The 68,095-nt window shown below is 44.9% G+C and overlaps 1 protein-coding gene across 1 annotated transcript; it reads right to left on the bottom strand.

Moving 5' to 3' along the window:
- Positions 1-9,813: 9,813 nt before the first annotated feature.
- vwc2l (von Willebrand factor C domain containing 2 like) lies at positions 9,814-35,269 on the bottom strand (the record flags this gene model as incomplete). Its single annotated transcript, XM_083639067.1, has 4 exons — positions 34,868-35,269; positions 27,135-27,233; positions 17,710-17,839; positions 9,814-9,965 (listed from the first exon to the last, which is right to left on the bottom strand). Exons 1-4 carry the CDS (start codon positions 35,261-35,263, stop codon positions 9,814-9,816), a joined length of 777 nt encoding a protein of 258 aa, XP_083495193.1. The 5' UTR covers positions 35,264-35,269.
- Between the last annotated feature and the right edge of the window lie 32,826 nt (positions 35,270-68,095).

Raw genomic sequence — 68,095 nt, 5'->3', positions numbered from 1 at the left:
TGGTCACTAGCACCAGCGTTAAGCTGCAGGTTTCTGGCCCTGTGCCTCTAGAGGTCTTCTACACTGGCCATCTCCCAAGATGCCATTTTCAATGGGATTAGTCAGGGATGCACCTAATTGCTATTGATTGCTGCATGCTGCATAAAATTGCTTCCCCCTTCCCGTCCATGGGGGGGAGGCAATTAGCAGTGCAGACAGGGTAGAAGCCCAGACGGACTGGTAATGAAATGGAATGGAGGAATGAACCTGTGAGTAATGCCCTGTAACTCACTGAGCAGTACAGGACCCAGAGGCACTAGTCTTCTCTCACTGTCTCTCTTTGCCTCACGCAGCACTAGTAAGCCAGGCAAAATAGCTTTATCTTCTTTGGTGAGCTCTGCTTGTTGGAAGCTTACATGGGAATTATTTGACAGGGTCAGCTTCGATGTCTCGGAGTGTGAGTATTTTGTTTTTTTGCTTCTATGGTTTGTGTGATGTAGGGAGCAGGTCTGGACTCGGGGAGATTTGTTTGGCAGCATCCTCTGAGCTACACTGGAGTGAACGCGCTGTCTGGCCGTGCATTTAGATGCTGGGAAGTGCTGTGCTTGTCAGCAGTAAGGAAATGCACATGTGTGCAGTATTTGTTATCGGTGTGTTTTCATGCAGTCTTGAGTGACCTGGAGGGCAGGAGATGTCATAGCACTCCTGTGTGAATAAAAAGATTGGCATAAAAGAAAGAAAGACACACTCACTTTTGCTGAATAACACTTCTTTTTAAGTCTATTTAACAAAATAGTTTTTGTCTCCATAAATAATACACATTTTCGCATAGGTTTTTTCCCTCCATCTTAGATTTCAGAATACACATTATACGTTGGAAGATATTTACATAATATGAACGACATAAGGAGCACCCAGGGCTGTTTCACTTTCAAACTTGGAATTGAACCCCCCTGTATGGCCTAGCATACAGTTGGTTTCTCAAATAAACCATCAATCAATTTTAAATATAGATTCAAATTGTACTAGACATAGAAATAATACTATCCCACAATTTCCTAGAGAACAGACCCTTGGTGCCCAAAAAGTAATACAATTGATTGTATAATAACAGTGTTTCACTCTTCTTATTCCAGATAGTACTCTGTTGGTTTTCAGGCACACTTTATGTAACAGTTTTGTTATTAAAAAAAAAAGAACAATCTTTCATAGCTTCCAGCTACAGTAAGTCGGTGTCTCGTGGAAAGAGAAAATGGAACACCTTTTACAAAATGCCCATGTACAAGCCTGTGTGGTTGGAATGGGTGGGAGGACAGATGGATGGGGTCATTTGCACAGACATTCGGGGGACAGACAGAAAAGACTCAATTTCAATGAACAAAGACTGACTGACCTATCCTTATCTGTCGTGTGCCCAGGTTTGCCCAGCCACTATCACCTAGCCGGAGGCTCTATGTTGGCTGCGTTTGCACAGGAAAGGAAAACCCGATTTGTAACGCTTTACACCACAAAATCTGATCTTGTCGTGACTTTATTATTACGGGGAAAATTTTGATTCTCCACGGTTCCTTTGTGTTAAGACAATCACGAAAAGATCAGCACTTTTGTATCCGTTTGCAGATATACATCCTTGTGGGAAATATTCTTGGGGGAATTTTGGGGGGTTATTCATATCCAGTGGGCCAGCTCGCAGCTCTGTTTGTGAAGCCAATGCAGAAGTAAGTTAAACCTGCGTTCTTTTGAGTGGCCTGTAGGGGTGACTCCACTGGATGCAAAAAGAAGTTCGGTTACATGGAAGTGAATGGGAAAATTGCACAACTTCTCACTTGATTTATGACATCAGTAAACACTTTTTGAATGAGTTTATGGTCTCAATTGCCAGTTTGAAGTCTTCTTCAATACAGCATGATGTTCATTTTGTAAATTATAGGCCCATTTAGAGTAAAATAGACGATAAAAAAGTTTTTGGGTGATCGTGATCGTGCAGCTCGCCGATCAGCAGGCCGTGCTGCAGCTCTTGTCCAAATTCATGTCACCTACCAAATAACCAAGATGGCGACTATGAAAATGCCAACCTCGAGGCTTCAAAACACGAGTCCAAAAACCAATGGGGTGATGTCACGGTAGCTACGTCCATATATTCACGGTCTATGGTTTAAATGCAGATATACTGTACATGCATCCTTGTGGGAAACAAAACTTTTGGGGGTAATTCATATCCCTCTCTGAAAGATCCATCAGTACCCAGGCAGGAACTAATCAGAGTTATCAAACTTCCTAATCAGAGTTATCAAACCTATTTCCGTGACAAGTCTTTCATGAACCAACCTACTTAGAATGCAGAGCAACTCGTGCACCCATACAAGTCCTGTCGCACGACTCGTCGCCCGCTTGCTGGAGAAAACAAAACGAAATCTAGCCGCATTACCTGCATTCAGTGCTTCCCTCCTGCACCCTGAACTCCACCCTGACCTTCTCTTGCACCCTCCACCGGTCCATACCTCTACTCTGCAGAGGTTAGGCTAGGTTGGTTCTGCGGAGGTTAGGTTAGGTTGGGTCTGCGGATGTTTTCGCCGCCTGTTGACGATTTACCTTCTGCACTCTCACCTTCAGTCGGTTGATGAGAACACAGCTCGCGCGAGTGGATGGTAGATTGGTCAAATGATTATGGAGATTAGCTGGCGGTGAGTGTGGCACCTCTGTTTTAGTTTGACAAAGTTGGTGTGTGTGGCTCAGAGGTAGGGATGTTCATTTAAAATTTTCCAAAATCGATAATCGGTGAGAATTAACGATCAATTATCGATTATCGATTTTATTAATACTTAGAAAATTTTCAATATTTTCATTTTTTTTTTTTAACAAAATGAATGCCTATGGCAGAAAATACGAAAGACAACGTGTTCTCCTCAATGAACTCTTTATTTCAATGTGTCTCCTCTCCAACACTGCTGTCCCCGGCGCATGCCGGTGTGAATTTCTCATGTTTAAAACAGTTTTGTTGGCACAAAGGCCCGTGCCCAGCCAGAAAACTAGAGACTATATGAAGCTCCACCTCACGTTAGTCGGCTGTGCAATGGAGTGGGGCGAGGAGGAACGATTTCCACCCAAACCTAGTCCAAAAAAAATTTTTTTTTTTTTTTTTAATAATTAAAAAATCGATCCAAATGCCACAGGATCGATTCCAATCCTTAACGATCGATTATCGATTTTCGATAATTGATGAACATCCCTACTCAGAGGTAGAGGAGGGAACCATTTCAGAAGGTTAAATAGTTCACCGAAGTTGATAGTTCACCCGAAAATTTAATTTCGGTCATTATCGACCTGTCCTCATGCCGGTATAAAGTTGGATGAGTTTTTTGTCTTCATACAGTTGTTCTCCAGGCTCGCTGCTGGTGTGGCTTTCTTCCAAACAACTGCAGCAAATGGAGTTCACTACTTTAGGCTTAAAAAAGGGTTAAAATAGTTTTTGTATCAATTATTTCATGTAAATCGACTCGAGTCTTCCTCCATTGTATTCCCCTTAGAATTTCAGGACACACACACACACACACACACACACACACACACACACACAAACAAAGCAACCATGGCAACAGAACACTTGGACTATGTTGCACAAGCTGTATGGCGAACATTTTCGAAGCCTAAAGGGCCAGCCTCCATTTACTGTAATTGTCTGGAAGAAAGCAAGAAACTCCTGGAAATGGCATGGTGGTGCAGTGGTAAATGATAAATGGACTGCATAGCGCTTTTATCCAGAGCCCTTTACAATGTACCTACATTCACCCATTCACACACCGAAGGCGGCACGCTGCCATGCAGGGTACTGGCACAGCCATCCCTTCGATCACTTCGACATGCGGACTGGAGGAGCCGGGGATCGAACCACCGACCTGATTAGTGGATGACCCGCTCTACCTCCTGAGCCACAGCCGGTGCTAGCACTGTCGCCTCACAGCAAAAAGGTCCTGGGTTTGATTCCCACCTGGGACGCTGTGGGGACTGAGGGTGTGTCCCCCTTCCCATGTCCCCAGTCCTCAGTGCCTACTGCCCATCTCGTCAAAAGGGCCTTTCTGTGTGGAGTTTACATCTTCTCCCTGTGCTCCCCTGGGGTTTCCTCCAGATAAGAACCCCCCGCTAAAACATGCAAAAAAGAAACTCCTGGAACTCCTCGTCCAATACTGTCATGAGGAGGAGTAGATGATGCCAATTTTTGGGGGGTAAACTATCCCTTTAAGTGTGAAAGTTAGGGTCAGTTCCTACACAAATGGCCGTGTCTGCGTATGGGAAGCCGGTGGGGTATGAGTCCTGGTAGCTGCACTAGCGCCTCCTCAGGTCAGGTCGGGGCATCTGTTTGGGGGGCGTGAATCTGGGCGCGATCCTCCCACGTGCTACGTCCTGCCCAGTTTGCTAGCTCGCGCTTTGGAAGAGGAAGCCACGGAAGTGATACTGAAAGCTGTAGTTCCTTGAATGGCCACTTGAGGCTGGAACCAAAAGGGAGTCGTTCGTGTTCACCCCATGTTAAAATGCTCCACTTTGTAACAGGATGAAGCATGCTTACAGCCTTGTCCAAAACACAGTTTTGTCCTATAGTTAATTTCACCTTTCATAGCAACTGTACGGGTGGTGAATTTTTATATAACTCACCTGTTTAGAGTAAAATAGACGATAGAAAATACTATGTTTTTGCGCAGCGTGCCGATCATGGACGAATAGCAGGCGGAGCTGTGGCTCTGGGAAAGCCCTCATCTCGTGCGAGCTGCGCCATGACCCCATAGAGACACTGCAAGAAATAGGCCACGCCCATCACGGGGGAAAATCTCCGTTCATTTCCACACACCAGCGTCATTTTCCTTGAATTAAACATAGCCAAAAGCTGTTGTGTGGTGGGCTGCGCAGACAACAAATGTAAAAAATCGGCAGTTAAAGTTTTGTTGTACTCCTGAGCAAAACAAGGAAGCCATTGAGAATTGGCGAGAAGAAAAATGTGGATCTAGCTGTCAAGGAAGTAAGTTGGAGTGTTCATCTTCCGTATATACGATCTATTTGTACAACACGCAACCATGCACGTGACATAGGAGAACGCCAGGATTGGAGGGGGGGGTTTGTGTTTTCCCCCGTCTTGGGCGTGGTTTCTGAATGATGACGCGTTACGCAGTGTCTCTATGGCCACAGGCTACAAACTAGGCTTCCAAACGGGGGGCCAAAAACCAACGATAGACTTCGTCCATATTATTTAATGTCGATGGTCCTGCCGGTGAAACTCCTCGCTGTCAAGTGAAAAGAAGTGGCTGACGACTGTACATGTATCGGAGGAAACATTTGCTAGTCTACAACTCTGGCCAGATCGGCAGTGGGGGTGGAGCAACGATGGGATAGCACGGGAAATTGGCCAAGTACAATTGGGGAGAAAAAGAAATGATTAGAAAAAGGAAGTTAGGGTCAGCAATGCAACTCTTCAACTAGAACATCCTATCTGCCGTTTTTGTTCACCTCCATTGAAAGAACAGAGGTATGTGTGAATTTGATTTCATTCCATTTTCCTCCTCATCCTGCTGATTCTGTGGCTGGCTGGAAAAGGAAAGGCTGGCTGCTGCCCGGCCTTTAACGTTGAAGGGTTGATACATAACTAGCTTTGGGTTATGCATTGCGGTAGACCTACAGTACACCGACGACTAGCACTAGGAGAGGTCCAGTAGGCCTACAGAACACCGAGGACTAGCACTAGGAGAGGTCCAGTAGGCCTACAGTACACCGACGACTAGCACTAGGAGAGGTCCAGTAGGCCTACAGAACACCGAGCACTAGCACTAGGAGAGGTCCAGTAGGCCTACAGAACACCAATGACTAGCGCTACGAGAGATCCGTCCAGTAGGCCTACAGTACACAGAGGACTAGCACTAGGAGAGGTCCAGTAGGCCTACAGTACACACAGGACTAGCACTAGGAGAGGTCCAGTAGGCCTACAGAACACAGAGGACTAGCACTAGGAGAGGTCCAGTAGGCCTACAGTACACAGAGGACTAGCACTAGGAGAGGTCCAGTAGGCCTACAGTACACCGACGACTAGCACTAGGAGAGGTCCAGTAGGCCTACAGAACACCGAGCACTAGCACTAGGAGAGGTCCAGTAGGCCTACAGAACACCAATGACTAGCGCTACGAGAGATCCGTCCAGTAGGCCTACAGTACACAGAGGACTAGCACTTGGAGAGGTCCAGTAGGCCTACAGTACACAGAGGACTAGCACTAGGAGAGGTCCAGTAGGCCTACAGTACACACAGGACTAGCACTAGGAGAGGTCCAGTAGGCCTACAGAACACAGAGGACTAGCACTAGGAGAGGTCCAGTAGGCCTACAGTACACAGAGGACTAGCACTAGGAGAGGTCCAGTAGGCCTACAGTACACAGAGGACTAGCACTAGGAGAGGTCCAGTAGGCCGACAGTACACAGAGGACTAGCACTAGGAGAGGTCCATTAGGCCTACAGTACACAGAGGACTAGCACTAGGAGAGGTCCAGTAGGCCTACAGTACACAGAGGACTAGCACTTGGAGAGGTCCAGTAGGCCTACAGTACACAGAGGACTAGCACTAGGAGAGGTCCAGTATGGCCTACAGTACACAGAGGACTAGCACTAGGAGAGGTCCAGTAGGCCTACAGTACACAGAGGACTAGCACTAGGAGAGGTCCAGTAGGCCTACAGTACACACAGGACTAGCACTAGGAGAGGTCCAGTAGGCCTACAGTACACAGATGACTAGCACTAGGAGAGGTCCAGTAGGCCTACAGTACACAGAGGACTAGCACTAGGAGAGGTCCAGTAGGCCTACAGTACACAGATGACTAGCACTAGGAGAGGTCCAGTAGGCCTACAGTACACACAGGACTAGCACTAGGAGAGGTCCAGTAGACCTACAGTACACAGAGGACTAGCACTAGGAGAGGTCCAGTAGGCCTACAGTACACAGAGGACTAGCACTAGGAGAGGTCCAGTAGGCCTACAGTACACACAGGACTAGCACTAGGAGAGGTCCAGTAGGCCTACAGTACACAGATGACTAGCACTAGGAGAGGTCCAGTAGGCCTACAGTACACAGAGGACTAGCACTAGGAGAGGTCCAGTAGGCCTACAGTACACACAGGACTAGCACTAGGAGAGGTCCAGTAGGCCTACAGTACACAGAGGACTAGCACTAGGAGAGGTCCAGTAGGCCTACAGTACACAGAGGACTAGCACTAGGAGAGGTCCAGTAGGCCTACAGTACACACAGGACTAGCACTAGGAGAGGTCCAGTAGGCCTACAGTACACAGAGGACTAGCACTAGGAGAGGTCCAGTAGGCCTACAGTACACAGAGGACTAGCACTAGGAGAGGTCCAGTAGGCCTACAGTACACAGAGGACTAGCACTAGGAGAGGTCCAGTATGGCCTACAGTACACAGAGGACTAGCACTAGGAGAGGTCCAGTAGGCCTACAGTACACAGAGGACTAGCACTAGGAGAGGTCCAGTAGGCCTACAGTACACAGAGGACTAGCACTAGGAGAGGTCCAGTATGGCCTACAGTACACAGAGGACTAGCACTAGGAGAGGTCCAGTAGGCCTACAGTACACAGAGGACTAGCACTAGGAGAGGTCCAGTAGGCCTACAGTACACAGAGGACTAGCACTAGGAGAGGTCCAGTATGGCCTACAGTACACACAGGACTAGCACTAGGAGAGGTCCAGTATGGCCTACAGTACACAGAGGACTAGCACTAGGAGAGGTCCAGTAGGCCTACAGTACACAGATGACTAGCACTAGGAGAGGTGTTGGTGTAAAAGGATCTCATCGGGAACAGTAGCAATAAGGCATCATTAGTGGCTGCAATGCTTTTGTCAACTGGCAGCCTCCCTTTTGTCCGTCTCTGCCGCTGCCCAGCAATGTCACTCCAACATATTTAGATACACCTACAGGCTCAACCATGATTTGACATTTCAAGTAATTAAGATTAATGAAGCAGTCCCGTTAATCCTAAAAGTTTGGAGTGGCGAGGCTGTGACTGATAAAACAGAGATGTCACTTTTGTTTTATTAGTCTGCAGACCAACGCACCTCCAGCCAGATAGATGAGGTCTGTCTCTCCACATTGAACGACACTAAATCATTAATGATGGAAATAACCCGTGCTACGACGATGTTGCGCCCGGGATTGAACTCCGCCCACATTCTTTCGATCTTGTGATTCTCCGTCTACCGTTACCGCCGTGGCTTCGCCGATGATGAGATTCTCTCAAAAATGATTTTGAGTAGCTTTTAAGGTAATATATTCTTCCACCACCTCTTTAGTCCGGGGTCTTCATCCAATGTTCATTTCTGTCTCATTACAGAGTGCTGGGAGCCACTATTAAGTAGCCCATCCATCACGGCCCAGAAATGGGGTCTAAAAGGTTAACGGGAGCGGATTTTCTGGAAATGGAAGAAAAAAATAGCAGTGATGAATGGCATGAGCTTTACTGGAATTCACCTTAGAATTAATGACTAGTATTTATCATCTCTAAACGTGGTGGAGTTTTGTGCCCAAGTTGGGTGGGATTTCTTTTAGTCTTCTCGCCTTAACAAATGAAGAGCAACCGGGTTTTAGAATATATCAAGATAATGGAATCAGCTTTTCCCAAAGTTACAGCCTTGGCAATAACCACACACTACAGTGGATGAGCTGTTCGAACATATTGGGGATCAATGACATAATCTATAGCAGAAGGGGAGGATAGCAACTTTGCAGGGTTCAGCGTGCATCAACACTTTTAAGATGAAAATGAATCGAAGCAAACCGTGTACATGAGTTTGCGGATAAAAGTGTGTGTGTGTGTGTCGCTTTGAAGCACTTACTGTAGATATACAGTATGCAGAATTCCCCCCTTTGTCTGCCGGTTCTCGTCAAATTCGCCCCGCCAAGCACCCAGCTGGGTGATTTATCACAGAATACAAAGCAAAGATTTCCCCTCGCTAATTGCTTTGATAACAAGTTCAAGCTGTTAGTCGGTAGAAATATGTTGGTGGATATGGACCGCCCGGGAAAAACAATAGGGGCAAGAATGAAGCCAAAAGGGAATGCCCAAAGTGTTGACACAGTGTAGCAATATTTGAAGGGTTGCATTACTGCACAAATGACGTGTGATAGTTGCTGGCCTGGCTACCTCTTTTTGCAGTTCAGCTAATTCCACTTACCCTGTCCGTGTTCATAAACAGTGACATTGTTGGGGGTGAGTCACGACAGGACAAACATTTAGGTATGTGTGATGTGCATCTTGTAAACAAGCTCTCGGAGTGAAGCTGTGAAGCACAGCATCGCGGTGCTCTCATCAGTGTTGACCCTCACCAGAAAAGAAAAAGCGCCATCAGTGTGTGTGCTTACTGTTTGTTTTCCTCCTGTTGGAATTTTTACAACACCTGCGTGATCGTGGCAGATGAGTACAACAAGCCAATGACATACATACATACATACATACAAACATGTATACAGAAATCAATGGTTAGGAAAGAGTTCATGAAATATATAAACTTTTTTCCATGTGTGAGAGCAGCAAGTCAAGCAAGGTCAATCATCAAAATGATATAGAACAGTTAAAACTCTGAAGGTGGAAACAGTCTCGAGACAAGTTCCGGCATCTTCTCAGCAGCTAGATTTGTGTTTGTCTGAAGCTTGCCAGAGCATCTTTCAGGCTACTATGCTGTCTCAGGTTGCCTAGGATTTGTGCTCCTGTCCTGTCCTTTTGTCAATCATACAAAATGGTGGCGCAGTAGGCAGGGCCTTGCCTGAGCTTAACTGCCGTCTCCAGGCGGGGTCTCTATGACAACGACTGGCCGTTGAGGCACTCCCGCCGCAAGCACTGCGCCGGCTTCCACCAGTCCCCGTTGTGGCAGCGGCAGATGGTGCAGTCGTCCACCTTCACTTCAATTCCAGCGGGGATGATCGTCGTTCCGGCAAAGCAATTTGGACCTGCCGCATGGGAAGAGGGGGAAGGAGGGATGGAGGTAGATGGGGGAGAGAGTGAAAAGAAAGAAAGAGGAGAAATGAATGCGGCTGTCCCAGGTCGCCTCTCTCCTTTTTTCGGAGTGGCGCCGGAGTGATACGGTGAGCCGCGGGGAGTTGGGCGAGTCAGAGCAGACGTACGGATCTTTTCACGGGCATGCACCGATGGGCTTGTTTTTGCAACACTAAAGCGCTTTTGTTAGCCTCCCCTTCTCCCTCGACATGGAGCGCTTTGCATCCTAATGCGCCGCGAGCAGAGGAGGCTGCCAGGCGCTGGCTTGGCACTACAGAGTACAGAGAGGTTGGGGTACAGAGAGGTTGGAGTACAGAGAGGGAGGAAAAAGCTGCTTTGAGAGGCAGTAGGGAGGATGGTGTTATCACTTCAGTCCGTATGTTCCTCTGCACACATGCTCTGACTTCCAAAACAATAAGGGAATGATAAATGATCAACTCACATTTATTGTTGAGTTCTGTGGATATCCCCTGGGCCTTTTTCTTCTGCCAATAAGATTACGGCCCCTTTACATCTCTGATTTGTTTGATTGTGCACCTTTGGAACACTGATCAGGCAATTGTTAGAACAGATAGAAAGAGAGATTACCTCGGGTACATCTGTACTCCAGGAAGCCCAATTGCTGTTACATTGGCAAAAATGCATGAATACTTTAATGGTAAACAGCGCAAGTCGTAAAGATTAGAATTCCAAGATTAGAATTCCTCTCCTCCCCCATATGCTGCCTCAGGGTGATTTGAGGTGGCGCATTTTCTATTTTCTACCTTTTGAGACAGGAGAGCAAGGTGGTGCCAAGAATTTGCCCCACTTTTAATCATTTAAACAAAGCAATCAGCCACTCAATTGGTGTGAAGGTGACTTTGGATTGCTCTGAGTTCAGCTCTATAAAACCTGTCGGAGTCGAGTCTCCTCCGTGAGTAATGATGAAAAGCTCACTTGTCTCATAACTCTGGAAGAGACAATAGCTTTATTGGCTAATATTCATACACATCATAATATCCCAGTGACTTTGATGTCAAAAGACATCCAGGCGACCTTAGTGCTAGCACTGAACGTAATAAGATCTTTTCTCGTTATTATGAGGTCTTTTCTTGTTATATCAAGAACTTTTCTCTTCACATGATAAAGATCTCATTATATTACATAATCTTTTCTTGTTATAATGAGAAAAGAATGTCTGAATGTGGAGATAACACTGCATGCCTCTGTGGAGCACTGCCAGTCCCAGACCCTCGTTCAGAGATACTGCCTGATCGCCGTCATTCTTGGAATTTACTGCACAGTTCACAAACTAATTAGGGGTTCAAGGGGGCTGGGACCCCTATTGTATTTGCTGTTTGTTTCTTTATTATTATTATTATTATTATTATTTTCCTTCCGTACAACTGTGTATATCTCAGAAACCCTAAGGCCCACAGAAACCAAATTTTGCACCTAGGCTAGAAAACTCACCCACTAGCCTACTCAGAAACAAAAAAATATACCAAACTACGAAATTCCGGCGATACAACCAACACCCCATTTCCTGGTTTTCTCACCACCCATAGCACTGGGCCAATCCCTGAAATTTGGCCCAATGACAGATATTCAAGCCCCTTTCGGGGGCAATAGGCTTGAACCCCTGGTATTGCCGCTTGCGGCTATATTGATAATTACATTTGCATCACTCAAAGACGCCAATATCTCCCATTGCGTTGAACCAAGAAGTAAGTAAAAGCGGATGAAATGAAGTATCTACACCATTGTGGTCTTGGCCTCTCCATGTGATGAGTCAACTGTTATTTTTCTCATTCTGAAATCCTTTCTCGATATTACAAGATCCTACTGGTCATATAGGGAGAAAAGATCTTGAATTATTTGTGTGTGTTTTTTTGTCAAGAAGAGCACAACATGCTTCCATACGAAACAATACGACTTGAAAAAGCAAAAATGACTGTCAGAGCCCATTATGCAAGCATCTGATAGTCCTACTGTAGCATTAAGATGACCTGTCTGAAGGCTTATGCATTCTTTAATTATCGGCAGCTCAGCCTTTCAATCATCTTCCTCTGGGATGTTGACTCAAGTCGGAGATTTGCATGAAGAGCAGTGCATTCGAAAATACCACTCAGCCACAATCTCCGTGGCCCCACAGGGGCCATTAATGAGAACTCTGAAGGTCTCACCAGCTATCGCTTTCACCCCGCTAAGGAAAAGAGAGCTTGAGCTTTGGTTCAAGTTCCTGTGAATACGTACAGTTTATGAGTAGAAATGAGGTGCAGGCTAGCAGGTATTAAATATGTTATAGCCATAAAGGGAACCTTCAGCCTCCTTCCTGTCCCCCATCCCCTCGCCTCGGCATGAGATGAGTCCCGCGGCCTATTTGAACATGAAAAAAGCCCTTAGATCTGAGGTTAGAGGAGACAATGAGAGCGCTTGCCAAGTCTAAACTCTCATTGATCTGCCACCGGACAGCTGGCACAGGTTACAGGACGAACCCAGCAGAGGTTGATGAGGGAAGAGGGTGACTGGCGTGGCTGCCAAGTGCGATTGTTTATAGCCAGATAGACTGGAGCCACAAGGACACAGTTTCCGCTACCTGTCACCGCTTACAGGACGCAGCCGGTGGCCGCCCGGGCCTGCGATCGACTCACGACCAGTGACATGTAGGAAAGTGCGAGCGGGTTTGTCCCGTGTCAGAAACGCCACATGACATCTTTTCCCTGCATACAGATAAAGAGTGAATGCTTAATCTAATTAGTCATAAACAAAGGTAAGGAATGCATCCATTAAAAATTTACATATCATACTAGCCCCTCAAATCCACGAATCGCCGCCGCTTGTCCATAAAATGTCATCAAAGTGGCAAACTGAATACTGTAGGTTACCTGGTTTTAGCTGACCTCACCATGACAGTCTTCAGGCAGATAAGAGTTGACAGGTCAATGATTCAGCCTTATGGTTCACATTTTTAGACTAGCGCTCATTATCACAAAGTACGTATGCCTCATGAGAATGATATAATTGTGTCGGCCCTGATGAGTTGATATCAATCATGATAGAGAGAACAGCCGAACTTGGGTGAGTAAACACAGGTCGGCCCTTTGCATCGTGATGCTTGGAGTTTGTAACATCTCGTTCACGTGATCAGGATGCTGATGCATCATGTATTAACAAGAGATGGGCTCTAATAAGGGCGGGGCATGCCTGGGTGGCTTGGTTGATGCACTGTGAGCCGTCCAATTTATAACCTCAGCAGGGAAGGATTTATGGCATCACTGATGTCACAATGTCTATGCATAAGTAGACTCAGCCCTCAGTCTTAATCCGTTTCACTCCTGTAAGACTGAGAATATTACTATTTAAATCTTTGCATAACGTTAGGTGGCGCTGTTGGAAGCCTTGCATCGGAGAACCAATCATGAGTGTTGTGGGCGGGCCTGCTTTCTGGGGGCAGTGACGCTCATGCAGAACCGATGTCTCGCAAAACATCGCCGCGTTTGCGGAGAAACATATTAATCACTTAGAAACAAACATAACCTGTTAATAGGACGTGTTTCATCCGGCCCCGGCGGCTAGAGGTCTTTTCCCCAGCGATAAGCCAGACTCCCAAGGCTAACGTTACAGAGCCTGCTGATGACTCACAGTAGCAAGCGGACCACTTCCGGGTAGGAAACATTATTGTAAAATAAACAACAGCTATAAATTTTGTTTGGAGCATATCAGCTTCATGCTCTGTGTTAGGACTATGATAAATGGCATTGCCGCTACCAAATAAAATTCGAATAATAAATGTAGGCGTGTCTGCTGCCGGCCGTTCTCGCCGGGCTCGGACAGACAGTTTCTGACAGTGAAATTCCCAGACGTTTGGTGGCGCAGCTCACCAAACGTCTGGGAGCCGAGACTAATGCATAAGTGATGTCAGTTCACTGGACATTGTCATTGTGACATCATCAGTGATTTATGACATCACTGTTGGCAATCTATACTAGAATTGTGGCCCCAGCCCCAAGCTTCGATTGGTGGCCAGACATGACATCATCTGGCGGCCTGGCAAACATATTGCCAGGCAACTGGCTGCCGGCCACTAACATCATTTGTCCTCATGGTTGTGATCCAGTCAGCCTTCCGACTGATGTCACTTGAGCAATTGTGATGTGATCAGTGATGTCATCAATGAGTGATGCATTGTGACATCATCAGTGATGTCATAAATCCTTCCCTGCAAAGGCGATAAGTAGGACCCGTAGAGTTTACTGTTAATGGCACACAGGACATCGGTGCGAAGGCCTCCTCTGACATTAGGCCCCCCACCGTCCGCAGGCGACTGTCTAAGGGTCCCAGAAGGACCTCCGCAATACGCATATGCAAGCGAAGTGGGAGACTGCGGGTACTTGCTACAACTTAGCTGGGATCGACGCAAGCTACTTGAGCTACTCGAGCAACTCGAGCATTTCGAACATGGAGAAGAGCTTATGAGGCAATTTAGAAACGCCCGAAGGGAGCTTTGTGCTAGCTCTTGGCAATTCTATGTGGAGTCATGCCGCGAGCATCCCCGCGTGCGGGATGTTTTACAATCTTTGCTCACTACGGTAGTTACCAGTCTACGGCTCAACCGATACTGGATTTTTTGGGGACTGATAATGGGGAGTAAAAAAATTGTGATATCGATATATCGGCCGATATTTGAGATATCTTACTAATACAATCGGGTGGCGTTCCGGCTGTGGGCAGAAGTCATCGTCGAGTGGTGGCCAGTGGTAACTGATGTCATACCCACTGATGATGTCATGCCCCACAATTGTCGAGTGGTGGTGATGATCTAACAGACATTGTCACATCATCAGGGGTGTCATAGACTGTCATCAGTGATGTCACTCGAGCAATTGTGATGTCATCAGTGCATTTTGACAAACACTGATGATGTCATAGACAATGTGACATCATCAGTGATGTCATTACTCTTTCCCTTCAGAGTCGGACAACTTGAGATCTTGACATCACCAAACAAATTGTATGCATGTGTGATACATCAGTGACTGATGTCATCAGTGATAAAGTCACACACACACTGCTCGAGTTGCCCGAGGGACTCTTGACATTGTGACATCGGCACACAATTGCTCAACTGAGCATGCTCAGCCTGAGTGATCACTGATGTCACAGACAACTGATGTCAACTGAGCATGCTCAGCCCAATGACACACACACCGCCCAAGTTGGTCAATCAATGTCATTTTAATGAAGTTAAAACAATCTTTATTGAGCGTGCTTAAACTATAAATGTCTAGTGTGTGTGCATATGCTAGAAATTTGCAGGCTCAATTTTAGTTTATTTTGGGCGCTTTGCCAATTTATTGATTGTAGACTTGTAGATTATAGACACTTAAATGGAGCAACCACACTACGCCAACAGGCTCTGGTCAGTCTGCCTTGAGGAACCCCACACCGCAGGGACAATGTTTTTGCGGTTTCTTTAGCAAGTGGGTTTTTACGGAGGGGTTGCTATGCCTTTCTTTCTTTCCTTCGTGTGGACATAGAACTATATGACATCATCGGCACAACCTGACCACTTTCTTTCGGCAACCTGGACTCTTTCTTTCTTTTGTGGGGACAGACAGACAGATTCATACATACAGACAGGCCCTCTGAAAATATGCTAAATGTCCGTATCACCAGAACTACCCACACTTTCTTTCACACTTTTCCTCATCTCATTTTTAACCTTTGCTTCCTGTCATTTAAACACACATAGGCATGCGCGCGCACACACAGACACGCACCAGCTAGCCCGCAGCAGGTGGAAGGAGAGCGCTAATCCAGGCTGACATGATACGCTGACACCCATGGCATTTCAGGGGAGGCCTGCCATCTCCAGGCACCCCAAGGGCGCCTGGTCTGGCTCTGGCAGGCAGATGAATCTGTGTGGTGGGTGGATTGCTGGGGGGTGTAGGAGGGGGAGGGGGGGGGGGGGGGGGTGTTGGGGCAGTGGAGGAACACTCTTTAGCTTTCATGTTTGGCCGAGGGACAGGCGGCCATGGGAGGAAGCCATCCACTTACAGTATGTACGCCAGTTGGAAGTGCAATCTTCAACCTTTTTTTCTCTTTCACTTCACCGACTCTGAGGAGCCGGGTCTCCAGTCCAGGCTTTTCTTGAAATGAGCGCGATGTGAAAATTCTAATTTGCCCTCGGTGCAGGAAAAGGTTTTTACGGAGTGGCCTCTAGGGGCCCAGATGTCTAGTGGCCACGCCGTAAAAACATTTGTTAAAAATATGACAACTTTGCTCACAGTAGAAAACATCTGAAGTGAGTTTAAAATGTTACCCGGGTAATCTGGAGCTGAGAGCAAGTGTATCCGCCCATCCTACCTCCTGATCTTCATACCCTTAACTTTCAATGTGGAACTCCTGCCTGTTTCTTTTTTTTCCTGATTTTTTTTCCTGATCCACCCCCCCCCCCCCCCCATTTTCTCCCCAATTGTATTTGACCAATTGTCCCCCCTTCTGCCCTGGTCGCTGCTCCATTACCTCTGCCGATCTGGGGAGAGCCCTTCCTGCCTGTTTCTAGTCATGTCTGCTTCTCATAATCTTTTCATGGTGGTATCTATCCCACTTTTTCTGCAGATGAGGAAAAGTGTGAAAGAAAGTGGGGGTAGCTGATCTGGTGATACAGACATTTAGCATCTTGCTCAAATTAAAGCTCTGCAAGTTGGAGAATGTAGGTCAGCCAGTGCTATGAGGCAAAACATCTTTCAGGATATTAGTTTTGCCCATTCTTTGCTATTATCTGTATTCAAAAGCAATAATCAAAAGCATTTATCCAATACACATAATGAGAAGGTTCAATGCAAAACTTTAAAGAATAGTTTGGATTATTTTACGTGGGGTTGGTCGATAGTGTATTTACCTGCAGTAGATTGAGCGCCCTGCCAGTTTGGAGAAGCATTACATCTTCTCAACTGTCGAACCCTCCGTATTCCTACGAATGCCCGGCACTGTTTTACGCTGCAGATCACTGGGTCAGAATCGTGCTGTTGTGGCGTAATACAGTGCGTGGGATGCGTAGGGATACGGGGCTTCTATGGTTGAGAAGATGTAGTGCCAAAGGAAAGGGCTGTTTGACAGCAAGGTAAAGCACTAAAAATGTGAGTTGAGTTTGAAGCTCTCTGATCATGCATTCTAGTTGACCCTCCACGCACTTGGTATTACCCTTAGGCACTCTGCTGTTGATCATTCCAGGCGAGGTGATCATGTTCCGGAGGAGCAGTTACTGTACTCCAGTCATAAAGTGCCATCTGTCCCTCAGGATCGGGGCTGGCACAGGGAAAACTCCCACCTCCCCTTGTAAATAGCCAATGAACCATCGGAATCCTTCATTCTAATTTAGGGATTGGTTGTGTGGGACAAGGGCGTCAGGGCATTGGGAGATAAAGGGTTCTCTGGGGGCCCATTAGTCCCTCCCACCATGCCCTTAATCAATGGGCTAATGTTTACTCTGCTTAGTGTGTCATTTATAATTAAAGCTAGTACCGCTCATTAGTGGCCAACAGGCCCAAGGTAATGATTTTAATTCATAAAACATCAATTACATCCTCATCCTCCGAAGGCGCGGTCATCAAATGGCCACGCTGCAGATAAACTTTCCGCCATCGGTTTAATTAAATTTTAATGACTGAATGAGGAGTGTGCGGCGAAGTCCGGAGGAGGGCGAGCGCTTACCGTTTTTACAGATGGGACAGCACTGCTCCGGCTCATACACAGGGTTGACGCACTCCGGGACGGCGCAGTCGGACACCACGCAATGCACCTCGTTATTTGGTTCGCAGCGGCACCATTCACAAGGTGACGGCTATATGGGCAGAGGGAGAGACACAGAGATGAGAGGTTAAATTGCCTCGTGTTTCACCTCTATCAGTGTGAGTGCATACGGTATGTTGGTTACAGTTGTGCAAACTGTTATTCTGTCTGATTTGGCTCTATACAAGGTCTGTTGAGTGGAAAATTAACTTAATGCAATTACATGGCGTGGAGAAATACAATCTGTTTAGAAAGCACAAAAGGTCAGCTGCACACTCACCACACTGGATTTTCTTTCAGCTCATACGCAAGTACTCTTTTAGACCGATCATCGGCACATGGCTCTATCAGCAACTAGATCTATACTGTACATGTTTTGTGATATGTGATAAAAGACACAAACATTTTTGTGTTACAAATTAAAAGCCCTTTTGATAAAATTATAGCTGCTATAGTTCAAAAGTTCAACATCAGAGGCCAGAAGAAACCGAATGTCTGCAAACCAACAAAATAGTACTGATGAATCATAATAAATTAATTATTTAACTCAGTTATAATAATAATACTTGATTGCATTTCAATATAGTTCCACTCTACTCAAAGCGCTTCACATAGGGGAGGGGGGCGGGGGGAACTCAACTCATCCACCAACTCAACTCATGCACGGCAGCCAGTTTACACCAGAACGCTCACCACACATCAGCTATCACAGTGGAGAGTTGAGGACTGAATGTGCCAATTAAGTAAGGAGGGATGATTAGGTGGCCATGATTGAAGGCCTATGTGGGAATTTAGCCAGGGCACCGGGGTTACACCCTTACTCTTGCGATAAGTGCCGATGGGATCTTTAATGACCACAGAGAGTCAGGACCTCGATTTAACGTCTCATCCCAAAGACAATGCTCACTCACAGGACAGAGTCCCTGTCTCTGCCCTCGGGCATTGGGAATCGGGATATTGTTCATGAGACCAGAGGTAAGAGCTCCTCCTACTGGTCCTCCAACACCATGCACTTCCAGCACCAGATGCATGGTCTCCCATCCAAGGACTAGCCAGACCTGCTTAGCTTTGACAGGAAAGCCAGTGATGTAACTCAGGAGCCACTGGTGCTTTATGGAGCTGAGTTATGAATGTGAAGAGTTTGTATCTTGGAAGTCCCCCCCCCCCCCGTCCAGAAGGTTTATCAGTAAATAATTCAAACTGCTGTTCATTTATACTTAACTCATTGAGTGCCAGCCACTTTTGGAGAACGGACGCTCCCAGTGCCAGAGTTTCAGAGCGTTTTCAGTGATTTCTCGAGGCCTACAGAATATTGTGTGATATTACTATGTAAACACCGAACACGTACAAAGAACGATGAGACTCTCTTCTATCATCTGCAAAAAAAAGTTTATTGATACCATTTTCCGTTCTTTAGTTATGAGCCGGAGAAGATAGGTTGTTTTGAGCAAAAAGAGACGTTTCAAATTAGAAGCTGAGATATTCCGCCTTTTGTGAAATTAAGCATTTCAAGCACATTCACTGAGTCTGAAGCTAATATTTTCTGATGTAGTGACGTGGTGTAGTTGTGTGGTGCCCTGCGTGCCCCACCCCCCTCTCCCCCCTCTCCCCCCCTCAGCTGCAAACTCCTCCCCACACTAACACACAGCCTCACGCACCCAGTCTATTTTCGGAGCGCTCCGTTTTTGTGCGCCGGCTCCCAGCGCTACACGGAAAAGCCAAACTGGACTGCTATGGTTTGGCCCTTCGGCGTCGGGTGCTGCCTTTCTGGCGGCTAATCGTGTGGAGAAACTATGCAGACAGAGGCAGAGGGGCTCAGTTGTGGGCGCGGATTGACTGCTGTTCGCAGCCAACGTCAGCTGCAGCCAGAGCAATCTATATGGCTCTGGCTGCAGCATGAGCGGTTTCTCTTTCATCACAGGGCTTTTTCCTGCTGTTTTCCGGACCTTTCTCTAATCTGGAGAGCACTGTCGCCACCTAATGGGTCTGTAAAATAGGTTATACACCTTCAATAGCTCCCATATTTTTATAGGAGATGTAATAGGCTTTGATCCACGTCCCACCGTCAAAAAACGCAATTGACGACAATCGTCGTCATTGGCACTCTACGTCACTAATCGAATTGACGACGATTGTCGTCATTGGCACTCAATGAGTTAATTATTGTAAGCAAAAATCTTAAAATAACATAATATGCTAAATAATAATGTGCTTTACTTGATATAATTTGGGAATGAATCAACAATTCCAACTGCATTGGTTCCAGCAAATTCCCTCCTATCCCATCTACTTTTCTTCTTATTTCCACATATTGTCAAAATCCATTTAGGTGTAGGATAAGTAACAAGAACTATGTTGCTTCAATGATCACACCAGGATGAAGTGGCAGTTCTGAATGCACAAACATTTGATTTTGCTTATTGGCTATTTGATCTTAAACTCAGATATGGAAGCGGTCAGGCTTGCATTGTAATTGGGATTCCATGTAGAATGGATGCAATGCAATAAATACAGGCAGAGGAAACGCACAGCAGCCGTTTCCAGGCCATCTGTGGACATACACCGACATGATGTTCTAAAAGTTGATCTGTAGGAGATCACGTTGCAATGACAAGTGTAACTGCAGCAGACTACTGGAGGAAATGAATATGTGCCAGTTTTCATACAGTTACCTCCCATTATTCCACTTTTCCTCCAGTTCAAGCCATGCATTTTGCTCATTGAGTCAGTGGAACATGTTAGTCTCAAAATGCAATTTCATCCAAGTTCTCCAGTCAAATTTAAAGGGCCACTTTGCCCATTTTCAACCAGCTTTGTATGATTACAAAATTGGTGAATGAACAGGGAGCTCTCGATCGGTCCAGGCAAGAAGATGGAGGGAAGTTAAACATTGTTTTTTTTTTTTTTTCCTGATTTCCCCCCCATTTTCTCCCCAATTGTACTTGGCCAATTTCCCCCGCTGCCCTGGTCGCTGCTCCACCCTCTGCCAATCTGGGGACAGCCGTAGACTAGCGCCATGCTTCCTCCAACACATGCGCAGTTGCCAGCCGCTTCTTTTCACCTGACAGCGGGGAGCTTCAACAGCAGGACGTAGCACGTGGGAGGATCACGCTATTCCTACCAGTTCCCTTCCGCCCCGAACAGGCGCCCCGAGCGACCAGAGGAGGCGCTAGTGCAGCGACCAGGACACATACCCTCAATCCGGCTTCCCATCCGCAGACACAGCCAATCGTGCCTGTATGGATGTCCGACCAAGCCGGAGGCAACACGGGGGAGCGAACCTACGACCCTCGTGTTGGTAGGCAGGGAATCTACCGCTACACTACCCGGACACCCTGGAAGTTAAACATTGTTAATTTGCTACTACTGATTGACCCTGGTTGAAAATATGCAAAGTGCTCCTTTAAAATAAATCACCTTTCCCTTATTTTTAGGGGAGTTAAACTGACAATGCTAAAGGGGGTGAAGCAATTTGGGTAGACGCTATTCGATCAGTGACTCTATCTCTGCTTGCTGCACCATCACAGATCTGATCAGAAATGTCTCACTCACACACAAACACACACAATGGAGCTGTAGACCGTGAAGGTAAGATAAGTCAGCATCCTGAGAGAGCAAAACACCACAATCCTCTTACATCTGCAAACTGCTACAAAACGCTTCCCGTTTTGCCGAGCTAAACATCCTGCAGTCGCCTGGCCCTCTGTCGGCCCGGGCGGCCGTACAATAGCGTACCAATTAAACAGCGAGATGTTGACTCATGCATATGGAAGCCGGTCTACGGTTTGTCAGCTCGACAGGCCGAGGCTGTGGGGGCCGCGGAGGTGGGAGCTGGGGTCAATCGACGGAGCACCGGGGGCTAAGATACAAGACCTTGAGGCGTTTAGGACTGTAACGTGTAATTGCTGCAATTTTGGATGATTTCAACCTCCTCCCATAGGAGGAGTCCGTCTGTCATCTGAGGCAAGGTTTGGGAACATATATACCCCATAAAAAAGAACAGTGGGTAATTACAGTATGCAAGGCTTACTGAATATGAGCTATCGGGGTTTAGCGAAAATGAAATAGCCTACTCTGACCATGGGCAAAGGGTAAGAAGAACAATTCCAGCTTCTTTTATATTGACAAGCCTGTAATTAGTGAAGAAGGAGTCCCGCACACTATTAACTTGCAATCAAATTTGTTTTAATGTGACGTTTCGGTCACCGACCTTTTTCAAACAAACATTCAGCAGAAGTGAAAAACCCAGCTTAAATAGGGGCTGGCTGTTTAGTTGCAGCCAATCCGAGCTCCCCACGGAGACTGGTATTCAGATCTGACAATTATCAAGACAATTAACTAAAGGGTACAGCACAGAGTGATATACAAATATATAGAGTATCAACATTTTACAAATACACTTCAATAGGTTAATAAGTTAATAAGGTGAAGCTCCACAGGCAAATAGACAAATAGGCAATGATAATAAATAGACAAAAAGGCATAATAATACAGAGGTTTAACCACTGTATTATTTTGCCTTTTTGTCTATTATCGTTAACGTCATTAACGTCACATTAAAACAAATTTGATTGCAAGTTAACAGACTCCTCCTTCACTAATTACGGACTTTGTCTTTGCCCGACGCACCTGAGAGATGTGCAGAGTTTTTCTTCGAATATTGACAAAGCCAGCAGCCAAAAACCAATCAAGATGATGTCTGTTAATAATAAATACCGTATGTCAGTAACACTTTCTAGATGCCATGTCTTTATAACATTGTTGGGATAAAGTATTAAGGTTTTCAGGGTTATAATAACACTCCTGGGGCAGCAGTACCTCAGGAGGTAGAGCTGTCGCATGGGAATCGGAAGGTTCCTGGTTCGGGGCTCGCTCCTCCCGGCAGCGTGTCCTTGAGCAACACACCGAATCCCTAATTGCTCCCGACGAGCTTGTCGGTACCTTGTGTGTCTGCCGCTGCCGTTAGTGTATGAATGCGAGTGTCAATGGGTGAATGTAAAGTATTAATTGTAAAGAGCTTTGAGTCGTCGACACTATAAGTACAGTCCATTTACTATGTTTTAACAGTATTAGCATTATTATTATTATATTATTACACTTGACATGGCTCTCTCACAACATTTTGTGCAAAATCATCTTTGCTTACACTTTTTCATAAGACATTATTGTGATAATTGTAATTATTTGTTATCATATAATATCAGAGCAGTTCTCCAAGCTGTAATGCACTATGCAACCCGACTCAGTTTCTTCTGTCATACACTAGTAGTCACTTTAACATTATGTCAGCAACTTGCAATACATAATAAACCTTGTTATAAGATACCAGGCATATTTATACATATTCATGGGATATAGTGGTAGTGTCTTATAAATGCATTACAACATGCTTATAGTGCATTATAGACATGGCCTTCATGTATTCATTCATTCAAGTGTTCCCAATATGTCTCAGGGAATTATAACAACACTTGACCTAAACCTAACCCTATCAATCACCTTTTCACAACAATGAGCTACATATGCCTATGTTTAAATGAAGGTCTGATCTTGCAGATAATGTTTTATAAAAATGTCGCTAGTCTGATATCTTCACACAGTTCCAAAGAACAGACAAACAAAACCAGCCAAGAACAGGACTGGCCACATAACCATCATATCATATCATATATCATACACACACTCACACATGCTTTTTTTGGAGGCGCCATGAATTTTGTTTTGCGCGTTTTCCCATCCTGGCTCGTCGTCCTCCATGGTTCAGGCCAGAAGCTGCAGTAAAGTGCCCAGGGACCAACTTCGTCCAAACCATCGCTGGTCAGACGACGATGTTCTTGCATGTTTTTAGTGGGGGTTCATGTTGATGTTATGGAGGAAACCTCAGGGGAGCACGGGGAGAACATGCAAGTTCCACACAGAAAGGCCCTTTTCACGAGATAACCCACCTGGGCACTAGGCACCGAAGGCATGGCATGCCAGGCCCAAAAAAATCATCACCAACCCCACCCATGTCCACCCCGATTACCAGCTTCTTCCCTCTGGCAGCGATTCAGAGTCCCCCAGTGCAGGCTCAACTACTTTAAGAACTCCTTTGTCCCCCTGTCCATCAAAGTCCTAAATGGCAAGTTAACCAGAGGCCAACCCCAGTAAAGCTGTGAGCTGCTTTTAATTTTAATTGTATACATGTGACTTCATGAAGCCTCCATGTTGATGAGGTTGTTTTATTTTACTTTATTTAGAATACAACGGTGTTGCACAGTAGGCAGTATGCAATTTGGTAGTTGATACTGTAGTAGTCTGTGCATGTACTGTATGTATGGTCTGTGTGCTTATGTATGACAGCCTGTGTACAGTATGTATCTTATGTATGCACTGTTATTAGTATTATTCACAGCAGATACTGTATTGTCCAACACAAATAAGAAATAACCCCCCGGGACAAAAATGTCTATCCTATCCTAACAGTGTCCCAGGCAGGAGTCGAACCCAAGACCTTCTTGCAGTGAGGTCACAGCGCTGCCACTGTGCCACCATGCACCCCCCCATGAGCTGTTATTATCAAACCATAATTCTAGCAATGAGTGCTATGCATCAAATATTCTGTTTATGTCAATCCTATGGCTGGTTAAAAAAAGATATTGTGCATTTGATAAGATTATGCTTATTGAACAACATTGGAAAGAATGATCAAAGCAACAGGCAAACAATCCTCCTTTACATAGGAGCCTGCCTTTAGCAATAAGTAGATGCTTACAAGCCAATTTGAAGTATCTTAATTGTGGGCGAAAGCGCAGCACAAACATGTCCTGACTGCAGGAGACCAGGGCGGTGCAATTAGTTAAATGGACAGTATGAATCCAGCTAACACCGATTTTTAGTCATATTTGACCAGCTGCCAAATCTATGGCACAACGAAAGACTATAAAACATACACAAAAAGCTGAAAACACTGAAACAAGCTTTCACTGAAATCTATATTTGGCAAACACAGTCGCTTTCCCCCATGAGGCATCTATCTTTAGAGGGGGGGGGGGAGATATTATACAGTAGTCCTTGAAGGACACATTAGTGATGCATGACTAAATCTCCTAAAGCTATCATTTGCTTTCCTTAGTGAGTGGATTCTGTGTACCATTGCTACTATTATTCTGTATAGTAGTTCCTAGTTAATTGGGAGAATAAATTGGAATAACAATTAACATACATTATGCTTTGGTTTAGGCCACTGCACTCAATATCTGTGAAAATGAACTAGGGGTGCTCCGATCAGGATTTTTGCGGCCGATCACCGATCGCTAAAATCAGTATCTGCCGATACCGATTTCACCGATCACGAATCACAGCGTCGATTGAAGCCTTCTTTGGATCATGTAGCTTTATTTATTTATTTATTTATTTATCATAAAAATAAACATTCTGATTAATAGCGGATGGGTTGTGAGCGAGTGAAATGATGTATGTAAAATTAATATGAATTACATTCTCTAGTCTATGAATATATTTTAAGCATCATTTTTCATCAGGCACCTTATTAGCCCACTATTTTTGAATCAAGCAATGGACCTCAAATGACCACGGCAATGGTAAACAATAGCCATGCGCTAAACGTCAATGTGATGCCTCGCATTCTTGATCCATATATAAGGTGAATGATGTCACCAGAACCTCAAACAGGAGTCTCCGCTGATGGAAGAGAATACGTGTTTGTATTTTCCTATACGATGAGGCCAATCCAGTCTTGATCTAAAGTTAAAGCTAAAGCTAGCGTTAGCCTAGTAGGCTACATGAGGACAATTGCTGGACATGTAATGTGACCGCATGGAAGTTTACCTGGAGTCCTGGACTGCAGCGATCGCACAGAGGACGGCAGCAGAAACAGTAAGTTTGTCTCCCCAATGCGAGACTCGCTGCTTGATTTAAAAGTCAATATAGCGATGTGAAAAGTCGGGTGAGTGCTGACGGAGAGAGGGAGGGAGAGAGGAGTGAAGTCATTTTAGGTGCATAGTACCGATACCAACACCGTGGTATTCCTCTTTAACCAGAAAAGCAGTGCCAGTGTGACACATACAGTGCAGAGGGTTCCTAATGATCCATTAATTAATTTTTCTTGGGGGGGGGGATGGGGGGGCAATGACAGTGCTTTTCAGTACATCCTTTAGTGTGCGGTCTACCGTGAGGAGGATCAGTCATGCCTCACCCCTGGACTCCCAAAAGGAAAACGGAGCACCGGGCATCACATTTAGAAGTGCTGCCAGATGTTCTGGTGAGGCAAAGTCTCTCATTGTCCCCCATCTCGACGACTGGGTACGAGAGCGAATAGGGGCTGTCGTGCCTTCTGGTTTCACTCGGAGACAAATGGAGATGCGCAGAATAGTCAAATGACCTTGAAGGTGGTAGGTGGGGGTGGTAATGTAAAGTACTTGGAGGCCAGACAACAGGGTCACAGGGATCTAATGCATGCGATTAACAGGAGTGATGGGGGGAATGAGGTTGACAGTCAAACTGCATGCAGGTTTCGCCCACGTCGAATCCACATCTTCCCAGCGCTCCGGGAATACAGAGAGAGAGAGGAGGCATCCTGCAGGCTCTAGATATTTGGGAAAGGACTTAATCATTTCTTCAAATTAGAAGCATTCTTGCCTCTGGCAGATTGGATAGGAAAATCAGTCAGTCTGTTGCGTCTCGTAGGTGTCAGTGCTGAAAAGCAGAGGTACTAATTACTGCAGTGCAGTGTGTGATGTGGAGGCAGCTCTGTGTATAGCGTACATATATTATTTTGTTTAATCTCTGCTGTTCTACAATTATATTAAGTTGTGCAAAGGGGGGTTGGTTGGTTTATTGAGTGCGCAATTATAAGTTACTTTATGAAATTTGCAGTATTTTCCTATCATCTACAACTAAATGTAGACTCAGGGTGGTAAGAAGTAATTTGGTTTTCTTTGGAAAAGAGAGCTTCTCCACATTTAAGACCTACTCAGTGGTTGCACTGAATAGATTAGTATCTGTCCCATAGCGATTAAAGGAACGATGAGTAGAAATAATGTATTACGATTGTAGGTGTTGGTCTTTGTCAAATCGGTTAAGACTGTTTGCTTTGAAATGAGACATGATTCAAGATAGCCTGATGTTGGAAATTGGAAATCTAAGGTCACCTTCACTGAAAATGATGGGGAACGCCAAGCAACAGCCACCTCATCTCTCCTGTCTCCTAAGCCGACCCGCATCCCCCCACCCCTCTCCAACTCTGCATCCCTTCCACCGGGGGATTGCAGGAAGCACGGACGGGATTGTTCACATTTGAGTTCACATCCCAGCCCTAGCCTGTCCGACCTGGGATCTGAACTCACCCTATATCTCCTGGTTCTTGATTGGAGCTGTGCTGAGGCCAGAGGCGCGCCGGCAGCCATGCTGGGCAGACTGGTCTCTTCCTCAGCTGATGGGGAACTCTGTAGGTGAAACACCTACTGGGGGTGAGTGGCACAACTCTCACAGGGCAGCAAAACAACAGAGCAGCAAACACACCTGCTTGGTAGTCACTCTAGTCTTGCAACATCCAACATCCGCTATTAGCCAATAATACTTTAATCTCAAAAGAACCATATCATTTCTGAAGTGGGCTAGCTGGCACTGGTGGTACACTATAATCATTCTATCACAACAGAGACAGAAAGGCTCAATTGTGGGAGCAGATTGGCCAGACACTGAATAGCTTTTATCACCATACGTGTGTTGTTAGCTTGTTAACTGTCAGCTATGCTACTGAGCTAATGTTATTTTCAATATGCTAATTTGCATATTGTGCACTGGGGTGCAGCGCGCCCCAGTGCACTTCCAGCGTTTAACTGCCAGGAAAAGACACTATATGGACACATGCCTTTAAAGTGGATTATTAGACTGCTGATGCCTGAGTTACATGAGGATTAGATTCAACAAATGAGAGGCTGACATTGCACTACAGACAGCTGCTGTGTGGAGTGAATGGCCATTAGTATTACCACCAGCATGACTGCACACATTACTTAAGTGGCCCTTAATCACTCGCCTTAATATTGCATGGTAGGATTTACTGTACGACAGCACTGCATATAGTGCCGCAGGAATGAGTCCTAAAACCCGGAAGTTAGCATCGCCCGGTTCCTTCGTCTGGAAGTCAATGGGGTTTTTGAATGGGGTTTTTGGTTAGATGCCTGAAATAAGGTGTGTGGTTAGCAAAAGTTTATGGTACTGAGATCTTTGTGTTCAGCAAGATCATCTTCACAAATGGGCACATTTCTCTAGCATTTTCTGGCCATCACGATTTTTGGCGATCACATTTATGCTTCCAAAATCATAAAAGTGGGGTTAGTTTGTGAACACAAAGATCTCAGTATCATAAACTTCTGTTAACCACAGACCTTATTTCAGGCATCTAACCAAAAATCCCATTGACTTTGAGACGAGGGACACCAACGCAATGCTAACATCATCCCTGTGGCACTCTATTGAAAAAGGTGTTGGGTGATGCTAGACTGCATCTAAACATCCCTCCTTTCAGACATCAGACTGTTCCATAAGCTCTAAAGACACCACATCCTTTCTTGTTGGCTTTGAGAGATGCTGTATCTCTGCATGTCTCCTCCCTATCCTGCTGCTGAATGTCAATGCAGACCTGTGCACAATGTGCCAGGATCACAGCCAAGGAAATGCCAGTGAGGCCCACACCAAAGGTTAACCTGTCGGCATCTCTTAATTGGGGTCCATATCCCAAGACACAGACGGCTTTAGATTTGCCTTGAACACTACAGGGTTCCGAGGCTTTCATTTCTTCACTGAAGAGATACAGCCTCACACAGGATGCAGACAGTCAGTGTTTCTCAATGTGGGGTCCGGGGATCACCAGGGGTCCTTGAGGGGGTTCCCAGCAAACTGGTGTTAAACTTCAGCATTATTTCAGTTACAAGATATTAACACAACAAGATAATGCAGTGTTTTCTATGTGATTTAGTGAGCCTGTGGTGGTGGGTGGACCTCGGACCCTCTATTGGGGTCCGCGCGCATGCTCCCCCGGCTATGGTGGGCCACCATATTATTTATGAAACACTGTAATGTAGACTAATGACTGTTCCGATCATAGTTTCACTGTTATCTACAGATAGTCATGGAATATAGAGAGCCAAGTGAACGTCACTTCCTGCCTTTGTGCCCTAGCGTCTGAAAAAATATGAATGGTGGTGAACGGAGAGAGACGTTACTTTTTTTTTATCCTGTTTGAATTGTGCCACGGGGTACACATCATCTTTGTCAATGTAAAAGCTAACTTTGCAAGTCAAGAAAGTCGCAGTTTGTGGTAAAACTGTGGCACTATAAGTGATAAATCAGAAAGACCACGCACAACCAGTCGCATAAGTGACGTATCTCCCGCCAGTCCATGTTGTTGATGGTGTGACGTCTGCTAAATTATTTTAGCTGGGTGCGTGAGACTCACAATTATTCCACTAGAGGAAGCAATGCAAATATAATTCCACAAAGATTTAAGAGTTCTATGGGGCAAAAATCATTTTTGTATACAGCAGGAGTGCTATGGAACCAGTTACCATCCTCTTGCAAAGAACTGGCCACAGAAAGAGGATTTAAGGCCACCTTGAAAAAGTGGTTAGTGACTGCCTCTATCTGATAGACATTTATTAGGTAGGCTAGGCGGCGATGGATATTTGCTTTCAGATGTTTTTTTATTTATTGTTTTTTTCTACTGTAATAATTTGACCAACTCAAGATGTTGTGGTAGATAAATTTAATTTGATTGAGGATGCACTGACAGGTGTTAATTGTGTGATTTGTCTTGTGATTTGTTTGTATGTTTTGTTCCTGGGCTATAAAGTAGCTCACCGTCCTGGATGTTGCCTAATGTACCCCTCCCCACTCCTTCTTCCCTCTCTATCCTACCCCTCTCCCTATCCCCAGACTCCTCCCCTCTCTACCCTACCCCTCTCCCTATCCCCAGACTCCTCCCCTCTCTACCCTACCCCTCTCCCTATCCCCAGACTCCTCCCCTCTCTACCCTACCCCTCTCCCTATCCCCAGAGGTCCACAATGAAAATAAGCCTTTTGGCTTTATTGTGTTTTTAACCTCGATGATTTTTAATTGTATGTATTCTTGCTGGGCAGAGATGTATACTGTACATATATTTTTTTAAATTGTCAAATAAATCCAATCCAATCCACGTATATTGTGCGACACGAGGATGTAGTCGATTGACAAAACTAAACCTTTCCGTTTCAGGACAAACTGTGACTGTCTTGACCTGCATAGTTCTCTTTTAAATGGACAAAATGGACGTGTACCCCGTGGCACAATTCAAATGGGATCAAAAAGTAATGTCTCTCTGTTCACCACCATTCATATTTTTTCAGATGCTGGTACACAGAGAAAGGCAGGAAGTGACGTTCACTTTGGCTCTCTATAGGACAAAATCATGATCTAAAAAAAACATTTGGATCTGAGAGACAAAATCTCATCAAATGGGGGCCCGTGGCCCTAATGTGGACTAAATTAAGGGTCTGATATGAAAAATGTTAAGAATCACTGGTCTGAGTAACCTGCATTGGCCTCACAACTCATCTCATGCCCCTAACAGTTATTTAGATGACTTAATAGGCAGCCATCCTCAGCCATGATTTTCTCCCTCCTTATTTCTGTCATGTAATTTTCACTGGGAAAATCAATGAGAACAAATGAATGTCCCCCACCCCCCAGTACTGATGAAATGTCTCTGTGTGTCTGTCTCTCTCTCTCTGGGTCCTCCAGTCAAGGTTAGCATGTCTATGAGGGTGAGATGCACACTATTGATGGACCTGATCTCACATCAAACCGCAAGGGTTACGCACCCGCAGGGGAAGCGTGGGCTCGCATCCCAATGTGGGGGCGGAGCTTGATGCTGTCTGACAAGCAAAGACACCAATCACGGCAGATTACAGCTGCATGGATTCCATTAGGACTGATTTCACACTATGGCACGCTTCACGTTAAAGCCTGTTCTAATGTGTAATGCCTATAAGCTTCCACCGGAGGTCTAAAAAGTGAACAAGAGCAAGCCACACTTAGATACAGGTGTGTCACAAAAACCAATGCCTCGGCCATCCGCTCATCCATCTGAACGTACCGGAGGCGGATGCATGCCAGTGAAAATGAACAACACTGAAAAGACTCCAACCACCCCCCCCCCCCACACACACACACACACACTTTATAGTGGATCAAAGCACAGCCACAGATAAACAAGAATAGTTCACAATGATGCTTCTTCTTCTTCTTCTTTTTCTGTGGTAGGCTCATATTCACAGGTGCAACATCTTCCTCCTCACAAGATTTCATTGTTTTGCGTTGAAGTGCCTAGTCAAACTAAAGCAAACTTACTGAGGTCGATTTATAATAATATAACATCATTGTATATGTTTTGTATAATCCAAAGTGGTTTTTGACCGAAAACTTGTAGGACTCAATAAGGACCCTAACCTCATAGCCCTGTGAGCAACTTGGTCGATGGGTCGCTCTATTCCGACTGACTGTGTGGTGTGAGAGGATTTGATTGCATGTAATGATCTGCAGCTACCAGGTTTTGACCAGATATCATGTATTTTTGCTGCTTTGGTATTGCCTGTTATGACATGATATTGTTATGGGTTATCATAGCTAGAAAGCACTCAAACCTCAGTATTAATTAATTGAATACTTCAGAGTTTACCATCAACCCCATCAATGGATGCAACCATTGATTGATGCAACCATGATCATCGTTTAGTGATGTTTATTCCTGTAGTCTTTCAAATAAAAGTTAGAGAACTAGGAGGTTTTGAATGGTTGTAATCAGCTTTTCCTCCATTTTGCCAAACAAGGAGGCACAAAAAACTGGCCAATGACCATGAAAAGTACAATTGTGGACAACTTTTCTTAGCTGACACCGTCCACACGTCTTACACACGCCGAGTTTTCCTGTCTCACAGCTCTGTGAAATGCAGAACTTCTGTTGATCGTGTTGCTCACAATGTGAATCAAGACCCATTTCAATTTGACTTGTTATGCTAGAAATAGATCTGAATCTGGAATATGGAACTTATCTTAATAAACATGACTCAATGTAACATTGTTATTTTAAGACTACAGAGGCCAGGGCATGCAGCAATACTGTGGAACTGATATAATTATCCCTTGTGCGCAGTTCAAATGAAATTGTTACATTAACAGGCACAGTCTTCTGATTTCTGCCAGAGCAAAAAATGCAGAGATGCAACTACAGGGGCAAACTCGCTCTTTGGTTTCTGTATGACATTTTAATTGAGTTTGACTGACATAGGGGTGAGTCATTGACTGAATTTTCATTTTGGGGTGAACTATTCCTTTAAAGTGTGATCAGACCAATCAGACGAGTGTGGAAAGTTTCCTCAAAGCCCTGAGATGGGCTTGGACATGTATGTTATGCTTCTTGAATGGATGTAGCATTAGATATAACCAATCAATTATAGGCAATTACTCAACAGCACATCAAAAATGCATCAGGTTAATTTGATTTCTGGGCTAATGTGGATTTCCACTATTTGACCTCTGTCGTTCCCACGGCCGCAGCACACTATCCTAATCTGCCATTGACATTAATCTTAAATTAAAGATGGCCTTTCAAAGCTTAATGTAAACCATCATTTAGTTGTAGAGTACCTCTCACCTCCATGAAATGGTTATTACAGAACAGGCTAAACCTAGAACGATTTAAGATACGGCTGGCAAAATCTATTCAAGGTTGTCCAACTTCACTTTTAGCACAGGAATAAACTTAATTCAAATCAGTAGCTCCAAAATAATCGGATGTAATGGATTTTTCAGGTGGAGTCTTATAGCATTTGACTGACACACAATTATAATGGGGTTATTACTCCTAGCGGGCAGCCTATGTATTTTCGCAAACATGAACAAATGCCATGATTAACCACAGAGCTACATCGTCTTGGTTTTGGGCGAGATTGTGTCAGACCTCATTTCAATCATCCACAGCCCCGATCCACTCGTGATGAATTTCAATGAGGTTTCCTCATGGGCAGCAAGCAACAGTTTAAAACACAGCCTGTACATGTCATGCTCACAGTGTCATTTCTAGTCTGGCAATACTGTCATTCTCGATAACACCTGTCAAGTCACCGGTCTGATGATAGACACGGTCCTGCCTTTCCACAAGACACAATGGAAATAGAGTTCTGCCAGCAAAGGCTCCGTGTTGACTAACCTCGCATCACCAGGCGCTCTCTCAAAGGACAAGAGCTTGGTTTCCATTAGTGGCAGTGCTTGGTCTATCTCTCTAAGCCCCGCCCCCAGATCCGCTGGTGTTTCCGCTTTGTGTGCTGCACTATTTTCGTTCCCCCATTGCAAGATGGTTTTATATGGTGTTAGTTTTGTTTATTTTTGTAGCTACATAGCGAGATAACATGCATCACATTTATTTATGTTACTACGGTGCCCTATTTTCAGAGCAGAATTGTTTTTTTGGACATCTGCCAGATCTGCAACAGCCGTTTCCGCTTTTTTGCTGGATGACCAGGTGCCAACATTTTTGGCCCCAGACTACAGATACATGCTTAGAAATCACTTGTATTGAAACAATGGTCCTGCAGCAGAATGATAGCAGTCTTCTGGTATCATTCCACAGAGCCAGCATTGAAATAGCAGCACATTTGCCATCATAGCGTTTGCCATGTTGCAGTGTGAGATAAACAGGGCAGGGAGGAGGAAAGGACATCAGTCCATGAGGCAGCCATCTTTGTGCCCCTGGTCCATAAACAAACAAGTTCACATGATACTATATATGCCATGAAACGATAGTGATACTAACCCCCAAAGCCTTTAGTTCATGTTTATTTTATATTGTATTATTTTCGCTGATTTTCTCCCCGTTTGTAATTGGCCAATTCCCCCTGCTGTCCCGGTCATTGCTCCACCCTCTCCGCCGATCTGGGGAGAGTTGAAGACTAGCACATGTTTCCACCGATACATGTGCAGTCCCCAGCCGCTTCTTTTCATCTGACAGCGAGTTTCACTGGCAGGACATAGCGTATGGGAGTATCACGTCACCCCCCAAACAGAGGAGGTGCTAGTGCAGCAACCAGGACTCACACCCCACTGGCTTCCCACCCGCAGACACGGCCAATAGAGCTGGCCAACCTGACTGTCACGCATTGTTCTCTCACATTGTTCTATTCTCACAATCATGGCGTGCCTCCCGCTGAACTCAGCATAGGGTATTCAACAAACATGCCGTCAACTTAGAGGAATTAAACCCGGGTCTATGCGGTGGTAGGCGAGTGCTTTAAACCTCTACACTACCCAGACACTCTTTATATTGTATTTTGCATATTTTCCCCCAATATAATCAAGATGGTTGATGATAACACAACTGCAAGACCAAAAGCAATGCCATTGACACAATCCTCCCTTTCATATGAACATGCAAGCCTAGTTAGAAATGTTTAGTCTATATGGTCGCAGTATCTTCATATTTACAGCAGCTGAATAACCAGCCCATAACCCAAACAGTCTGGTCAGCCATAACATAACGTAAGATGGTTGATTCACTGGCAAAATGATGCTGATGTTTTTACAGCACTTTTCATTGACAGTGACTGATTGAGTCAACAGGCAACATTGAACCAGCTCATGGGCATCAGTTGGCCAGTTGCCATATGCCATACAGTATGTGAATCCATATATATTTAGTTTACCTTTTGTTCTCATCATAACAAGTGAAAGTGCCAGAAATGTCATTGGAGGCTATAACTTATAAGCAGGAAATCATTTGGGACAAATGCTCCCTCTAGGCTAATAGTTTGGGGACAGACATCTAATAATTTGTTATATTCACCAGATAATATCAGTCATTGCTCCACTTGATCCTAAAGATGACTGGATATTGGAAGGCTTGGTGGCAACATTTGCCAGAGACAGTGATTTAGTGAAATTACCCCATTCTACTACCAGCTGCATCTAAGATGACAAGCTTACATAATATGATTGTGATCCAGGTTGGGCCATATCTTGCGAGTCAGTTTCATGACTTCTTACCTTGAATTCCTCCAGGATCTTGTAGGTTTTCCCCCGGTACTCGCAAAAGTTTTTGACCTCCTTGCACTCGGGGCAGCATCCGTTGTGCTCCACTTTGGTGCACTTGGGGTGGATCTTGGGGCACTCTGGCTGGTCGCACACGGGCCCGTCCTCGGTGCACATGCATGGACAGTTGGAGTGTCCCGGGAAGAACCGCTCCCCAAGCTTGTAGACGAAGCCGCTGTCGTCCACACAGCCTTTCCCCCGGTAGTCATCGAACACAAGGTTGTCCCCGGCGGTCCGCTCCGCCTCGTCCGGGACGTAATCCTCTGGGTTGCCGCTGACCGAGGCCGCGGACACGGCGTTCAGCAGGGTCAGGAGGACGAGGCAGGCTGCGGCCGAGGAGAGAGGGCCCATCCTTCGGCGCGGCTTCATCGCGATGATCCGCATTTAACAGGAGCGTCTGGATGACATGCCTAGGCCCCCGGTCTCCGCTCCACATCCGCCCTGCGCTTCATCAGCATCAGCATCACCATTGGGGACAAAGCTGTGTTGACAAAAAGTGGGTAACACTTTACAATACTGGACACAAAATGGTGGTAGTTACTAAGGAACGAGTAAGTTGGCTATTACTAAGTAATAACTAGTGAGTAGCCTAATTAATGAGTCATTTACTAGTTTTTTGCGACTCAGTGACTGATTCATAATTAATCAGGAACTACTTGTGAAAAAAGTGGTCAGTACATGTCTATTCACAGATATGTATGAACTAATCATTACCCCATGATTTGTTAATATAGTAGCCTATCTCCCAGTCTGTTCTCTCAACCCATCAGGTCATGGGCCAACTTAGAAATGATTAACTTTCCACATCCACTGGCCAAAAGGGGGAGTGGCAATGGGTGTGTCCCATCACAAAAAGGTGCTTAACTGCCACACGTATTCACATAACACCACAAAACTTTGTAGAAAGGTTGGTGGAGGTATGCACTGAGTGCCCTCTAGTCTACATATAGGCTATCCTCGATTCAGAGTTATTGAGGAACTACTCATTATTCATTGTCGGGTCCCTCCTGATTCTTCCTCAGTAACCCTACCACAATTTTGTGTAGGTATTGTAAAGTGTATGATGTGATGGATGATTCCACTGCTGCTGTTTTGCATGCACCCACATAAAGCTGTAAACAGCACTTTCCACCTCCATTCCTTTTTGGTTAACATTTTCTAGTGTTGAGGCTATGTTTCTATAAAAAATGGATTCAATTTTTTTTCTGTGCTCTATCCCATTATTATCTGCTGCTGCAATTGGGGATCTTTCAACTGTCATCTTATCTTATCTTGATGGCAACATGGTTTTTCTCAGACAGTAGCCTATATGACCTTCGATGAAAAAAGTGTGTGTGTGCTTGTGTGTGTGTGAGAGAGAGAGAGAGAGAGAGAGAGAGAGAGAGAGTGTGTGTGTGTGTGTGTGTGTGTGTGTGTGAGAGAGAAGGGGTGGGTGTTCAAATAATCTTGATTCAAAATCATAGCAGTATGAACGCCCAGCATATGGAGCAGCCTAGAAAAGGTTAACACATCCATTATGTGGAGTGGGACGGGTTGTTCTCTTTCTTCTCTCCATGCACTCAATAAAACCCCAGCTATTAGATAAATAGGCCATCTTTACACGATTTAAAACTCGACTATGAGCGAGCAGAAACAACAGGTAGCCGTAGCCCATTTCAGAATGAGAATCACTTTTATTGCCACAATATAAAGATTACGAGGAATTTGTCGAATGCCCTGAATTATTCTGCAAATTACGGTTCCGATGTTCGATTAACATTCTTTAACCAAATCAGCCCATAGCATGCAGATTTCCCCAATCATTGTTAAATGCGCAATGGGATTTAATCCAAATCCGCCGCCCCTTGCGGAGCAGAAGCAGATCCACACACTTTAGGTATAAGCTTAGCTAGGCTGTATCAGAGCAATCAATGCAAATCTGTTCTTAAGGCTTGGAATCCATTGGTTTCGTAAGCATGCGTTGCGTGTTTTGATAAATGGGCTAAATGTCAGTGAGTGACATATAAGCAGAGTAGCCTAGTTATGGGGCATTTGCCTCAATGCCTCTTAACCAACTCACCGCGTTGGAATTGCGTGATTTCCACTAATCTGAACAAGCCAGAGTCCGACAGGGGGCTATATAGTGCCTATCGGTAACTTCAGTTTATCCACAGGGTCAATTCGCCAGGCTCCGAGAGATACCGTAATCCTCCCTCTTGCTGGCGGGCTTAAAAGCAATTAAACACCAGCCTTTTGGAGATACGGACGCCCCGTTTCCAGTGCAAGCGAAGTGATATCCGCGTAAAAGTAGGTCTGCTTCATGGTTATCCGTATAGGACTCACCTTTGTGAGACAATAACAGTTCACGTCCAAAAAACATGCGACGCTTTTAGAAAAACCCTCTATATGGTTCCCAGAGCATCCAGACTTATTTTAATATTTCCAAATGATGCGGGTGTGTAGCCTATTTAAAAAAGGGAGAAGAAAACAGCATTCGGTCTTGTTGCGCATATACATCCAGCTGATATGACAAGTAGCCACAGGAAAAAAGATGAGAAACAAAATCCAGAAAGGCAGCCTACAAGTTTAACAGTCGGGAATTAAAGCCTACAGATCATATGGACCTCGGCTGTCGGCGGGTGCTTTCACCGTCCTTCGGTGGAGGAGGGAGCGCTCCGACTTTCAGCACGTTGGAGAGCGACTGTCTGTCTCCGCAGCACGGCTCCCCTCCTACTGTATCCGCGGCTCCGCCCGTCCGTCCTCTGCTGCCGTAGCCTATATCTCACGAAGAACCAGGGGAAACAATGCGTTAATACATCCTTATAGCACGACCAGGAAAACTTCAATGTTTTTCCCCTCTCGACGTTGGAACCGGTCCTCTACAACCTATAAAGGAGCAGTTTATAGAGGAGGTAGTTAGGCTACTATTAAAGTGTGAGGCTGTGTGTGTGCCTGTGCTGCTGTGCATGTCTGTGTGTGTGTGTGTGTGTGTGTGTGTGTGTGTGTGTGTATGTGCGCGCGCGCGCGCGTGTGCGTGCTTTCTGTGCACAGTGGCAACTGACTAAGCGCGTTTGCATGGCTATCTGTGTTGCATGTGCACGCGTACCTGCGCGTGCGCGGGCTGATCTGTACACATGACCTAGACTAAAGTATGTTCTCGTGAGTCACTCATAATTTGCGGCACCGTTTGAAACTCATTTGTATTCCAAGGGGCAGCGCAAAGGGAATCTGACTTTCCAGCACCGACAACAACAACAACAAAAAATACAATATGACATTGCAGAGCAGCAAAAATATCAGCTTTGTCTTACAGAGGATAACCCGTAGGGGCCACTGCCTGCCTACGTTCAGACTTTAGAGTCAGATGATTGAGTGCAACCCCAAAGAGATCATATAGGCTATAATTAGTCATTCCCAAGTGGAAACACATCGTATAAAAGGGAGTCTGTGGCCTGTCTTGTACAAATATAGCCATGTGCTAATGACCGTTATCTGAAATGTAATGACTGAAAGGTCATTACATTTTAAGGTAACCAGTATGAGCTCTTCCCGGTGCTCTCCAGAGTAAAAAAAGAAAAAAGAACAAGCAAATCAAATAATTACAATGACAAAAAGACTTGCCACATTGTGCTGTTTCATCTGCTCTGCTGAACCATTTGTGGAATGTAGATTTCAATCGAAAGAGTCCAAAATACCTTTAATTTGTGTGATGCAGGTCATCCTGGATATTTATTGCCCTATTTTCTGCCTGAGGGAAAACCAATGGCTTCCAAAAGATCTATATGGCTATCCAAACAACTAGGGAGTCATGCATACACAGATCAATAGTTGGGGCAGCCAAGGAATAGACACTATCACATGAAGCTATAAGAATGTGTAAGATTTGTGATACTGTAGGGGTGTGTGTGTGTGTGTGTGTGTGTGTGTGTGTGTGTGTGTGTGTGTGTGTGTGTGTGTCTGTGTCTGATCACATGTATGTGTGCATGTATGCATACTAAATATATACATTCTCAAGCATGGGCATATGGGCCCAACCTCCTTTGAATATGACCCTGCTTACTAACACAGCAAGCATGCTCTCTGGCAAAATCTGTCAAGTCAGTTCAGCATCAAGTGCATCAGAAGCTCGGGCTTTGATGTCATTCAATCTCCATTACTGAGATTTTCTCACTTCTTCTCAACAGCAACACGTCAGCTTCGCCCCTGTCAGCCACGTTCCACTAATTGGCTGCTGATCCCGCCCTGTCTAAAAGGCTCAACAATAGTATAGGGTCTCGTAACACATAGGTGATTGCTACAGTACACTAAATCAGGCGTTTTGAAGTGGGAGGCGGGCCTCCCTATAGGGGGGGCTCCAAACAGTTTCAGGGGAGGCTCAGTGAATGGCAGTGAAACAAATATTACATACGTTTTCAAAAGGAGGTCCCATAGAATAGCCTAAATGTGTGTGATTTGGTTAAAGACATAGTTCAGGTGTGTGTGTGTGTGTGTGTGTGTGTGTGTGTGTGTGTGTGTGTGTGTGTGTGTGTGGACGAGGGGGGGGGGGTGGATTTGACAGTTTTTCCCACTTTACCAGAGTCAGAAACAAATACATGCCTTCAGACAGACCTTTTTTATGTATTTGGTGTAGTGTTGAGTATGTCAACAGCAATGCCAGGTTATCTTGGCTCAATTGTTGAGTGGCAATGTGATCAAATAACATAATCGGGACGGAGGGAGGGAGGCTTTGCCCAAGTGTCAGCATCTGAGGGGAGGCTCACAGTCTCAGACTTTGAAAACCCCTGCACTAAATCATACACCATCCGGGTGCACCGCTAAGTCACGCAGGCTTTGAGACAGTGCAGCCGACAGCCGCCGCTGATGGAGATCACGCTGGGGTTGGTTATCTCTAAGAGGTGACAGGTGTCTGAAATGCAGATGCTGGCAAAGCTGCAATCCCAACAAAACCAAGCGGAAGGGGTTTGTCAAACTCCCGGTGACACGCACAGACCGTATAATTACTGTGTCAGCTGAAACATTTAGCAGCTGCACGCAGGAGGGCAAACTGAGGTGGTTGTTAACGTCTCTCCTCGGCTGAATACAGCGCCGGGGGAAGCCACATTTTACCCGTTTCGCATTTCTTATGTGGTGTTTGCCTTTTTTATATTTGATCTCCTTCCACTTTCACCCCTGATTCTCTCGTTGTTTTTAAGATCCTCATTTGACTTCGTCAAGTTCATAGACCGTTGACGTCACCCATTGGTTTCTGGACTCCCGTTTTGAAGCCCAAGTGTGGCTGCTGCCATCTTGGTTTTCACACAACTCGCACAAGACTGGGGTTTTCCCCCTGAGCCGCAGCTCCGCCTGCTATTGTGATCGGCAAGCTGCGTGATCACTGGACAGGTGACCTGTCAATCACGCCCATACATAGTCCTTTTAATCGTCTATTTTACTCTAAATGGGTGAGTTCTATAAAAAAAATCACCCTCCGTACAGTTTTCATGAAAGATGAAATTAGCGATATAGACCCAACCCGTTTTTTGAACCAGGCTGTAAACATGTTTAATCCCGTTGTAAAGATGGGCATTTTAACATGGCGTCTATGGGGATTGACTCGCTTTTGGAGCCAGCCTCAAGTGGACATTCGAGGAACTACAGCTTTTAGTATCACTTGCGCCTCCTCATCTGTCCAAGCCTGAGCTTGCCGCCTGATCGACTTGCGTGTGGCGGCTGCTGAATTGTTGAGTGGTTTCTCTTTCCGGCTTTCTTTTCCTCCTTCAACATGGTGCCTCCTCCTCCTCCGCTGGCGGATGTGCTTTGTGTCAGACGAGGAACATCTCACTTCGTATGACTGATAGAAACGGTGTGCACTTGCCAGCGCCTGCACTATAGCCTCTCATCTCCCTTCCTCTTCACCACTTTCCACAATGGAGGCACCAAACCGGAAAAAGTATATATCAATTATTAAACCTGACATCGCACTCGCGGGGGTCCATGTTGGATCTCAGCGCGTGGATGTGTTGTCAGACAGCCAGCCGGCTACCACAGCACGGCATGGTCCATTAGGCCTTCACTCTGGCTCACAGGCTGGATGATACAAAACAGCACTGGAGCAACCCGCTTCTATAAATAGACTATCTGGGAAGTCGTGGTGAAGCAGGGAATGTTCCTCGCAACATATTCCTGAGCAAGCCTAACAAATATGTTTACAACCCACTTGTGTGTGCTTGAGAGTGGAGGCAACAAAAGCCAAGGCTGCCGGAGCGGCTTCCAACTCAATCAGCTAATGGAAAGGGCGCTGCACCCCTCCCCACCTTCCTACCACCTCTTTATTTTCCTCCAGCAATGCATTCACCCACAGCCGAGACTGAACCCAATGTTATAATGGTATAAACATTAGGGCTGCTTTTATAGACTGCAAGCAGGTCTTTGGCATTATATTTGGTCACAGCTATTCACGCTGCCTTATTAAACTGAATGCCAGGGGGAGGGGGGTACAGAAAGAGAAAGAGAGAGAGAGAGCCAAAGCAAGTGAGAGGAAAGAAGACAGAGACAGGAGGAGGGGGATGGGGGGGGTGAAGGGAGACTAGTGTGGGAGTGAACTATAAAGTTTCCCCTCCTCCATGGAAACCGGGTTAAAGCATCGCCTTTGTACTAATGTACAAAGGCGTTTGTACTAATGTACAAAGCCTGATCAGTTCTTAATTATTCTCTTCTACCACTAGTAGTATAATTTTGAGTGTAACAAATCTAAATCCTTAGCATGAGCTGCTGGAAATCCCTTGCTGTTTAGACGGCGTAACAATGCGAATTCCACACTGGCTTATCCACATGCTTTATAAGAGTCTTCCAGTTTCTCCTTTGAGCCGCTAAAGTAGTTCAGTGATCTTATTATGATGAATGTGTAAGCAGTTGAGCTATCATGGTTATATGGAATCCATGGCTCGATGCAGGATAGGCTAGTCACATATTGAGAAATCAGATATCGCTGTTCCGGTATTCAGAGTGACATGTCTTGAGATTCTTTAATTTCTTTATTTCCATTAAACCATTTGAAAATTTGAAAAGGAAAGCGTTAAATGGCGGATGAAATTCAAAACGGATGCTTTTCATGGGCCTATTTCCCCCCACTGCGTGCCATGTGGGTAGTGTGCTTGCATCAATTCAGACTTGTCTTTCAGAGAGTAGAGTGCCCCAGACCCATATAACCCCCCATCCACTTTCCCCCTGTGGTCCTATATCCAACATCCTGTATTACATGGGACACTGATTCAGACATTCAAATAGCCTTTCCAAAGCGAGCAGGGGAAGGGGGATTCTGGTTTTTGGGATGAGTGGCTCTGGTGTCACTGTCAGCTCGCTGGTGGATCGTGGGTCTCTCTGTGATACTTATTAGCCCGGCTGTGTGTAACGGTGCCCCTGTGGGTACTGGCATTTTCCAGCGAGTTAGGCTAAGAGCTCTCTTCTCCCCCCATAGGGGACCTGCAGAGACTCTCTGATTCGCTCCCTCCAACGGCTGACGGTGCTGCAGCGGCTCCGGGGAGGCAGAGAGCACCGAGGCTGTGTCGCCGTGGTTCGTTGCCTCTTAATGACTCTGCTGCTTTAAACATGCAAATGGAGCTGAAGTGGAGAGGAGAAGGCCTGGAGGGATAATTTGGCATATGAATCAAATGGAATTCACTGGAATTACGCAGTGCATGGATTCTCTGATCCCAGTTTCTCAAATGTGAATATTTTCAGGTTTCTTTACTCCTCTATCTCTATGACAGTAAATGGAATATCTTTGGGTTGTGGACAAAAGAAGACATTTGAACATGTCATCTTGGGCTTTGAGAAACAGTGATCAACATTTTTTTTTACCTTTTTCTGACATTTTATAGACCAAACAGCTAATTGATGAATCGAGAAAAGAATCGACAGATTAATAGGCAATGAAAATAATCGTTATATGCCTGATATGAGACTATATATGGTTTTAGATGTTGGATATGGTAATATGGTGATATGCGACTACATATGTTTTTAGATGTTGGTAATATGGTGATATGAGACTATATATGGTTTTAGATGTTGGATATGGTAATATGGTGATATGAGACTAGATATGGTCTTAGATGTTGGATATGGTGATATGAGACTAGATATGGTCTTAGATGTTGGATATGGTGATAAGAGACTAGATATGGTCTTAGATGTTGGATAGGGTGATATGCGACTAGATATGGTCTTAGATGTTGGATAGGGTGATATGCGACTAGATATGGTCTTAGATGTTGGATATGGTGATATGCGACTAGATATGGTCTTAGATGTTGGATATGGTGATATGAGACTATATATGGTCTTAGATGTTGGATATGGTGATATGAGACTAGATATGGTCTTAGATGTTGGATATGGTGATATGCGACTAGATATGGTCTTACTGTAGATGTTGGATATGGTAATATGGTGATATGAGACTAGATATGGTCTTAGATGTTGGATATGGTAATATGGTGATATGAGACTAGTTTACGGTCTTAGATGTTGGATGGTAATATGGTGATATGAGACTAGATATGGTCTTAGATGTTGGATGGTAATATGGTGATATGAGACTAGATATGGTCTTAGATGTTGGATATGGTAATATGGTGATATGAGACTAGATTACGGTCTTAGATGTTGGATGGTAATATGGTGATATGAGACTAGATATGGTCTTAGATGTTGGATGGTATTATGGTGATATGAGACTAGATATGATCTTAGATGTTGGATATGGTAATATGGTGATATGAGACTAGATATGGTCTTAGATGTTGGATGGTAATATGGTGATATGAGACTAGATATGCTCTTAGATGTTGGATATGGTAATATGGTGATATGAGACTAGATATGGTCTTAGATGTTGGATGGTAATATGGTGATATGAGACTAGAAATGGTCTTCAATGTTGGATATGGTAATATGGTGATATGAGACTAGATATGGTCTTAGATGTTGGATGGTAATATGGTGATATGAGACTAGATATGGTCTTAGATGTTGGATGGTGATATGAGACTAGATATGCTCTTAGATGTTGGATATGGTAATATGGTGATATGGGACTAGATATGGTCTTAGATGTTGGATATGGTAATATGGTGATATGAGACTAGATATGGTCTTAGATGTTGGATGGTAATATGGTGATATGAGACTAGATATGCTCTTAGATGTTGGATGGTAATATGGTGATATGAGACTAGATATGGTAATATGGTGATATGGGACTAGATATGGTCTTAGATGTTGGATATGGTAATATGGTGATATGAGACTAGATATGCTCTTAGATGTTGGATGGTAATATGGTGATATGAGACTAGATATGGTCTTCAATGTTGGATATGGTAATATGGTGATATGAGACTAGATATGCTCTTAGATGTTGGATGGTAATATGGTGATATGAGACTAGATATGATCTTAGATGTTGGATATGGTAATATGGTGATATGAGACTAGATATGGTCTTCAATGTTGGATATGGTAATATGGTGATATGAGACTAGATATGGTCTTAGATGTTGGATATGGTAATATGGTGATATGAGACTAGATATGGTCTTCAATGTTGATTATGGTAATATGGTGATATGAGACTAGATATGGTCTTCAATGTTGGATATGGTAATATGGTGATATGCAACTAGATATGGTATTAGATGTTGGATGGTAATATGGTGATATCAGACTAGATATGCTCTTAGATGTTGGATATGGTAATATGGTGATATGAGACTAGATATGGTCTTAGATGTTGGATGGTAATATGGTGATATGAGACTAGATATGGTCTTCAATTTTGGATATGGTAATATGGTGATATGCAACTAGATATGGTCTTAGATGTTGGATGGTAATATGGTGATATGAGACTAGATATGGTCTTAGATGTTGGATAGTGATATAAGACTAGATATGCTCTTAGATGTTGGATATGGTAATATGGTGATATGGGACTAGATATGGTCTTAGATGTTGGATATGGTAATATGGTGATATGAGACTAGATATGGTCTTAGATGTTGGATATGGTAATATGGTGATATGCAACTAGATATGGTCTTAGATGTTGGATGGTAATATGGTGATATGCGACTAGATATGGTCTTAGATGTTGGATATGGTAATATGGTGATATGGGACTAGATATGGTCTTAGATGTTGGATATGGTAATATGGTGATATGCAACTAGATATGGTCTTAGATGTTGGATGGTAATATGGTGATATGCGACTAGATATGGTCTTAGATGTTGGATATGGTAATATGGTGATATGAGACTAGATATTGTCTTCGATGTTGGATATGGTAATATGGTGATATGCGACTAGATATGGTCTTAGATGTTGGATGGTAATATGGTGATATGCAACTAGATATGGTCTTAGATGTTGGATGGTAATATGGTGATATGAGACTAGATATGGTCTTAGATGTTGGATATGGTAATATGGTGATATGCGACTAGATATGGTCTTAGATGTTGGATATGGTGATACGGCATAAGCATTGTATTTTCCTGGTTTTAAACGCTGCATTACAGTAAACCTTTTCTGTCTCTGATAGCTGCTTCAGCACTGTTGCCACAACAACCCAAGTGTCTCTATAGTATAGTGAGGAGGAAGGTTTTTTGAGGAACAGCTTTATCATCCCATCTCAAAATCTGCATGTTGGTGGTGCAGCGGGAGATAAACTCTGAACTATAGTCTTTATTGTCCTGCAGTAAAAAAAAATCACAGACAGTACATGCACAGAAACATAGATAACCACACCATACAGTATAGATACGGATATATACATCTAAAATTCGTCCCCCGTCTGTAGGCTATCCCAGCACATCTACATATATCACATTCACAGTCTGGCTCTATACCAGGTCAGTGAGGCAATTTGTTTAATATACCTATGGCAGAAGGGAGAACACTTCTGCCAAAGTGCGTGCTCTTCTCCATATCAGAGTCTGTGTCTATAGCCTGACGGCAGTAGTGTGACTAGAGGGCTGTCTAAGAGATGGGTGTAGGGGAGTGGATGATTTTAGAGGCAACATGTGTGATCTTGGTCAGTTAGTTTTTGTTGGAGATGGTCAGCATGGTGCAGAAACAGGGGGAACAGTACAGCAGAATGTGTTGGATGGATGATGCTTTTTTTAATGGCAAGATGGCAGCCGTGCCTTCTTCTGTGTTTGTGCCGGTGCGCCCAACCATCACAGCGCTCCACAGCACCCCTCTGGTCGGAAACTGTAGCCTTGTGTTTGTTGTTGCTATAGGCCTATATACAGTAGCTTAAAGTTATCTATTAGCAACCGCTGCTTGACACTGATGTTAGTGGCTCTCATAATGATCGTAGGGACTGTGTAGGAGCTGCGACACAGTGATTGACAACACAGTCCTGAAAGGGGCTAGGAAGTAAGAGTACTGTAGCATATATAGCCTCCTGTAATTACCATTGGGTGGAAGCAGCTCTAGGCTGCTGTTGCTGCTGCTCAGGAGATTTCGACATGTTGGGGCTTTAACACAACAAATGAACCAAGAATAAAACAAATCACAGCATCAGCAAACAAATCAACAATTCACACAACAAACACACCTTTTTCTTCTTCTTTTCTTAGGCCATATTGATTACATGGCATTACAGTTTGGTCCTTCTGAGCAATTGATCATTTAGGAACTCCTTCCTTTTTTTGTAATGCAAAAGTGATTAGAATTACCCTAATTACCCTGTGTTGTATTCTGGTCTGAATGGATTTTATTTAGGGTTAGGGTTTTGATTTATAATAGGCTACCTGATCGATATTAACCATTCAAAAAGGTAATTTTCTTTTTAGAGTTAGGCCTATTTTCGCCTGATTCAACATACATTATGGGGCTGACATAGCAAGCTCCCAGTGGACCAACAATGGCTGAGTATTGGCTTGCAGGTCAATGAGTGCCTTAACAAGATCTGGTTTTCTGCTAGTGGCCCAATACTGCACAAACCACAGTTAGGATTAGAGCACAGCAGCTGCAATTAGACTATTTACAATGCATTATATATAGGCCTTCTGGTGACCAACACTTAGTGGGCCATACCGTACCACCTGTCACCTCCCTCTGTTACTGTTCTGTCCCTCACTGGCAACCTGATCTCATACAACTACTAAACCTAAAGCTGGAGTGCGTAACATTTGTAGTCTGGCTCCCCCTTCTGGTGCATCTGGCAGTGAAGGAACGTTGCATTCATGTGGCGTCAGGAAAATGAGTTCCCTTTGCTCTTTGTTGTCACGCAAATACTGGAACCCGCTATCAACGTGTTGTTTAAATGCTCTGAACTAAACACATCTTCTTTGTAGCGTCCAAAGCTCATGAACAACTCGGGAAATGAGACAATCCAATACCATATAAATAAACAATATAAAATAACTTTCTATTTTCATTTCACTAGGCATCTCGCGTGCTACGCTACGTTCACACAGGGCACCTACACCTTGCCTTGCCTCAACCCACGCCTACAGACCTTGAGCTGCGTGTGAACCTATCACACGCTTTTGCGATCACACTGCATGCCTATTAGACGCTGAACCTGCCGAGTCACAAGCGCCTCTCCTCTCTCCAGAGTGTTTTTTTTGGTCACAATGTCTCCCTCTCTCTCTCCTTCAGTCTCTCTCCTCCCCCCTCTCTCTCCCTCAGTCTCCCCCCTCTCTCCCTCTCCCTCAGTCTCTCTCCCACTCCTCTCTCCACCTCTTCCTCAGTCTCTCTCTCCCTTCTCTCCCTCTCCCTCTGTCTCTCGTGAGCCTCCTCACGCCTCGTGCACATCTACAATGGCAAAATCGCTGTTCCGCTGTTGTCGCAGCGTTTTGTGGGCGTGGAAACCAGCTTCCAGCTTGGAGCTGTAGAAACGTTTTCAGGTAGATGTACACAGAAGGGTGGGGGGAGGAAATGTGTAGGAAGAGCTGTCATTGGGTAGCTTAACGAAAGGTCCCGCCCTAGTCCCGCCCCACGGGCGTGAAGCCGCTCAGAGACAAGCCGCCTCTAGTCTGCGACAGCGAAACGCTGGGCGGTTCCTGCGGCAGGGGGCGCGAGGTTGAAATGGACCAATCAGATGCGGAAATAGAGCAAGACAGCCTATCAAGATGCAGCGTCAAAGAGGCTTTCACAGGAGGCATGCCGCCGTGCGTTTCATGGTGTGCACGAGCCGTCAGTCTCTCTCGTGAGCCTCAGACTGATGACATCACTGATGACATCATCGCTGTTGACATCATCAATGATATGTGTATGTGTGTATCACTGATGATGCCACAATGCCTCTGACATCAATGATGATGTCACAATTTATGACATCACTGATGACATCATCACTGATGATGACATCATCAGTGATGTGTGTATGTGTGCATCACTGATGATGCCACAATGCCTCTGACATCAATGATGATGTCACAATTTATGACATCACTGATGACATCATCACTGGGACTTTCTTTCACACCGGCCTTGAAAGCCGAAAAATGCACGGAAAATAGGATTAGCGCCTCCGATGTGAAAGTCGTGAACCCGCTTTGGTGGACAATTGTTTTACGCCTTTTGTCCCGCGACGGGAGGTAGTAACAGCGCCGGGTTACCTGGCAACCCGCCTCCACTTGAAAGGTCGTCGCAGCGAGCCGGAAAAGGTGCGAATGGTCTGCTCATTCATAAAAAAAATTACAGGGGAAATCACCTCATGTATCAAGAAAGTGCACGAGTGAAAGTAAAAAAAAGTAGCCTATACAATCATGACTGCAGGGACGCCAGGAGGAATGCTCCGTGCGGTTAGGCTTTATGCTCAAACGATGTTGATATTAGTAGGTAGGCTACAATTAACGGATATAATAATAAGCTTCAGAGGGCTATAGCTGTCTGTGGCGAGTTGGTCTGAGGTTATTCCCTACTATTCCCCCGACGAACGTTATGCAGACTGCAGCTGTTTGATATGCGGGCGGTCGTGTATCGTTCCAATTTTAGTAGGACACCATATCGATCTGCCCGCCCACCATGCGAGTGCACTATCCTCCCTGCTCAGCGGACTAGGAGGGAAGTCTTGTTGAATGAATTAGTTCATCATACAGTACCCTAGGCTACACTAACCTATGAAAATATACATTTGGGCTAGGAGGAGCAGGAAATCCCTCCGCTCGCCTTTCAATCCGGGAGGAGGGGATTTCACCTATAAGTACACAGCAGCACGGTAATGTGGCCGTGCTGCTTGGCTCTGTGTGAAAGCAATTTCTGTGGCGAGGCGGCTGGCTTTACGGGACTCCTAAACGGCAATTTTTGCGCGATCTGTGTGTGAAAGAGCCTGAGTGAATTTATGACATCACTGATGTCATCAGTGGGACAGACAGAGAAACAAGCAAACAAACAGATTGAGCGCCAGCTCCCTTTTACATAGATAGATAGATAGATACAGTAGATTACTGCATGAAGCATGGATTTATTGGACTGCGTATCCAGTTTGGCAGGATGTCTTGCTTCATTGCAACCCAGAGTTAACCTGCTTGCATACTGGTAGTGATGAATCCAGCTGCCAGACACAATGACACTAGTGAATCTCACAGAAGGTACTCACTATACAGAAATGTTGCTAGAGCCAGAGATACTTGGGGAAAAGTTTCTGGTAACAAGGTGATGACATCTTTAACTGTCATGCAGACTAGAGGTTATTAGTATAGTCAATAGTCAGGACTCAGGAGAGGAGCAACTTGCAACAGTGACAAGTGAAAATTGGAATTGCAACAAGATGTACAGTAAATAAATTACTTCTAACAAGCTGTCTCAGTCTCACACAGTGATCGTTTCTGAAGAGGAGGGGTGCCTGGAGAGGTTGAAATGGGACATGACATTTTCGGAGCACAACACCGGATCATGGACGCATGCATCATATTATTTTAACAGCTTAATCCCTCCACTGAGAGCAGCATACGTCTGTAGGAAAAAGACACAATTGCACATTAAAGTTTAGTGCATGAAAATAATAAAATTACACTGATGAGTGTAATTATGTTTGACTGACTACATAAAGTGACAAGAAGGAGCCTAATCTATATTTATAATATTATGGACTGTCATCTTGTTGGTGTGGGCATGCACTTTCCTGGTTAAATGGGCTTGTCCTGATGAAATAAATATGACAAATAATGTCTTAGACTGTTTTCAATAATGAAGACTACTTCTCTAGTCAAAGTCTGATTAACCATCCCATTCACTAATCCATTGTTCCTTTCCATTCATCTCTCTCTCCTCTGCAGCAACGCCCTGTTCAGGTTACATCAGCCATTCATAAATATGCGCGCCCCCTTTATCCCTGTCCAATCAATGTCTCCCACGCTTTCCCTCTCTTTGGCTGCTGGCCAATCACCTAAATGAAGTTTTATATCAGTCTTCTCATATCCTGTAAAGTTGTAACTCACCTTGTGTGTCACCCATAGCTGCTGAAATCCTGCCTAGCAGTCGATTCGCCCCACCTCCTCCCCTAAACACCACCAATGTCATGGCTCCAATAGAACTCCCTATGGGGGTTCTCCATCCTATAAATCTCTGATGCCCTCCTCACGTCTCAGAGGAGCGTCATCATACCATGGAGTCATTCGCTTAATCTAAGTGTTGTTTGTTTCATCATTAAAGTGTATTGTACTTTCCTTCTAGTCTCTCATGATTGAAATGCATATACATTGATAAATTAAAAGCTTACAAACATTTATTGGAAATGTCCTGGTTCATCCACTCTTTAAGCTTATCAGTTCCTTTGTACCTTGAATTCAAAGCTTGATGCTCCTGTATTTATTTTTTCAGAGGGACTCATAAGTTGAGCTTAATAACTAGAAATAACTGCTGCATGGTTGTACAGTATGCCTCTCTGCCAACAAGTCAAGTTGCAGTTTACATACATGTCTGTCCAGACTCATAAAATATATACTGTAGTGAAGACTGAAGGAATTAAATAAAAGCTAAGCTATTACCGGTATTATTATTATTAGGGGTTCAAGCCCCGAAGGGGCTGAAGTGGAACCCCTATTGTATTTGTTGTTTCTTTCTTCCTATTCTTATTCTTATTCTTTTCCTTCCATACAACTGTCTATTCTATATCTCAGAAACCCTAAGGCCCACAGTAACCACATTTTGTACCTAGGCTACGGAGTCCAGTTGGTTTCATGAAGCTAGTGCAAACTCCCCTTAAATGGAAACAGCCAAGGACACATCTCAGAGTAAAATAATGTTTAGATACTTCCACTCCTGCCAGAAGGAGGGTCATTGCCAAACTGTTGGTCATCATTGTGTCTCCCTCCCTCTACGTGACACTATTCTGAAATTAGTAGGATGAATTCAAAGGAGGCCTATTTCAGTTAAAGATAATTGTATTAAGTGCGCCATCTTGTTCATGATTTTCTAAATCTCTGTAACAATACAATTTGCAGTACAACTACTGTTGACATACCATCTGTGGAACAGAAATGAACATGTTCAGGATTTAACTATGATTCTCTTGGCAAAAGAGGAGAAAATCTGAATTCCTAAACTTAGCCTAAATTCAACATAATTGTCAAGCCACCCATCAGCTGTTGTGTGTGCTTTTCTTTCCCAAGTTGGCAGGCTAACATGGCTGCAAATAACCTTGGCAATCTAGCATGAAAACTATAGCAGGCATCAGGAATTCAAAGAACAGCAATCAGGTGACCCTGCATGGCTTCAATTCAGATACTGAGTTTGCAATAATTATCTCCGCCAGGCCAAGCGCATTTGTGTGCATGTATGTGTTTCTGCCTGTCTGCACATAATCTCACTACTGTACTTGACCAATCATCAGCCTAATATTTTTTTGCACATCTAAGGTGCCCTCTAGCAAAGCATAAAATAAAATAAAGTATCTTTGCTGAAAGGGTTAAGTATGTTCAGAATACCACCAATTTAAACTGTAACTGTAATGAGTTAATCATATTTTGTATTTTAAATGCTGTATTCTGAATACACAAATTCAGTTACTCCCCAACCCTCATGCTGTATTCCACTGCATTTTAATGAGCCTTTACAGGAACAGCATGTGCCTAACATCTGGATGCTGTGGTAGTCCCTGTTCCCAAATTCATTCGCCCCAAAACCGGTTGCTCTCACATCAATTTGAATGAAAACCTTTGAAAAACTGGTAAAGTCCGAAATCTGAGGGGAAAAACTGAGCATGCGAGGAAAACGGAGCATGCACTTGATCCCATACAGTTTGCTTATACGCCACACAGAAGAGTGTGGCAGTCACTTTCCAAATTTACCTGTTCAACACTTGGAGGGAAATGGGTGTCGTGCTAGACTTCTATTTGTTGTTTGTTTCCTCTGCTGGAAATCTATCTCTCTAGAACAGAAACTCTGAAACAGATGAGTTAAATGGTCTATAGTAGGCTGATTGGTGAGTCACAGCTTAACCCACCGTCGCTGTACACCAGACAGTCACAGTGGATAACTGTCTTGTTTTTAAATGACGACTCCCACCCTTTGCAGAGTGAATTTCAACTTCTTTCTGGACAAAGATTTATAGTCCAAAGTGCAGAACAAAGCGGTATAAAATAGCTTTGTTCCAGCAGCTATCACTCATATGAACAAGTCGTAGCAACATTGCACAGATGATATAGAAGCAATGTTTGTTTATTTATTTATTTATTTATTTATTTATTTATTTATTTAAGTGGTTTAGTGATGATTGAAACTTTGACTACTTTTATTAGGCTGTGTTGTTTTTAAAATATGTGTCAAGATGGATGACTCTGCAAACCAAATCTAATGTACCTACGGGTACAAATAAAGTAACCTGAACACATACAGTACCTCGTGCTAATGTGTGACATTAGGCTAATGGCATGTGGTGGGTGGGGACATCTGGTTTTTCCATGTTGGGGTGATAATTAGCCAGTAGCATAGGGAAGAGTTGCTGCACCTGGTCTCCCTCCCTCTGTCCTCCCCCTCTCTCCGCTCTCAGAGTGCTTCTCCTGGGACTGTCAGCTTCCAGCAGAATCAAATCCCACCACCACCACTGGGACTTTCATCTCTCCCGCTCTGCTCATCCCCTTCTTCATCAGCTCTCTTTCTTCTGTCTAACATTACCAATCCTGGGAGATGTAGAGGTGGGACTAGTTACCCACTGAGGTGTTGACATCACCACTGCAGATGGCACAATGTGGATTTGTGTACTATACTCACTATACTAATAAAACGCTGCGTTCTCCCACTAGAGACACATGCTGTATTTTAAATGGGTTTGCAAGTGAAATGCAAACTCCTCTAAGAGCAAAGGGTGTGTAGTGGGGCAACACGTCCGGCATCTGGGATTGCATTAATATTCATATCCTCATCCAGTTATGAAAGTACTGTAACAAAGTGGGTATTTGTCCAAGGAACGGAGAGTTGTAGTTGGTACAGGTTCTTTATTCACAGGCTTCTTTAGCTCCTAGCAGCTAGCTTCACACAGCTAGCTCTAGACACAACAACCGGTCTGCTCGCCCACATGACACTGACTGGCTTCCGCCCCGGCCGCTGGTCACATATATCCCCTTCCCCCTAGGAACACACCCACACACATCAGTTCCTAGCCGCAGTCGAGACACCTCCATTGCACATCACATTACAGGTAATACTTGGATTACCTGAAACGCTACACACTCCTCACCCAACATCAGTCGACGCCCACGTCGACACCCACAACCCACACACATCCCCCTGTACCAAAACACACCCAACACAATATTTTTCCCATCACCACATCAAAATCTAATTCCCACAAACCCCACAACATTTCAATTCCCCACAATTAGTCCCTTCTTTTTTCCCAACACCCCCGTCATAATGTCCAGTTTGCATCAGGTACTCCGTAATGTCTAGTTTTCCATTAGGTACCCCCATAATGTCTAGTTTCCCATTAGGCACTCCATAATGTCTAGTTTTCATTATTTCCTTCTTTTTCACACATTCATTTAAATTCAACACAATAGCCCATTCAACAATAACCCCCACATTTTCCTTAACTTTTCTTTTTAAACCCCATTTCCATCCCCCCTTTTACAGCTTCTGTCCCCCCTGAAGCACGCTAGTCCCGCTCAACCCCCAGTGGGGTTAATCCTCTGCAGTGTAAGTCAGCACGGTCCCCCCTCTGTGCCCCACAGTCCTCACACGCATCGCAGTATCTTCGCACATCCTCCTTCTGTTTGCCCCAGTAGAAATGTCCACGGATGCGGGTGAGTGTCTCTTCGGGCCCAAAATGACTGGAACCAGGGCCCTTGTGTGCCCCCTTAAGCGCCAACTCTCGCAGGCAACCGGGTACAACCGCCTGCGTCCCTTTTACCCCGTGCTCTGTTCTCTCCAACAGCCCGTCTTCATCCAGCCGCAGGTCGGAAAACACGTTCCACAGTCCCTTCGTGGCACCGGAAAACATGTGAGTCTCCTCCACATGGGGCCGGCGTCCGGCCGCCACCCACGCAAGCACCGGACCGATCTCCGCGTCCTCCGCCTGCCTGCGTCTCCACTCACTCACGTCGACATCCTTGATGGTCGCTCTGTCGTCCTCTAGATCCACATCTGGACAGTCCTCCTCGTCTTCCTCCACCTCCTGCACTCGGTCGTCCTCCCGCCCCCCTTCCCCAGGGGACGGCGTGTTCAGGACCACAGGGGGAACACAACCGGCCTCGCTCTCCACCTCGGCTTTCCGCACAGCAACCGTGGGGGGCGCAGTGCAGTTTCTGGCTAAGTGCCCAGGCGAACGGCAAGTCCAGCAGAGTCTCACCTGTCCGCCGCCTGCACGTCTCTCTTCTCCCGCTGCCCTCCGGTCCCCGACAGCCTTTTGACACTCTCTAGCCAGGTGTCCAATCTCGCCGCATGCCCAGCAGGCTCCCTGCTGTCCATGTCGTTGTCCCGCATACCCGGTCCGTCTCCCGGGACCGCTTCTGCACCACCTCGCCACGTGGCCCGGCTCTCCACATGTCCAACACAGTCTCTTTTGCGGCTCCGCGTGGGGCCCGTGCTCAACTGTGACGCGGTATACAGTGATGTTATTGACGTTTGATTGCTCCCCTGGAGCGGTGGGAGGGTGACCCATCTGGACTACCGGCCCCCCTGCAAACGTCAGTGTGCTCTTCCCTAGGTCTACTGTGCATTGGTTTAGCGTCAAGTAGTCCTCCCCCAAGATACAGGGCCCCGCCATCTCTACTACCCATACCGGAAAGTTCACTGTCTGTCCCCCCACAGTTATCATCACGGACCCCCTTCCCCTCATCGGCATCAACTCACCGGATACTGTCCTCAGCAGCTGGTCCGCTGGCTGCTCCAGAAGCGCTCCCTCTGGCATCATGTTGTAGTTCACCAGCGTTGCCGTACACCCCGTGTCCACCAGGGCGACACAGGGCTTCCCTTGCAGGCGGACCTGAACATGGCAGCCGTTCATCGTGTGCGGCCCGTTCTGCATGTTGACAGCGCCGGCGATGTCGTCTGCTTCGGGGGAAGGCGACGCCCCACCTCCCCGTCTGTACCGCTGGGCCCCTTCCAACGGTGACGTGGCCATAGGGAATATGACGTAGGGGGCCCGTCTCGCCCCTCTTAGACGGGCCCCGCGCCGTTTCCCTGGTTCCACGCTCCTCCGCGGCACTCTCTGGCCCGATGCCCGGGGCGTCCACAGGTCCAGCAGCGCATGGCCCCGGGCCCCCTGGCCCCGGTATTGTCTCGTGGGGTGGGCTGCAGGGTCGCTCTTCGGAGCAGTTGTTCTGTTAACTGGCGCACCGACTCAGATAGCTCTTTCACCATGTTGCCTTGCTCTGCCAAGGCCGTCTTCCACGCTGGCTCTTCTTGTAGCTGGCTCTCCGCTGCCATTCTCACCACTGGGGCGGCCTCCATTATGCCGCTGCTCTTATCCCAGCCTTCTACTGTCTCTATCTCCAGCGCCAACTCCAGCGCTGCTCCCAGTGTTTTTGGATGTCCCAGCGTTACCTTCTGGCTTAGACCCCGTGGCTCGATGGCCTGGACAAAGTAGCTTAGGGCTAACCCATCCAGCGCCTCCGTCGGTAGCTGGCTGTATGCGCGCCGGCTGAGAGTCTCAATGTCTGTTGCCAGTGCACGCAGCGACTCACCCTGCCGTCTGCGTCTGTTACACAGTTCCGCGGCTACGATGGCCTGCTCTTCACATCGTCCGAAGCGTCTCCGCAGGGCCGCCATCACAATGTCTAAGTCTTTTGTGTCTGCCATTGCTGCCACACATGTTATAGCTTCGCCCTCGAGCGACATCACCAAGTGACTGGCTCTCTCTTCCCTCGACCAGCCATTCATGTCCGCTGCTACGTTAAACATTGTGCAATATGGCTCCCACTCGCCTTTACCGTTGTATTTCGGGACGGGCACGTCCTTCCTGGTTCTGCGGGCGCCATCCCCCGCCGTCGCGTGCCGTGCTTCAGCCTCGTCACTCCCCGCCTGTCTGCCAGCGGGGCCCGGCTCGGCTCCGCTCTCCTCCTGCCCGAGGTTCTCCCTCATCAGTCTGTATTCCTCCTTCATCCGTCTGTATTCCCCCTTATTCTCCGAATACACCGAGGCTTCAGACTCTTCCACCTCGCTCTTCATCTTTAGCCGCTTCATTCCGCACTTTCTCCGTCGTTCCTCCTCACTCTCTCCTCTCCCGGCCGAATCAGAGGCGTTACCGCTTTACTGCCTGACACCAATGTAACAAAGTGGGTATTTGTCCAAGGAACGGAGAGTTGTAGTTGGTACAGGTTCTTTATTCACAGGCTTCTTTAGCTCCTAGCAGCTAGCTTCACACAGCTAGCTCTAGACACAACAACCGGTCTGCTCGCCCACATGACACTGACTGGCTTCCGCCCCGGCCGCTGGTCACATATATCCCCTTCCCCCTAGGAACACACCCACACACATCAGTTCCTAGCCGCAGTCGAGACACCTCCATTGCACATCACATTACAGGTAATACTTGGATTACCTGAAACGCTACAGTACTTTCCAAACATACTGACTAATTCTCAGTAAGTAGAGCCATCACAAAACCTGCAGCAAATTGTGACATATTGCTTTTTCCACAGCATAGCTACATAATAAACAGGGTCAACACACATCCTTATGTATCTATTATATCAGTGGAGTGAATGGTGAACTGGTCTCCATTTACACTGCTGCGCCATAGAAAAGACCTATGAAATGACAGGCCAACACAACACAAAACCGACAACAGAAAATGGTTTGAGTTTTTTATGATATGGTCTGTATATTCATCAATGAAATAATTAACTCACTATAGCTGATGTAGGTTTATTTTTTTTAAACTATTTCAGTGTTTTCTTTTAGCTGTCCACATTCTCTCATCGCCCAACACGTTCACTTCCTATGGAAACAATACATGTATCAAATATTTGACACAAAACTGTCTGACTTAAGGCCTAAACAGACTCGTCCGTCAGAGCCTCGCCCCGCCCTCCCCGTATGACGGCGGGTGGAGCGCCGTCATACAGGGAGGGGGCGCCGTCGGCTGACGGGGGCTGCTCGAAAATGTGACTCAGCGGCGACGATACGTGCGTGACGTCAGCAGTCCTTACCGTCCTCATCGTCGTAAAGTCATCTTCGAAGCATGACGTTAGATTATAATGAACTAGTTGTGTGGCTTAGCCTTCCCAAATGTTGAGGGTCGTTTTTTAGAATTTAATAGATAGAATTGGGAACGTTACATTCAATTTCATTCAGACTGCCTTGCACTCAATCAATCGCCGCCATTTTCCAGGAGGGAGGGTGTAGTGACGTCCTAGCGTGTAGGGCTCGCTGGCGCCGGCAGACGGCGAGACGGCTCCAATTCGAGCGGACGAACGAGTCTGTTTAGGCCTTTAGTCACAAATCATCTAAAATGACTTACTATTTAGCTTTAGAGCTACTAGTTCTCATTTTCTCACTTTTGAAATAATGCTAGTGACCTACTATCACTCAAAAAGAAGCAGAAGCCCATACTGAATTATGAAATTATTAATCAGGAAAGCAAATATTTTAGAAAAATGAATCATTTAATGGCTAATACTGTGTTAGAATTAGAGTATGAATTGGGAGTAGTCATGGACCACTAGACAGGACCTGATTTTGTCAATTCAACACAAACTCCTAACCATCTTACACATCAGGCTGTCCCCGGCGCACACTTGCTCTTTGGTATCAAACAGGTGTTTATTAATTTTAAGAATGGCTTTTATACGTTTTTGCAGCCCGTTCTCACTCTGAACTCGTCTCAGAGCCCTGCTTTGGCAAGCGACTTTGGCGTCCCCCGTAATGCTCCATGGAGTCTATATCGTTTTATGTAACGCAGCACAGGCGGACCGTTAAGAAGCACTCCGCAGCTCTGGGTTCAGGGAAAGGTCAAGCATGCCATCGGGCCGTCGTCCAGGACGAGTTGGGAAATACGGTAGTACCGCACAGGAGACGGTAGTCACTCTACCACCCTGGTTTTGGGGGCTCTCCCCTGGAGACCCTAACCCTAACCACACCCACCCAATGCCTAAACCTAAATACCACTATACCCCCCTTCCCCGGGAGGTCCTACTGTACTACCATACTAACGTACTCTCCGACTCGTTATGGACGATGAGCCCTTGACCTTTCCCTGAACCCACAGGTGCGGAGTGCTTCGTTCCATAAAACGCTCCAGGCTCCGCGGAGCATTACGGAGGTCGCCAAAGGCGCTTGACAAAGCGGAGACGAGTTACGAGTGCGAACATGTTGGTTTTTGCAAATTAACTCTTCTTTTGAATTCAAGTGCTTTAAATGGCAAATGCACCAAAAACACAATTTATATGTTTGTGCTATGATTATGGGTAGCACAATAACTCTGTTAACTCTCACATAAAATCCAGAGTCTGGAGCTGCTCTATTGGCAGTGAATGGTAGATTGAGTTTGCTTCATTTCACAAAATGTCCCCATATCCCTGACCAATCACCATTGGTACCATCACCCAGTGTCTGTTATTCAGCATCATGCCTGATATTTCTCTGTTTGGCAGTCTTTCTCTCTTTCTGTCAACATCATATTTTAGGGACAAATGGGAATTCTCTTTTAGGGTGGAATTCTGCTCGAATGTGCATCAAAATGAACCTACAAATGAATTCCTATTTTGGCTTTGCATGGCTCTTGTGTTTGTTCAGAAAACTTGATGCAGAACGATTAGGGTTCTAATAAAAGGTCTGCCTGTGAAGTGTGAATACGGCCATTATAATGCTTTGAAGCCATTGAAATCAGTCCCCATGTTGAAAAAGCCAAGCTGGCCGCTGAATTATTCACAACCTTATGATCATAATGAAATAAAGCATTCATCGCTCATTGCTCTTCAGCATTCAGTCATAGAGCCTATTAAATTTTTCATATTTTTTTTCTTAGCAGTAATAAAAATAAACACCAACCTACTTACCATGTTGCACACCCTTGAACACAAGTAGCCAGCGACTGGTCAAAACAGTGATATGTATCTGCCATTGGTTGCTAATGTTAGCTGATAAAGTAATTTTCAAGCTTGCTTAATTGATTCCACCATTACCAGCTTTTTTTTAACAGGGAGTGGAGAGGGAGAGTGAGGAGAGAAGCTATAAATTAGCTATTATGTAGGTTTAACTTAACCTTCACCAAATTATTTTAGTTGCATAAACCTAACCCTGCCAGCTTACTTAACCCTTCCTTAACCAACATTGTTTTACTTTGACCAGAATGAGGAGCTAACCCTTTCTTGTGACAGTGAAAATGACATGTCCAATTCATGGTATTGTCACTTAATCCAATTGTGGTGGAGGAACGTAATGTTTATCTCCACAACATCTCTACATCACCTTGGTGGCTGTCTCATTTGTTTAAATCTCCTGAAAACACTGTTAAAGTGGTGGTAATCCTCTAGATTTTATTTTAAAATGTTTATTTAGTCTCCATTGTCGGTACTAAGAAATCACCATTGTCGGTACTAAGAAATCACTGCTGTGAAGATGTGTGTTGTCCACTGCACTTCCCTGTCAATCAAACATTGGGTAGCCTGAGGGTGCTTTCACACTGGCGCTCCGGTACTGTTCCCGAGCACACTTGTCCCCAAACTGACCCCAGTTTCAGAATGTTTGATGAGTGTGAACATTGCGTTCCGTTCCGCGGTCGGGCTCGCAACGGGGAACCGTGACAGGATCCACTTGAAAAGGTAGTCTGGGGAGCGTTTTGGCGTACCCGGCCACGGAACTCTTGCGAGTGTGAAAGCCAACGGTTCTGAACCACATAGACAACAACACACAGGCGTATTTGATGACGCAAGTGCACTCTGTTCCGTTTCCGAGCGCGGAAGAAATATTGTAATGTAAAAGCTGACCAGCGGGGGAGAGGGGAGGGGGGGCAATCGTTCCCGGGTGCGGAAAGCAATCGTTCCCAGTGAGAAAGCAGCCTTACTCTTGTATGTTTTTCCCTTGGATTTCTGTTGATGCAGTTGGTCTGTTCAGCCATGATGGCATTACTGCTCATGCTAAACTAGCCAATTCATCACATACAACATGATGAAACATTATTGATCCCTGTGGGGACATTTGGTTGTTTCATAGGCACAAATAAGGCACACACTAAAATAATAGAAAGAATTGTGCATAGGGCTATAATCCACTAACAGTTCAAACACAATCATCGCTCTAATTGCCTAATGATGTAATGTCACTTAAGCAATGATGTCATCAGTGATGATGTCATCAGTGATGTTATCCTTCCTGGCTGAGCAGACTGGGTGGATGGGTGGGGTGCAGGCTGCCACGGGGGTCCGCTAGTATATATAAAAAAAAGAATCATATTCACCTGCATTGTCAAAAGGGTGTGGTCATTTTTGGGCGTTTCATCCCGTATAGAGATTTAGTCACATCCCTTGTTGTTCCTAGGGGTCATATTAGCCTATAACAGTTGTCTCTCCTAAATTAAGTGCATACATATCTAAGCCAGGTCTTCTTCTAGTCACTTTGAGGTCTGATCTGTGGAAAAGGCTTTTCAGATGCATCACAGAAAAAAACTGCCACCATGTTTTCATTTTCTATATTTATTCAAACAGATTTGAAATTGTGTTGTTGACAGATCACAAGGCACAAATACCACACATTAATCCATAATCACAACTGAATGTGTAATGAAAAGAAGCACGCCATTTGTCCTGGCTTTCTTTCAATTTTTAAGCCGTCAGACGCCATAGACTTCCAACGCGCAGTCGCGCACAGTTGCTGTCTTCTTACCTTGAGTTGCAGCTCTCGCTCTCGTGCAGATGAAGAGATGAATGTTTGTTTGATGTAGGCTATAGAGTGTGTGTACGTGTACAGCGCAGCGGCCTCGTTAAGTTCAAATCAAAATAACGTAACGTAGGTTCAAAAGGGCTCAATATGGATTCAAGTATCAAAATAAATATCGATAATCAACTTAAAGAGCGTGTAATGCGCGGTGCGGTGCGGTTGGAAACTGTTTCTCTCTGGCGTCTGTTTGCTGTGTCGCACACCTGGCTCAATTAATGTCTCTCACCGCTGTCGCACGTATAACACGTCATCGGCTGGTGACTAACTCTCAGCCACTCAATTACAGCCAAAAATACAAATAAATAGAATGGCTCCAACATAACCGGCCCCTATTGTTATGAGCACGGTGCTAAATAACAATATAACTAAAAAACAGGAGCCAAATGATTTAAATGCTCTTTCAAAAACAAAATTTCAATCTTTTTTCTCTTAATTTCATGTAATGTCATGTCAATATGTGAGGGTGAGTGTGAGTATGTATCTTTTCTTCAGTTTTCCACAGGTGCAGGAAGCAGCAAACAGATCTTGCTGACTGGCCGCTCAAGTTGACTTGTTCTTGTCTGAAGTTTCACACTTCTCACGAATCCTCTGTGGTCTGGTTTAGTGTCTACGATGCGGGCCATAACCCAGGAACCTCGGGGGGCGTTTGCATCGGCCACTAATACAATGTCTCCTTTGCTGAAGTTTCTCCTAATTCTGTTCCACTTGTGTCGTTCTTGCATAAGCGGGATATATTCCTTTGTCCATCTTGACCAGAATAGATCGGAAATGTACTGCACTTGTCGCCATCGACGTCGAGCATATACATCTTCCTTCTTGAAAAGTCCAGGTGGAAGGATCGGTTGCGACTTCAGCAAAAGCAGGTGGTTTGGAGTGAGGGGTTCAAGATCATTGATATCTTCAGAAATGGTTGTCAACGGACGACTATTCAATATTGCTTCTACTTCGCACATCACTGTGGAAAGACTTTCATCATCAAGAGTTTGTTGCCTTGTGATGGTTAGCAAAATTCTTTTCAATGATCTTATCAACCTCTCCCATACGCCTCCAAAGTGCGCAGCTGCGGGAGGATTGAATGTCCATTTCACTCCTCTTTGTTGTAGTGTTTGCTCTATCTTGTCTTGATTCAAAGCTGTTAGAGCTTCTTTCAATTCTCGGTCTGTAGACACAAAATTGGTTCCATTGTCAGATCTTATTCCAACGACTTGACCACGGCGACAGATAAAACGTCTCAGTGCATTGATGCAAGAATCAGTGTCTAATGAATGAGCTACTTCAAGGTGGACGGCACGGCTTGCAAGGCAGGTGAAAATGACACCGTAACGTTTCACAGTGCTTCGTCCTCGCTTTACCTCAATTGGGCCGAAGTAGTCAACTCCTACTTGAGTAAAAGGGGGTAGATCAGGTGTTACTCTGTCTTGTGGCAGGTCTGCCATCCTTTGCTCACCGACATTTGCATGGGTTCTTCGACATGTTACACACTCAGAAATGACTTTCCTTGATAAGGAATTAGCACATGGAATCCAAAATTTCTGTCGCAGAACTGACAACATGTGGTTCCTACCACCGTGCCCAGTTTGGATGTGAATGTGTTCAAGAATCAATCTGGATACGTGGTGCCTTTTGGGCAAAATGGCTGGATGTTTTGTTTCTTCGGGCATTGCCATTCTGCTAAGTCTTCCGCCCACTCTTAGCACTCCTTGATCCATCTTTGGGTCCAACTTAAAGATTGAGCTGTCCTTTTTTACGTTTGAGTTGCCTTTCTTCAAGGTGGCAATCTCATCAACAAAGCCTTGAGCTTGACATAAGCAGATTATTTCAGTCTCAGCTTTCTTTAGCTCATCAATACTCAACTTTGTTGGTTCAAGAGATTCTTTGAACTTTTTCATTTCACATTCAATCCTCAATTTCTGCTTAGTGAGGTCGTTCTCTTGTGCTTGCATGTTTTGACACACATCCTTCCGCTTCCTGCTCAATTTTAGCAACAGGTCTTTGGTGGCAAGCATCCAGGCTACTGCTCTTCTTAACTTGGTCCAGTTGGAATAGCGATGTAATAGAGCTGTAATAGCATCTGGGCCTGTCTGGATGATGTTAGCTGTCACCTTTGGTTTTCTAACTTCTGGGTCATCAAAGCAAAGAGGTTCAAGACGTTCAGGAGATTCAGGCCACTGCTCCTCTGTGGCTAAAAGGAACTGAGGACCATTAAGCCAGTCATTGCATTTAGTGAATGCATCTGCTGTCAGGCCACGAGATGCATGATCTGCAGGGTTCACTCTGGTGTTGACATATCTCCATTGCGCATCATCTGACGCTTCTCTGATGAAACCAACTCTATTTGCCACGAAGGTTTGGAATCTTTTTGAGTCATTTCTTATGTATTTTAGCACTGCTGTGCTGTCAGTCCAGTACATGGATTTCTGAAGATCAATCCTCAATTCAGTTCTCAACATCTTGTCAATACGTACTGCTAACACTGCAGCAGTCAGTTCCATTCTGGGAATCGTTATTTGTTTTAAAGGTGCAACGCGTGCTTTTCCCATAAGGAATGTGACGTGTTTCAGATTTTTTACATTCGTCATCAAGATGTAGGTTACCATTCCATAGCCTTTGTCACTAGCATCACAAAAATGATGAAGTTGGGCTTCTTTGATTTTTCCAAAGTGTTTTGGTTTGATGCATCTTGGGACATTGATGTTTTCCATTTGCTTTAAACCATCTAACCATTTCAGCCAGAGCTGATGGTAGGCAACTGGAATGTTATCGTCCCATCCAATTTTCATTTTGCACAGCTCTTGCAGCAGGTGTTTACCAGTGACAACAAATGGGGCGAGAAATCCTAACGGATCATACACAGAGCTAATGACAGATAGAATTCCCCTCTTAGTGGGTGCTTGATTCTTTAATGTCACTTGAAACCCGAATGAATCTTCTTCAACTTTCCATGCCACACCTAAGGCTCTTTCAACAGGTATGTGATCTTTATCCAAATCTATGGTTTTGACTTCGGCTGCTCTTTCTTCCTCAGGAATTGAGTTCAATACAGACTTGTCATTGCTGATCCATTTGGTTAGCCTGAAACCACCTCTTTCACACAAGTTCATCAACTCCTTGCATATTGCCTTGGCTTCAGATGCAGTGGATGCAGACTTTAAACAGTCATCAACGTAAAAGTTGTCCTTGATCGTTGCAATGGCTTCTGGTGAGTAACTTTGAACATTGTCTTCAGCCGTTCTTCTAAGTGCGTAGCTGGCACAACTAGCAGAAGAGGTTGCTCCAAAAAGGTGAACTGTCATTCTGTATTCGACAAGGCTTTTTGTGATGTCACCATTTGGCCACCATAAGAATCGCAGGTAGTTCGAGTCAGATGGTGTCACTTTGACCTGATGATACATGCCCTCTACATCCGCCATCATTGCCACTTGTTCTTCTCTGAATCTCAATAGAACACCAAGTAATGTACTTGTGAGGTTTGGGCCTTGCATTAACTGTTCATTTAGTGAGGTGCCTTGGTAGGATGCAGAGCAGTCAAAAACAACACGAAGCTTGCCTTTTCTTGGGTGTCGAACACCATGGTGAGGTAAGTACCATACTTTACCTTCTTCTTGGCTTTGTTCATCATGTGGAACAACTTCTGCATGTCCTTTAGCAATCACATTCTCCAGAAAAGCAGTATATTCCTTTTGAAAGGTGTCGTCTTTCTCAAACTTTCTTTTTACAGAAAGCGCTCGCTGTTCAGCCATCTGCCGATTGTTGGGCATTAATGGATCATGCTGTTTAAAAGGGAGCTTGAGCTGGTAATGTCCATCTTTTATTTTAGCTGAGCTTGAGACTACATCCATGAACCTTTTGTCTTCTACTGACATTTCTGACTTTTCATTTGAGGTCTTTTCAGGGAAGTCATGGTTATATTGTTGAATTAAGAGATCATTTAAATTTACTACTGATATTCGATTACTGAAAATGTGGTTCAATGCACTTCCTTCAGGGCTGTCTTTGTGCAACATTCCATTTACAACCCATCCAAGTTTAGTTTCAACTGCATAAGGCCCATTTCCTTTGCTGTTGATTATCTTCCAGGGCTCCATCAAATTCGGTGCATCATTCCCTATCAGCAGGCCGACATCTGCATCGGTATGGGCCAATTTCACCTCTTTCAGGTAGTCCCATTTACTTATTGCTGCCTGTGTAGGAATTTGCTCTTTGGTTACTGGAATTTCCTCTTGGATGTACAAAGATGGAAGTTTCATGAAATCATTTTTGTTAATACCTGAGATTTCAAGACCGGATATGATGTCAATATTGGTGACTTTATCTTGCCCTAAAGTTCTCAGCAGTATTTTTGTTTTTCTTCCCTTTATATGCAACTGTTTCCTAAGTGCTTCAGTACAAAAGCTTGCAGTGCTCCCTGGATCCAGGAAAGCATACGTTTGTACACAGGTGTCACTGTTTGTCAGTTTTATTTGAACAGGAACGATGGAAAGGGTTTGGTTGTCACCGGCCCCAGTTGGCTTCTCCAAAGAAACCATTGCACTGCTCACTGACAATTTCTCAGTGTTGACGTTATCCATTTTGTCATCTTCTGTTTGCCTCTTCACAATGTGCAATATTGTCGGATGTTTTAACTTGCAGATGGTACAGGTTAAGCGTCTTCTACAATCTTTGCTCAGGTGACCTTTCTTCACACATCCAAAACAAATGCCATTTGCCTTGAAGAAGTGCACTTTGTCTTCGTGTTTCCTTTTATCCAACTGCTCACAAGCATCCGTGTTGTGATCCTTTTTGCAGTACAAACAAACTTTTTCCTCTGATGTTTCAGTGTTTCCATGGCTTGGACTCCTTGAACGCGTTTCCTGCGTGATTGTCACAAAGCTGCTTTTTTGAGATTTTAGAGGTCGAAATCCATCACTGGGTTTAATATTTACATTTCTGTCTTTCCTTTGTGCAGCATCATTTATGTCTCCAAACATTGGGTCACAAGCGATGTTTGCCTGTCTTTCCACAAAGTCCACAAGTTGTTTATACTTGGCTCTTTTGGCTGTGCGTTCACAATAGTCATAAGCAATAGTGCGCCATCTTTCTTTGAGTTTGTAAGGCAGTTTTGTTATGACAGTCTTCATATGTGTTGGGCAGTTCATGTCTTGCAGCATGTCAATATCAGTCATAGCAGTACAACAGCTCCTTAAAAATAGTGAATAATCTTGAAGTCCCTTTCTATCCTCTGCTTTGAGCACATTCCAATTCAGGGCTTTCTCTTGATAAGCTGAAGCGATCAAAACCTCATTTCCAAATGCCTTTTGTAATAATTTCTTAGCTTCCTTATATCCTGTTTTAGGTGGCATATGCATGCAACTTCTGACAAGCACTTGTGCTCGACCACTTGTGAACTGATCCAAGAAAAATAGCCTGTCACATTCATTATCGGTTTTACTTTCAATACAGTGCTCAAATGTATGCACGAAGGACAAATAATGCATTGGATTTCCATGAAAAACTGGAATTTCTCTTGTCGGAAGAAGTGAGAGTCTTTGTTCTTTAATTAACATTTGAGTAATTTCATTTTGTCGTTCCATGATTTTCAACAGGTCCGAATTGTTGTCATCCTGCAAAGGACTTTTCTTATGATGACGTTGCACACGTACTTTGTGAATGCTGGGGACAGTCCTAGTATACAAAACTCTGTTGTCTTCGTCTTCATCATCATCATCATCATCATCATCAAGCCTTTGATCATCACCTCTTTGTATATACTGTAGATAATCATCTTCCTTAGTAGCTTCTTCAAGAGCATTAACTTCTGCACTTGCTGCAGCAATTTCACTTTCCATGTTTAGAGCATCCTTTTTAGCTTGAAACTCAGCCATCATTATAGCTTCTTCTTTTTCAAGATCATGCTTTTGTTGCATCACGGCAGCTTTAGCAATAAGGGCTGCTTTTTTGGCTTCTGCCCGTATGAGAGCTGATTGAACAGAGGCTTTACTCTTGCTGCTCGTGGCACTTTTCTTTGAGTTACATTTACTTATTTTACCCACAGAAGTGGCATGCAAACTTTCATGTACTGTTGTATCTGCATTAGGTGACAAATCTGGTTCTTCGGCATCATTGGCGTGCATAACCGCTTTTTTTAGCCATTTTTTCACAATTTCTTGAAATTCCTTGATCATTGCAACTTTAGGTAAATACCATTCATTGTGATCAGAATCCCTTTGCTCTTCTGGGAGCAAATTATAAATAGAACACTGCAGCTCTGAAAATTCCTTTATTAAGTCACAGAGCTTCTCATAGGCCGTTTCAACAGTGTCCACGTTATTGTAATCCACCATCATTGACTCAATATTATTTCTTTTGATTTTCATCTGTTTAAATGTACTCTTTCTTGCATTCTTTTGATGAGAAAGTTTTGCTTCAATACCCTTTTCCGTCATTTTGATCTCTCTTTTTTCTCTTTCTTCAGACATGTTTGCTTCCTTTGTTCCAGCCTCGCGGTCTTTGGACATAATTACTTCAAAGCAATATTTTCGCACACTTGCATTGATCAATACAGCTCCACGCCGTTCACTTCACCCGCGGGCGGGCTTTCAAGCAGGCTTCGTGCATACATGTTTCAACGTGAGTGCTTATTGAGCGAGTGGCAAGCCGGTTTGCAACATTCAATGCACGGAAATATCCCGTTCCTCTTCAAATTAACGTTACTCTCCAATAATGCGTTCCAACGCTCATTCACATTCAACAACAATTAACACGATGCACAATCCTTCCAATCCAACGGTGACAAACGAAGTCTTCAACTTGAGAAGTTTCCAACTATTGTCCTGGCTTTCTTTCAATTTTTAAGCCGTCAGACGCCATAGACTTCCAACGCGCAGTCGCGCACAGTTGCTGTCTTCT

The sequence above is a fragment of the Poromitra crassiceps genome (assembly GCF_964638095.1).
Source record: "Poromitra crassiceps genome assembly, chromosome: 6".
Taxonomy (NCBI): domain Eukaryota; kingdom Metazoa; phylum Chordata; class Actinopteri; order Beryciformes; family Melamphaidae; genus Poromitra; species Poromitra crassiceps.
This window is presented reverse-complemented; position numbering and strand designations above follow the sequence as displayed.